Consider the following 72,089-nt stretch of genomic DNA (forward strand, 5'->3'; position numbering starts at 1 on the left):
TTCTTCCAAGACTATTGTTTCTAAGTCGCTAGACTCTAAAACAGTATTTTCGAAATGAACCCGTTCCTCTAAACCACTATCGGCTTCGTAATCAAAAGGAAAAACTACATCGTCTAAAACGGTGGTATCCCTAATCAAATCCTCGTCCTTTTGAATAGGTGAATAATCATAAAAATTATTTGGATTTGAAGTAGAAATAATATAATCACTATAAAGCTCAATTGGATTACTAGATTCCTGATTACTATGCCTACATATTTCAGATTCTTCATCACTACTATCCTCATCATCATAATAGTACGAAGATGATTGAACCTTATCTAAATAAGTAGTGTTACCAATTATAACCTCGTTATCTTGATTATGTGAAAAAGTATCTTCATTCTCAAGGGTATTATTGGATACACTATATTGGCAATTCAAGTTATTTCGAGCAATACTTTCGTTCGTCTCTAACTCAAGTCTACGTGTCGACTCAGCTATCCTCTCAAGGGTCTCTTCCAAAGAAAGTTCCCTTAGTGTAGGATCTAAGTTTTGAGTTAATCTATTGAGGATATCTTCTATAGATTCAGTTGTTGTTGCAGTTCTTTCGTCCATAACTACATTATTCACCTCATCTAATTTATACGTCGATTCAGCTAACTGACGTGATGACTCAGCTAAATTCCTGAGAGTCTCTTCTAGAGAAGGAATAGGAACTGAAGGATCATAATAAGGACTACTTTTCAATAGTTTGATTGTATCCTCTAAAGACGAAGAACTAGTATTATAATCTTCTTGCTCGTATGACTGATGCGCGTGCGGATAGTAATTGGGCTCACCATGGTATGAACCATAACCTTGAAAAGGTTGGCGTCCCCAGTCACTATTCTCACTATGGTCATAATACTGATGATGTCCATAATCAAATTCAGGTCGATATTCATTGTATTGGCTTCTATCATACCAGTTCGACATTCTTAATTGCAGGGGAATTCTACGCAATCACAAACAAGTCCGACTCGACCAAATCAAACCTATAGAATCTAGCAAACAAAAAGCATGATGGCTCCACTTAGATTGTTTTCTAGACCAGCTTCTATTCCTTCGAAAAGGAATTCGTTACAATTTGAGCACACCCCTCTGGAATCAATCCGAGCTAATGTAAGTTGAATCGAGGCGAGGGAAGCTCAGTGGAGCTTTGATACCCAAGGCCTCACCGCTATCACAAGGCGGCGCAGTCACGCATTCAACTCAAGAAACCATCATGAACTTTGAAATGTGCTTAAAGAGCAACCAATATTTTTCGAACGAGTTTCCTATTAAGCTCGTTACCCTATTGGTCTCGTTCTATTCCAAATTTTAAGCTTGGGTTCGCGTTAGGTTTCGTTTTCCTAAGCGGGCAAGAAGGGAACGGTGATGAAATCCGAACCCTTATCTTTTTTAGGCCAGGCCTTGCCCTTTACTAGGAAAATAAAGACAGTCCGGTTCGTCCTCAAACAATTATCACCTTAAGGCAGACAGTAACCCGCTTGCAGGAGATTCGCGGGTGTTTCGATTGGACTTACCTCCCGTACCAGACGGGCGATGAACCGCTGAAGTCGACTCGGGCCACGACTCCTATGTCATGTACGAACCCGAGGGGCCGAGACGATATCGTAATCGTCGTCCTTCCCTGCACACAGTTTATATAATTTTTTTTTCTTATAATACCCTTCCGTAGGGTTAAAAAATAAAAATAAAAAAATAATTGTCCAAAAGTCCAGAATAAAGTCCAAATAAAAAGTCCAAAAATTACAAAAATTATGAAAAATAAAGCCTATTTACAAATTCTAAAAAAAATAAAAAAATAAAAGTTTTATACAAAAAAAAATAATAAAAATTAAATCCTAAAAAAAATTATGTCTTTTTTTTTCTTCTCTTTTAGCTTTTAGCTTTAAGCTTTAAGCTTTTTGTTCCCAAGTCCTTAGTATTCCACTTCGAACCTGTAAATCAAAGACACAAAAAGAAACGTAAAAAGGAACAAATAATAATAAATAATAAAAAAAAATTAAACCTAAAAACAAATCTATATACAAGTCCGCGTCGGCGGCGCCATTTTGTTGTAGTCTTAAATTTGTGGTAAATACGGATTCGTTGCTCGGACTTGAATAGATTTAAAAACAAAAAATATATACAAAATTGTCACAGGATCAAGAGATACTAGGACTCAGGATTCCACCAATTCTTATACTCATGCGAATCAACTATTAATTCTAGACAATTATAGCTTATAATGATAACAAATATCGACTCTTTTCTTTGCCAAAACTAGATTTTGTAAAGTATTAGATGTAAATCATAAGAATGATGCATCAAGAGTTCCTAGACTAAGCATACATCATCAGATAAAATCACAAATAATCAAGAAAAATCATAAAACAACTCATAATAGTGCAAATAGTCATAAAGAATTAAATAGAATTACTCATGCATAAAGAATGGTTTCCTCCATCATCCCAGTAATGGGGTTTAGCTACTCATAATAATCATGTTCTAAAAATAAATATTTGATGCTCAAAAAGTTGATTAAAAGAGTGAAAAGAATGAAAACAGTGATTCTGCGACCCACAGACGGCGTCCAGAAAAGAACGATAAAATACCACTGCTGTTGACGCTGCGAAAATAAGACTGCTGTTGACGCCTTCTTTTAAGACCCACGGCCGCTAGTCTTTCCACTATTCAAAGAACGATTGTCTTTGCAGATGTGTTCTTCGTGTTCTTCGAGCTTTGTTAATGGCAGCAGCAGCAGCAGGTACAATTCCTGCAACTCCTCCTGCGCCTCTCTGTTGGCCTCCCAATCGACCCCTAACTCTTGATAATCTTCTCTCACTTCTCTCCACCTCTTATATACTTCACAGCTCAAAGAAATCCCGATAGAATCTCTATTTTTTCTTTCTTCCAAAGTCTCGGAAAATACTGCTCAAAGCTATTCGTACGCGTCTGTTAGCTATAAACTTTCCACCAAACTTTTATCAAGACTTGAACAGGACCTAGTACGTAACTATCCAGCGTAAAACTCTCACAAAATCTTTCATACAAATCCTTGAAACTGGACAGAACAATACGTATCCTGTTTGGACTTTGATCGCTTCTCCCAGCCATTCCAGCCCAAGTTGATCGATAAAATCACTTGCATACGGTCTGTTTAGTCTTAACAGGCCTAGCCCAATTGATTTCAGGGATTTAATCTCCCTCAAAACTGCCCATAAATCCAACAGCAAGTTATCAGACGTGAACTTTAGTTTTCCCGCCAAATTCCATTATTTGAACTTTGAATGTGGTGTCCCCTTAACCAGACTGGGAGTCCCTTTAGCATGTACCTTGAAATGGGGTGCCCCTTAGTAATTAGGTTACCCCTTATCCAAAATCAAGGGTCCGTATAGCAAGTGTCCTCTGGGGCATTTTCCGCACTTTTTTCGGGGTTCCTCCGGGGTATTTCTGGGGTACTTCCGGTACACTTCTGGGGCGCTTCCGGCACTCTATCAACGGAGGTCCAAACGCCGCATTTTCAGCCAATTTCGCCGCAAATCCTTATTCTTCTAAAAACACCTACAAATAAATAAAATAACCAAATAAGTATAGAATCGAGCACTAACACTATATACAATTGAGATATATTAGACACACAAATGCGTCTATCAAATACCCCCAAACTTATTATTTTCTAGTCCTCGAGCAAATCAAAACTACAAAATAAAATCCTAACTCACTGTCGCAGGCATCGTCGATTGCATTTAGCGTATGCAATAAGCCTTTAAACCCCTAGGTGGCCCTAGTGGCCGAGTTATAGTCTCGGGAGGGCTTACTAGAGATATACCCACAAAACCTTTATACTCCAGACCCTAGCTATCTACAACGAACCTTGGAAGGCACTAAAGAATCTCCTTGGTTGGCATACTTATTGACTACAGGAAGAAGTACCCTGATGCGAAATTCCAATTGCTGTACACGAGTTTGCACTCAAGTATACTAAAATTCATATAAAGTGACAGAACTCTACTCAGATAGTTGCACTATGGACATCATATTCGGAGTCAAACTAATCACATGGAAAGATTAAGAGATGGATATAGAAAAACATAGATGGTTTTGATGTTTACTAAGTGAACGACGTTTCCCATATCTGTCTGAAGGCCTCCGCCAAAATGAACCTATCCTAATGGATTGGGATATTAGTCTGACTAATATCAACACACTGGCATATACAATGGAACCAGTGGTCGATAACCTAACTCTAGGTCAACACAACTGGCATATACAAGGGTACCAGTGGTCGACTTTATTGAATTTATTCCTTTTGGTCAAATGGTCTGGTCTCAATATTTTCTCACTTTTTCTTCTTTTTTTTTTTTTTTTCTTCTTTTTTTTTCAACTTTTTGGTAACTACCATTTTTTTCTCTCTTTTTTTTTTTTTTTTATCTCAATCACTCTAATTCACCCTAGCATTGGTAACAACTTGAATCGTGAGCCCCACCTAATCACTTAGAGAAACATAATTTAAAAACAAAGTAAAATAAAAATAGAAGTGAAAAGGACTCAACGAGATATGGTGAAACTATCATGTTATTTCTAACACCTGAGCTCTGTGCTTTTATGAATAGACTCTTCTAGATGTTTCCATCTAATCAGATTGGTTCCTCAACTCCTACGATCAAAATGCTTCCATCCACTTAGATTGGTTAGTGACATCCTAAATAAGCATAAATTTCTAGGCTCTGGAGTTTATTTATTCATACTGCAACTAAAAATTTTCTCCCATACCCCCAAACTTAAACCTAACTTTGTCCTCAATGTTCTAAAGATGAAATTAAAAGCATGAACAAGGAGAAACTGTTACCATTTGAAGTGAAAGAGTTACGGAAGGATATTACCTGGTTGCATGAGATTGGGTTACCTCCCAAGAAGTGCTAAGTTTAAAGTCTTCAGCCAGACTAAGAAAAGTATTAGTCAACTCGAACCGTATAACAGTAGCCGGAATAACTGTGGGTCTTTAACACCAAAAAGAGCTGACAAAAGGAAACTGCAGTGAACCAAGAAAATGTACAAGACTAGCATGCCCTTACTTAGTTTCCTGATTAAGATATATATATCTAATTGTGGTTCAGGTTCAGGTTCTATAAAAGGGTCTAAATATATTTCTTTAAGCTGCAACTCCTCAAAATTGAGATCCGAATTATTAGGTCCTAGAGTTTGTAAATACTTAAATAAGAACTTAGAAGCACAAAATAATAACCTAAATAATTGAGGATCCTCTAAGTCAATCAGGTTTGACTTACATAATTGACCACAGTGAGAGTAGTGGTCATTCTTAAGAAAATGTGTCGATTCTAATATCCTAAAGTAATTAGGTTTAGTCTCAGAACTTAATAATTGACACATTTGAAATTTATACGTTCCCACAATTGTTTGAAAAATATTTGGTGGGAAAACAAAGTCGATCTTAGTATCATAGCCTGGTCTAACCTCATCAACCAGAGGATGGGTTTCTAACAACTGAACTTCCTTATGGACATCACTAGGTTCAGGAAAACGAGTATGAAAGTAATCTTGTAAAATGGTTGAGGCATTGATGTCAAGTCCTAAGTGCGGGGACTTTCTGAGAGTTAAAGGTAAGGCACTAGGGAAGTGATAATCATCCCCAAACTTAGAGTTTTCAGTTTCTCTAGATAGACCTCTAATTATTTCTTGAATTTCCGTATCTTCAGAGTCCTTAAAATATTCAAGAGATTCTTCTAAGTTATTATCAGGTAGTGCATCTTTACTCATCTCTACGGGTCTATCTTCTTCTTCCAAGACTATTGTTTCTAAGTCGCTAGACTCTAAAACAGTATTTTCGAAATGAACCCGTTCCTCTAAACCACTATCGGCTTCGTAATCAAAAGGAAAAACTACATCGTCTAAAACGGTGGTATCCCTAATCAAATCCTCGTCCTTTTGAATAGGTGAATAATCATAAAAATTATTTGGATTTGAAGTAGAAATAATATAATCACTATAAAGCTCAATTGGATTACTAGATTCCTGATTACTATGCCTACATATTTCAGATTCTTCATCACTACTATCCTCATCATCATAATAGTACGAAGATGATTGAACCTTATCTAAATAAGTAGTGTTACCAATTATAACCTCGTTATCTTGATTATGTGAAAAAGTATCTTCATTCTCAAGGGTATTATTGGATACACTATATTGGCAATTCAAGTTATTTCGAGCAATACTTTCGTTCGTCTCTAACTCAAGTCTACGTGTCGACTCAGCTATCCTCTCAAGGGTCTCTTCCAAATAAAGTTCCCTTAGTGTAGGATCTAAGTTTTGAGTTAATCTATTGAGGATATCTTCTATAGATTCAGTTGTTGTTGAAGTTCTTTCGTCCATAACTACATTATTCACCTCATCTAATTTATACGTCGATTCAGCTAACTGACGTGATGACTCAGCTAAATTCCTGAGAGTCTCTTCTAGAGAAGGAATAGGAACTGAAGGATCATAATAAAGACTACTTTTCAATAGTTTAATTGTATCCTCTAAAGACGAAGAACTAGTATTATAATCTTCTTGCTCGTATGACTGATGCGCGTGCGGATATGAACAATTGAACAACTCCATAACTAGTTTTATTTGAGCCATTTGAACTAGTTGTGATTAAGATGTACAAGGTTGATATGAAAGTGTTCATATGGCTAACTTCGGTTAACTATTGTTGAGCCAACTATGTGCACACGTTTGGGCACGATTAGTCATATCTAAATGAAGTCGCATTTCAATTGGGTATAACAAGCTAAGTTCGATCTAACGGTTGAAAGATATTAGCTTGACTCTAATCAGGTTTTCATCTAACAGTGAATATTGAATACTTTGTTACCAAGGTAACATCGATTGCAATCCCTGATTTGAAGACTATATAAAGGAGAACTCTAGCAACTGGGAAACCTAATCCCCACACCTCCTGTGTGATACTAGTTGCGACTAGAGACGATTGTCCTTTAACCTAGGTTTTTCCTAAAACCATTATAGGTTAACGACTTAAATACTTCATTGGGATTCTGAAGCCAGACCCAACTATTTTCTCTGTAGTTACATGTTCTGATCTTAATTTATTCTATCGTGTTGAGTACTATCTTGTCTAAGATTTGCTCGAGATTTAATCTCCGATAGGTAAGATAAAAAGTAGTCACAAACATCTTCGCCTCATCGTTTGTGATTCCACAATATCTTGTTTCACTTCCATACGATTAAGATTATTGTGAGGTGATTGATATTACTAGGATGTTCTTCGGGAATATAATACATGTGTATGAATTGGTTCTTGTTCACCTTGATTTATCAAAATACGGAACAAAAACTCGTAGGTATTTCTGTGGGAGACAGATTTATCTATTCAATAGACTTTTCTGTGTGAGATAGATTTGTTTATCAAGTCTTCGACTTTGAGTCGCAGCAACTCTTAGTTGTGGGTAAGATCCTCTAAGGGAATCAAGTGCGCCGAATCCGTCGTAGTTCAAGAGGCGTAAGGAACGCGACTTGATGAGTGCCAAATATTGTATATATTTATCCCTTTTTGTTGGCATTTTAACTCATCTTTTATGCATTAATTCTACATTTTATCCCATATTCTGTATTTTCATTGTTTTCAAGAATAAATATTTTTATTAATTAATTTTGCATTTTTAGGTAATAAATAAAGTTCGGATGAGTCGCGGAGCGAAAAGAGCAGAAAAGTAGTGAAAAGCCGGGAGAAATTACGCAAGGAAGCCGCGAAGAATGGTGCGCACAACCTCATTTTCTACACACAAAAGCGCCTCCGTTCTCAGCCATCAGATCAGTTCTCAGAAGCATCCGACGGTCGCTCCTTCATAGAGCATCAAAATCTGAAGTCTCTGCCGAGCACCACAGCGCTGAAATTCCAAGCCTTCAGATTAGATGGTAGTTGAATCCAATGGTCGCTCCCTTGCTGTGCATCGAAGTTTGATATCTCCGCCTTACACTACAGCACCTAACTCCATCTTGAGCCGTCAGTTTCGTTGTATTTTTGCATCCAACGGTCGCTCACGATCTGTCTCAATTTCTCCGTTAGATCCGTTTCAGAAGTTATCATCCTACGCCTTTCATCACCGAACATCAAGGTTCGATGATCCCGCTCAACACTCAAACACCTAAGCCTATATCCCACAAACCAAACAACCCCTAGCCAAAACCTAATCGAGCTCACCCCATCTCCTTCCCCATTCCCTCTGCAGAAACCATGTCCGCCACCAGCTCCGCCTGCCTCTGCCTCAACCACCACCACGCATCCTCCAAAAGCCATCATGGCTACTTGTAATCATAACCCATCATTACCCTACCTCTCTAGACACATATTCTATCGATTTCAACCCTTTTTCTTCACAGAAACCCTAGGTTTGAAATTGGTAGAATAGGTGAAGTTGGAGAAGAAATCAGAGCATGGGTAGATGCAATTGGATCAACAGAAGCATGGGGGGAAGATTTAGAGTTGTTATCAGTGTATTAGGTAAGCCAATTTCACCCTTTTGTGAAACCCTAATTTCTGACATTTGGGTATTTTGGGGGAATTGTAACTGACTATAAATTGGGGTCATGGGTTGTGAAAATGGACATGCCTGGACTAGCCAGTGCACCACCAAGAGGACTGGGCTAGCCAGTTTCTCATATGTTTGCCCTGTTTTGTTTGAACTTCAATTCATATGTTGTTTTGTCTTAATTTCAGTTTTATTATGTGTTAGTTTCATTTGCTAGGGCTTAGAGGAAGCTCTTGATCATATGCTAGGATAGTAAATGTATATGTATTGTCTTGAAATGCTTTAACTGCCTTAGGATTAATGAAATGCCATTTGAGTTACTCACTTGTGATCAGCTGTGCTGTTAGAAGACAGCTGATGCTAGGAGTGCAGCTAGGTCAGTGTGTGAGAATTTAATCCATTAGAGAGATTGCATCAAGCTCAGTTAGCTAGTTGAGCTAAATACTTGTGATCAGTTGTGCTGTTGAAAGACAGCTGATGCTAGGGGTCATTTAGCAAGGTTAGTTTCTCTATCCTTCTTTGTAACCTTTCATGAAAAAAACAAGACATACATTGCATCACAATTTCCTTAGCCTAGGGTCAGGTAGTGAAATCAAAAGCCTTAGTACCCTCCCTTGAACTCAGATAACTTTAGAAACTCCCCAAAGAGAACTGTAGCAAATCCTCCAAGTCCCTGTGGACAAACCCCTATTTACTATTACTTGCTTGCAACTTCCCTGTATACTTGCAGGTTAGTTTGTAGGTTACTTTTCCCTACACACCAAGTTTTTGGCGCCGCTGCCGGGGACTCGGTAGCGGTTTTCTTGTTTTCTGTTTTCTTTCTTGTTTTCTTGCTTGTTCCTGACCTGCAACTTCCTTGTTTGCTCCTGCTCTTGCATTGCTCTTGTTCTCGCTTCACTAAGAGCATTGCCTTGCTTCACTACCTTGCACTGCTGCAAGTGCTTGTTTGCTGCTGTTGGTGTGCAAGTGCTTGTTTGCTGCTGCTTGTTTGCTGTTGTTGGTGTGCAAGTGCTTATTTGCTGCTGCTTGTTTTCTGCTGTTGGTGTGCACTACCTTGCACTGCTGCAAGTGCAAGTGCTGCTGCTGTGCTGCTGCAAGTGTTGCTGAAGCTGCTGTGAAGCTGCTGCTGTGAAGCTGCAGTTTCTGCTGGTGCTGTTGCTGTGCAGCTGCTGCCAAAGCCAAAGCCAAAGCCTGCTTTCTCTGCTGCTGGGCTTGTGCCAACTCTCTACTGCTGGGCTCTGAACCAACTAAGCTGGGCTTGAACCAACTGAGCTGGGCTTCGCTGCAGATTCTGCTGGGCTCTGCTCCACCTTTGCTGCTGGGCTTGAACCAACTGAGCTGCTTAGGATGATCCAAAGCCCAACTGGGCTTTTGCAACCTAACTGAACAGCTGGGCTGTGCTTCAAAGGTAAGCCTAAACCCATTAAGAGAACCCAACCTGTGGGCTTCCATTTTTAATTTGTGGGCTTGTAATAATTTTTGTTTTTCTTTATTTTTTTTATTTGGGCTTGTAATAATTTTTTTTTTCTTCTTTTTCTTTCTTTTATGGGTTTGTAATTATTATTTTTGTTTTTATTTTCTTTTATGGGTTGTGCTAATTTATGCTAGGATAATTAAAAAAAAAAAAAAAAAAAAAATATTTTACTTGCTCCCAAATTCAAAAACCAAATTTTATTCTGCTCCCACATTAAAAACCAAAATTTTTCTTTTTCCCATCAAAACCAAATGTCTCCCGCCAAAACCAAATTTTTCCCAACAAAACCAAATTTTTCCAAAAAGTCCAATCCCTTAAAAACCAAATTTTGAGCTTTGAGCCCAGTCATGTATAGATCTTTTTCTACAGTTGGGGAATACAACGAATCCCTTAGAGAACTTGCGTATGGACAAACTTCACGTTATGAACCTCCCACAGACCATGATGTCAATAGTTATAGGAATTATTATGGACATTTTCAAAGTCCCGAGCCGCAATACATGAACCCTAATGACTATTCACATGCATCTTATCGCAACGTGAAAATGAACATTTTGCTAGTGCCTCACTCACACAATCATCTCTGATGGATCAATTAGAAGCTCGAATCGCAGCTTTAGAAATGCAATCACATGAGGAATCTGTCACATCTAATTTTCTTAGGCAACCTGAAATCTATGCATGTCCCGCATGTGGTAGTTTAGACCACCCTGTTGAGCATTGTCATATTTTTAATTTTAGGCCATCAAGAGAAAATCCAATGTATGAAATGCCCATGAATTGTGAGAATGGTAGTCATTGGGACCATAATCAATCCTTTGAGGGTTGCGATCAATATTTTGTAGACCCTAATGACCATGCATACATGTACCATTCACCACAATTTGAACATGAAGAATTTTGTACTCCCATGAATTTAGACTCCACCACAGAAGCTTTAAGACTTAGTGAGCAAAACTTCGATAGATCTACATCACGAATTCAGGCATATTTAGATCAGATTTTGCTTCACCTACAAAAGGAGGAAATTCATGAGGAAATGTATGTTGTCCCTAATGAAGTGTCTAGTCCCATTCATGTAAATGATGTTGAATATGAACCTAATTTAGAGGAACATGAATTGACTAACGACACCACCACTGTTAATGAGGACCAATATGCATGCTACCATGATGATGATTATGATGATTATGATGATATGTTAGAAGAACATGAAAATATTGTGGAACCTGTTGGTTCAAAAACATATGGCTTCTCGCCCTCGACCTTCATGAATGTTGTTTTTTCTAATACTCATTGTAATTCATATGATTTTGATATTGACATGGGATTCGTACAATTATTCTGTGAAGATGAACATGACATAGGAATAGTTGAATCTTCTGTAGACACTAATATGCATGAAAATATATTTGATGTGTCTGATTCTCTACCTAGGTCACATTGTGATATTTCTCCTGATTTGCCAATGCATGAGAATGAATTTGTTGATGATGTTGATGATTCTGAGTGTGACTTGCTAATTTGATTGATGATTGTGAGCATGATGTGACATGTGTAGATGATTTAGGAGATTTTGATTTGATTATAATGGTGCCTATCTCCTACATGAGTCACAATCTGATGGCCTTCCACCCAACCTAGATTTGGTTTGTACCATATTGTAAAACCAATTTTCTGAGAATGCCTAATCTAGGTTTGGAACTGTGTGCTTCCCAAGTCCTCTTGGACTATTTTGCTTCTAAGTATAATACATTTGAGGAACCACAGTTGGAATTAGCATGTTTGCCCGTCCCTAGCACAGTTCACTTTGAGCTAGACCTTGTACATGATGAACCCCCAAAACTGCGAGATTTTGTTTCCAAAATTTTATCCGTTGAAAAATCCAGGTTTGGGGGTAGCTCATTTTGTTTCACAGTTTCACTTGCGTTTCTATCATATTATTATTGTGTGAAGCTGTTGAAACCTTTACACTTTGTCTTTTGGGTTGATCCTCAACTCTTTAGATTGTTAGTGTATGGTGAATATTTTTGTATATAATCCAGTAGATAAAATTTTAAAAACCCTTTTGTTCCTTTTGTATATATTTTGCTAATCCAATATGATCTCGGTTGAAATATGTTGGATTTTTGCCTTGAAATAACGGAGTTTTAATCGAGCTACCACCGTACAATCGGGTATTCTCTCTCCTTTTACTCTACTCAGCATGTCCCTTTCCATATGTTGCATTTTTATTCTTTCCATATTTTGAAACATTGAGGACAATGTTTAGTTTAGGTTTGGGGGTATAGAGTAGATACCATGATAATATGCCATAATTGAAAACGAACTCCTTCTTCTTTTTGAAAAAATTGAAAAATTCCAAAAAAAAAATTGAAAAATCAAAATTCAAAAAAAAAAAAATGAAAAATCATAAAAAATGGAGCTCATTTACCTTGAAATGTTGACTCTTGTGCAAATATGTATTTTTATTAGGAGTCTTAGTCTAGATATTTAGGCACCCTGATTCTAGCACAATTCACATAGTGATAAGAAATTTGCACGCGCACGATCTACCAATACATGTATGGCCTCGATCTTCAAGGTGTTTGATAGGAAGTTACGATTGCCAATCACTTTAGAATACTGAACGAAACTTGACTAGCTTGTTCTTTGGTTGGTTGGGATAGAAGGTGGAGGTTACATTAAGAAAAACAACCATCGAATTTAACTGGGTGCATCAAAAAGGGCTACCTCTTGCAAAGTGTCATGTAATCTTTTGTTTTTTTTGTTATGTATCAAAAGTGTTTCCTTGAAAAAAAAAAAAAAAAAAAAAAAAAAAAAAAAAAAATCAGAAAAATACCAAAAAAATCAAGTATTTATCAATTCCATCTCTCTTGTTCCAAAAATAAAAGAGAATAGTCAATGTAAATAAGAGTCATGTAAATAGTCATCTTTTGTGTTTTGTGTTGTAAGCAAGGAGGGTGTATGCCATTGATGTACAACGCGAGTAATTGTGAAATACCTCCAACTCATTCACAATTCTCGTAAAGTCCGGACAGCTAGCTAGATTTCGACCTCAGTTCTTAGCCTGAGAAACTATCTCTTGGTGATTAGTAGTCATAACTTCAGATCTTTCTTTACACATGTGTAGATACACTTTACACTCTTATCACATGTCTTTTTTTGTTATCAGTGCTAGGATTGTGCCTTCGATAGCTAGATTGACATCTCCATTTTGCTGTGAGCTTAAACTGTTTTGCACATGTCACGTTTGATGGAATCTGAGCTTATATTTTGTCCTTAGGTTTTGTAGGCACACCTCTGGTAAACCTTCACGAGACTTCAACTCGTCCACTAGGGACACTTAGTGGTTTAAAAGGCTTAGTGCATACGCTAAATGCATTCGAGAGACCAGCGACAGTGGTATAGTTAGGATTTCCTTAGTTTTGTTTTACTTGAGGACAAGTAAAATTCAGGTTTGGGGGTATTTGATGAGTGCCAAATATTGTATATATTTATCCCTTTTTGTTGGCATTTTAACTCATCTTTTATGCATTAATTCTACATTTTATCCCATATTCTGTATTTTCATTGTTTTCAAGAATAAATATTTTTATTAATTAATTTTGCATTTTTAGGTAATAAATAAAGTTCGGATGAGTCGCGGAGCGAAAAGAGCAGAAAAGTAGTGAAAAGCCGGGAGAAATTACGCAAGGAAGCCGCGAAGAATGGTGCGCACAACCTCATTTTCTACACACAAAAGCGCCTCCGTTCTCAGCCATCAGATCAGTTCTCAGAAGCATCCGACGGTCGCTCCTTCATAGAGCATCAAAATCTGAAGTCTCTGCCGAGCACCACAGCGCTGAAATTCCAAGCCTTCAGATTAGATGGTAGTTGAATCCAACGGTCGCTCCCTTGCTGTGCATCGAAGTTTGATATCTCCGCCTTACACTACAGCACCTAACTCCATCTTGAGCCGTCAGTTTCGTTGTATTTTTGCATCCAACGGTCGCTCACGATCTGTCTCAATTTCTCCGTTAGATCCGTTTCAGAAGTTATCATCCTACGCCTTTCATCACCGAACATCAAGGTTCGATGATCCCGCTCAACACTCAAACACCTAAGCCTATATCCCACAAACCAAACAACCCCTAGCCAAAACCTAATCGAGCTCACCCCATCTCCTTCCCCATTCCCTCTGCAGAAACCATGTCCGCCACCAGCTCCGCCTGCCTCTGCCTCAACCACCACCACGCATCCTCCAAAAGCCATCATGGCTACTTGTAATCATAACCCATCATTAACCTACCTCTCTAGACACATATTCTATCGATTTCAACCCTTTTTCTTCACAGAAACCCTAGGTTTGAAATTGGTAGAATAGGTGAAGTTGGAGAAGAAATCAGAGCATGGGTAGATGCAATTGGATCAACAGAAGCATGGGGGGAAGATTTAGAGTTGTTATCAGTGTATTAGGTAAGCCAATTTCACCCTTTTGTGAAACCCTAATTTCTGACATTTGGGTATTTTGGGGGAATTGTAACTGACTATAAATTGGGGTCATGGGTTGTGAAAATGGACATGCCTGGACTAGCCAGTGCACCACCAAGAGGACTGGGCTAGCCAGTTTCTCATATGTTTGCCCTGTTTTGTTTGAACTTCAATTCATATGTTGTTTTGTCTTAATTTCAGTTTTATTATGTGTTAGTTTCATTTGCTAGGGCTTAGAGGAAGCTCTTGATCATATGCTAGGATAGTAAATGTATATGTATTGTCTTGAAATGCTTTAACTGCCTTAGGATTAATGAAATGCCATTTGAGTTACTCACTTGTGATCAGCTGTGCTGTTAGAAGACAGCTGATGCTAGGAGTGCAGCTAGGTCAGTGTGTGAGAATTTAATCCATTAGAGAGATTGCATCAAGCTCAGTTAGCTAGTTGAGCTAAATACTTGTGATCAGTTGTGCTGTTGAAAGACAGCTGATGCTAGGGGTCATTTAGCAAGGTTAGTTTCTCTATCCTTCTTTGTAACCTTTCATGAAAAAAACAAGACATACATTGCATCACAATTTCCTTAGCCTAGGGTCAGGTAGTGAAATCAAAAGCCTTAGTACCCTCCCTTGAACTCAGATAACTTTAGAAACTCCCCAAAGAGAACTGTAGCAAATCCTCCAAGTCCCTGTGGACAAACCCCTATTTACTATTACTTGCTTCAACTTCCCTGTATACTTGCAGGTTAGTTTGTAGGTTACTTTTCCCTACACACCACGACTGTACCTTAATCAGTGTGAGATTGGTTCAGGCTCAACCACATTCCAGTCCAAGGTTAACTTGTAGTAGGCTAGAGTCTGTAGCGGCTTAATACAGTGTGGTGTTCAAATATGGACTAGGTCCCGGGGTTTTTCTGCATTTGCGGTTTCCTCGTTAACAAAATTTCTGGTGTCTATGTTATTTCTTTTCCGCATTATATTTTTATATAATTGAAATAACACAGGTTGTGCACAGTTCAATCAATTAGATAATCCAACCTTTGGTTGTTGATATAAATTGATTGACGCTTGGATATTGGTCTTTGGTACCATCCAAGATATTTCTCATATTAATCCGGCTCACAGATTTCTATATGTTCGATTGCAGATTGATTTGAGAAATTGAGGTATATCTCTTGGATGTATTTTCGTTGATTGAGTCTGACTGTCTAGTTCATTCTCTTGGAAATATATTGGAGTTAGTCCATACAGATTGCCTAAACGAAATATTGGGTGTGGTTGTTAGACCCACGGTTTTTCAGTAATCTTAGCGAGAAATAATTTATTGTTCAAGAACTATTTTTGTTTCAAGTTGATCATTTGGAAATTTCTCAAACATTGACATCTTATATCTATGTCGATTGAGAATGTTTCAAATTATTTAAAGAGAGGTTTCAGAACTATTGAAGCTTTGGAGACAAGGTAGGCACCCATTACCCAGTATGCGTTCTGAACTCGTGAGCGGGGGAGGTACGTATAGCCAGCACGCGTACCCTAAGGGCCTAAATTCGTGAATGACTAGGGGAATGCATACCTAGTACGCGTACCCTAGCTACCTGAATTCACGAACTGGTCCATAGGTATTCGTACCCCTTCACATAGGGCTGAATACGGGTTCGATTTTTCGCAGGAACCGGACCGAACCAGACCGATAAGGAAGAAACCAAACTAAATCATTTATTAATGGATTGGTTATGGTTAAAAAAATTGAAAACCGACATTACTGGTTTGGTTTTGGTTTGAACTGAAAACCGAACCAAAAACCAATGGAAAACCGATAAGTATAGGCCGTTGATTAAAATCAAATAGATTTAATCTACCCCGTCCATCTCACACTTTGTAAACCTAAGTTCTACCCTTACCCAGACGAGATCATATTTGGAGTATGCAGAACTTGGAGTTTAAGTATTTTGAATCTGTAATGTTTATGTTTTGAACTATGCTTATAAACTTGAGTTATGAACTACGCTTGTGTGTTAATTACATTCTGCAGGTTGGTTAAAAAAATTCAAATGTGTTATTTTTTTAAAGATTTCAACTGTCAGTTTCAGAAAACTGACATACAATCGGTTTTCCATTACCCCAATGGAACAAACCTAAACCGGCTAAAACCATTTAGAAACCGAACCAATGGTTAATGGATTGGTTTGGTTTAGATTTTTAGAAACCGATGGTATTGGTTTCGGTATTGGTTTGGCCGGAAACCGAACCAAAACCGATCATGAGCTTCACATACCTACCTAATACGAATTAAGCAGATGCTCATAAACTATTTCTACAAATATGTTTAGCATTACTACAACTCTCAAGAATACTTCTAAGACAATTTTGATCACTAAATCACTTTGTGTTTTTGAATCATGGTATAAGTCTCGAGTTTTAATGAACACGTTTATGCTTATAAGTTAGGTTGTAAAGTACGTCATCTAAGAGAATCAATTTCGTAGAGCCTTGTGAGGTTCAAGAGAGTATGGATCATGATTACATATGAATTGCTTGGACGGTTAATTCGGTCTCAACTACATTTCAAAGGTTAGTATCTGTAAAGGCTTAATATAGTTTAGTATTCAAAGTTGAATGAGGTCCCGGAATTTGTCTGCAGGTGCAGTTTTCCTCGTTAACAAAACTTCTGGTGTCTTGTATTTTTGCTTTTCCGCATTATATTGTTTTGTCCTTATAATAAGAATAACACAATTGTAAGTATTTAATATAGGTAGTCTAAGTCCTTATTAATTGTGATCAATAACGATACTTTCTTGTTGAATTTGTATCTTGAAAAATAGATAAAAAGTTTCATACTTGGCAGAATTCAGATCCTCTTGATTTGGATACGACTAGATTGATCTTTGTTATTGATTTACGAAATCGTCCAAGAACTCTTCTGCATAATCAGGTTCAAGGATTTTGTTGTCTGAATAGATTGATTGGTGGAAGAGAAAGAGAAAAACTCTATATACATATTGTTCAAGGATATTTAATTATATCTACTTGCACTTGTATTAGGTTTTGTCCATATAGGTTGACGAACGAAAAAGTTGGTGGTGTACTTGGTATCCTCTCTTTTTCAGATTCCAACTTACACTATTACTTTCTCTCTCTTCTGAAATTATCTCTCATTTACTTATTAATTTCTTGATAGTTTTCAAATTAGGTCACGAGATTTAGACGAATGTTTAAGCCAATTCAATAAGTTCAAGTAATTAAACAAGATAAGTAGGGGAACAATAATGACAGAAACAGAAATCATGACAAAAAAGGGGAATAAAGTGAGATGTGAGAAACTGAACCGATTACAATTAATTCGCGTGTAGCCTTGTGTTTGGTCAATTTTTTTATATGTTCAATTTTTCTTCCTGCCCCCTACTCGACAAATCTTAAATTCACAACATCTTCTTTTTTGGAAAAATTTGTTCTTTAAAAATTATTTTAATTTTAAAAAATAATAAAAAAAGTAATTTGAAAACTAAAATCAAATTAAAACAAAACAAAGAAAAATTAACCAAGGGTGACTAAATAATTTACTTATCTTAGGACACCTTTTCTCACCCTACTACTACAACTTCTTCCGCCACCACATTATCACCACCACTCCACCAGTCTCACCAATACCCACCACAATTATCCCCACCGCCGATCCACCACCACCACCCACCATCAAAACCACCATTAGTGCTTAATTTACCTATCTTAGGACCCTTTTTCCCACCCTACTACTGCTACTTATTCCACCACCACATTATCGTCACCACTCCACCAGTCTCACCAATACCCACCACCATTATCCCCACCAATACAAGCACGATTAATGCTTATTGATATGGTTAATATCAAATACATTTATTATGTATCAACAAAAATATATTCATTTGATTAATTAAATAAACATTTATTATGAAATATCAATTGAACATTTATTATTAAATTTTAATTAAACGTGATCATTTATAGCGGTATATTTATGTTCTGCAAGTGTAAATTGATCGTTCTTTATCTAGCCTAACTTGTCCAAACTTTATTTTATATTCTGGAAATGTAATCAATTTTATTTTAATAATAAAAACCGTGAGTTATTTGATCGGGTACTATAAATAGCTGGGATCCCATTTGGATGATCCAACGGTCATGATCATATTGTCTTATATGATTTAGTATCCTCCTCAAAATATTTGTGTTTTGTCCTTACCAGTTGTGCTAAAAACAACCAACTACATTTATCACAATAAAATGTTGCCCATTTTGTAGAGACACAAAACTATTATTGTCCACTGCTATTCACTAACATCCACCATTGTACGTAAAAACCAGCCACACCCACTATTTTTTCCACCACCAGTAATGTAACCACCTCCACCACTCACAAATACCCACTATTGTTTTCACCACCCACTGCTTCTTTCACTACCACCATTAAAAATTATTAATATAATTTTTAACCAGGGTCACTGTAGTACAGTGGTAAAGTCACTGGGTGATGATACCAATTACCTGAGTTTGAAACTCGCCCGCACCAAATTCTTTACAGATCAAAAAAATAAATAATATATATATATATATATATATATATATACTTTTTAATAAACTTATTTATTGATAAAAATATGTATTTATTAGATTCATTATCATAAAGTATTTATAATGATTAGTTGAAAAAACCACGGCCGTAGACTTATCCCTCCTAAACAAATCTCAGCCGCTCTTTATCTAGCCTAACTTAAGCAAGCTTTGTTTTGTATGCTAGATGTTTTGCTCTATGAACTTTAATGTTTTATGTTTTACTTTAACTTATCTTTGTGAAATCAATCATTAAAGGTGAGGAGTTATGAGCTGTAGCTGGAATCAACTCTTCAAATGCAACACTAAGTAAACTCCTATGATGGGTCCAAGAGCATAGCTCAGTGGTATCCCATCAACTCCAGTAAAGAGAAAGTCAGGAATTCGATCCCCACCGTATTAGAGATTTGTATTTAAATTAGTTGTATAGAGGAGTCTGGCGGGATTGGATCTAATAATGGAGCTAGTCCAACTGGCTGGATTTGGATAGGGACCTGGGTCCCGCTTTAACCTATCAAAAAAAAAGAAGTAACCCCTTACGATGACGGCCCACCCTAAGTGGACAAAATCACACAGCTGCAACAGCAAAGGAAAGTTATCCCTGATAATTTGGAAGTTATGGATGAAGAGATTTGTAGTAGTACAACAAATTCTGATAGTAGTAACCACCGCCGAAGGAAATATTATCGAATGAATGCACGATACCGTTTATCTAATTTTACGGCCGAAGAGAGATCTCGCTGCTTGCAAGGCGTGCTGAATCTCAAAGGCAAAGGCGTCGTGCAAGATAACATCAATTATGTAGTCCCGCAAAAACTGGAAGACAAATCTGACTACAGAGACAAACTATCTGAACTAGAAAGACAACATGTTGGGCATCAATACGCCGTTGTCGCAAGAGCACGATCAATGAATGTTGGGCCTTCAGAGAGAATGATAGCCTGTAAGTTGTCCTTATGTTTCAGAATAACCAAATTAAGAATGATTTTTTGGGCACTACTCAAAAATGGTGGGGACTACTAAGTGATAAAATATATATCCTATAATTATAAGGGATGTCCTAAAGTGTGGAAATGACTAACATATCATTAACCATCTCCTCCCATCACCACCGCCGCTCACCACCCCCTACCACCACCACCACCACCGACCATCTCGAACCACCACCACAGCCACCTCTATATATAACTTAATTTAAATCATTAACAAAACAAAATCAAAATCAAAATTATAACAAACCCATTAATTGTCGTTCGTTTTTGGTTGAAGAAATGAGAAGTAATCATCAAAATGAGTTGAAAATGGAAGTTGCAGAGAGAAGTTCGGCTTGGAATTATCTGAAAAACTTTGTCGAACTAGCCGAACTCAACTTTAATGGGGGTTTTTCTTTCAGAGAAAAGTTCGTTTACCTCGCAAAAAAAAATTCCCAGCCGAACTTTTAGTTCAGTTACGTCGCAACTTTTTTTCCTTTTTCTCCTAACCGAACTTTTCTCTGAAAACCTATATATTGAGTTCAGTTTCGTCGATTATTTTTTTTCCCAGCCGAACATGTGGTTCAGTTACGTCGCAACTTTTTTTTCCTATCCGAACTTTTTTCTGAAAGCAAAAACTCCATTAAAGCTTAGTTCGGCTACCTGTGTTTTCAGAACCATTAGCCGAACTACACTTGCACATGAGTTCGGCTACATGTTCTTCAGATGTCTTAACCGAACTCTATTTCCATGGTCGAAATCAGTTTATTATTTTTTCATTTTTTCGAAAGATTTTGCCAATTCAAGCAACATTAACTAAATTTGAAGTATACCTAAGTACCAAAAACTCTCATTTCGAAATCAACCATCTTACAAAAGAAAAAAAAAACTTCTTCTCAAGAATTAATCTTTTAAAAGCACCCAATTAATTAATCTAGCCTCATTGATTAATCATTATACTAAGACTAATTAATCGTAACACTAACTAATTTAATTACCAAGGGCAAATTTGGTATTAAAAAAATATTAGATAAGGGGTGACTCATTATTACTTTTAATATCCACCCCAAAAAATGAAGAGTAGCCCCCCACCATTTTTGAGTAGTCCTCAAAAAATGGTTCCAAATTAAAATTATAGCGATTCAAATTTATCAAATGAAATGCTTGGGCTTTCATGGTTTTCAAATTATACTGTAGATGATCGATCTTAAAATGTTAATTATATTTTCTTTTAGTACACCTATATAATCAATCTCACTGGATTATAACCAAGATTGAGAAGAAAAAAAAAATTGTACTTGATATAAGTTTTTTTTCGCACTTTTAGCTTTACAGTGGATATGTTCGATCGCACTTGATGGATTGTGACATAGTTATAAATATTTTTCGTAAACTATGGGTAACTCATGGAAAACTCGTCCCCTATAGATATTTTCCATACCCGTCCCCGTCCCAGTTCTTATGGTAACGGGTAGGGGATGGGTTTTGGTTTTTGAACGAGGTAAGGGATGGGATTCAAGGTCCCCACCATTGCCATCCCTAATATAGAAAAAGTCAGCCGAAAAAACTTAGAAGACCAACAAAAAAAATCTTTCACAAATGTAAAAGGCTGGAGTTTGGGCTTTAGTTTTAACTTGGGTACGATTCTGGTAAAAAAAAAAGAACGATTTTTTGGGGACCATGGTTTTATTTTGGATAAAGACATTAGAAGTAAATCTAAGTCACCCCTTATCTAGATATTTATATTATACCTAAATTACCCTCCTGATTAATTTTGGGTGATGACTAGTTAGTGTTAATAATATTTAGTGTAATTATTAGTGAGATGATTAAGTTAAAGATAATTAGTGAGATTAAAAAATCAGATGGTTTTTTTTTTAAAGAAGTAGAATTATTGAGAATGTAAAGTTAGAGAAGATGAAGAAGGAAAATATGAAAAACGATGGATTTTACCAACCACAACCGGAGGAAGGGTATTTGGGTACCCAGGTATGCTTCAAACTTAGATAATGTTGGTTGAATTGCTCCAAACTTTCAAAAAAAAATGAAAATTTTTATGTAGATTTGGGCCAGTTCGGTTACCATATGTCAAGAACATGTAACCGAACACACCTGAAAGTGTAGTTCGGTTACGTTTTCCAAATACGCAGGTTACCGAACTCGCTCGTTAATGGAGGTTTTGGTCGTACAGTGTAATGTTCGGTTACCTAGGATAAAATGGTAGGTAACCGAACTTTGAACTTAACAATTTATTTGGGTACATCTTGTGTGTTCGGTTAGTTCTCAAACTTCAACTCAACCAAGTTCCCAACCGAACTGCAGGTTAAAAGTAACCTAGTGTTAGAAGTTCGGTTGGTTCGCAAAACTTCAACATATTTTGCGAATCGACCGATATGGGCTTATATATGTATATATGCAATTAGGCAAACGTTCGGTTACTACGAAATTTATTTCTTGGCGAATTAGGTAGAGTTCGGTTACGAAGTTTCAAAGGTAGAGTTCGGTTACAAAGAAAACTTAACATTTTTGCGAACGAACCGAACTTGTGGACTTCTCATTATTTTCGTAAACTAAAGTTCGGTGATATCCTTATTTTGCGAAGGAACTGAACTTATGGACTTGTGTTGTTCTAACACAAGGAGTTCGGTTAAACGTATTTTTTTGCGAATCAACCGAACTCTGAATTCGGTTAAGAAAAATTTAATTCGTGATAACCAAACTTTTTTCTGAAAAAAAAACCCTCCATTAAACCTCTCTGCAACTTCCATTTTCAACTCATTTTTAATGATTACTTCTCATTTATTCAACCAAAAACGAATGACAAGTAACGGGTTTGTGAGAATATCTTTGTTAATGTTTTAAATTAAGCTATATATATATATAGTGGCGGTGGTGGTGGTGGTAATCGGTGGTTGGTGGTGGTGATAATCGGAGGTGGTGGTGGTGGTAATTGGCGGTGGTGGGCGGTGGTAATCGGTGGTTGGTGGTGGTGATAATCGGAGGAGGTGGTGGTGGTAATCGGCGATGGTGGGAGGAGGTGGTGGTTATATATATATAGGTGGTTATTGGGTTGGTTTTAAATTAAATTAGGTTAAGGATAGGTTAGTCGTTTCAATGTTTTAGGACACCCCTTATAACTATAGGGAAGGTGGCCTAATAAAACCATGGTCCCCTCAAAAAAACAATGGTCCCTAAAAAATCATTCAAAAAAAGAAACTCCAATTCTTTTGATGATCCTGTAATTGTTGGATGTTGTTGCAACCCCAATACACAGTCACAGAGTTGTGGAAAGAGCTTAAGTCATTTTTACTGATCATGGCCATTGCTCTGTTCTGGTGCCAGGTAGTGTTTTGGTGTGATGTTTAGAAGATCAACTCTTGCAACTCTACATTTTTCTTCCACGGCAGGAACTATTTTCCGCACCATGACATGGATTTAGAAATCACTACGCCCCCATGATGGGGCTTATAGAGCGCATCCCCCCAGTATAAAGTCATTACCCGTTTTTGGGTTTGGGTTCGGGGACTACTTGGGAGTCATAAGAGTTGGTTTCTTTCAAATATTTCACATTTTTCTTGGATTTGGAGAACTATAAGATTTGCTTTGAGAGCCGAAGAAACAAAGAGAAAGGTCATTCATACTGGCCAGGATCAGTAAATTGCAAGATAAGCTAGGACATCAGAGGTAAAGAAATGCAAAATTAATGGTTCCATAATAGGTGTCCAATTAACCTGACATCTATAAGTTCGAACAGAGGATCACCTCACCATGTTTAACTAAAATACTATAATCTGAGTGATAGAGATCCTAAAAATAAACCAAAACAATTGCATAAAGAAATTTGAAAATCAGAAGAATTAACTCATATGCCGTCGAATTTATTTGCTCCCTCACTTGGATTTTGAATCAATCACCTTCTTTGCGAAAGAAGGCAAACAGAATGCGGCTGAATGTATCTGTATAAACGAGAGCGGAGTAAGAACATAATAAACTTGTAGAGAAACAAGGAGGGCGAGCGAGAGAGTGTGCAGCAGTGTGCAGAAGGAATTACCTCTTTGTTATAAAACTTCAATGGTGCCTTTTCATTATCTTTATCCTCAATTGGGTTCACTGGATTCCTAAAATCAACAGCTGGCCCACCAGTGGAACAAAGCATGAAACCGATCACCCCACTGCAACAAGAGAAGACAAAAGTATCAAAAGAAGTTCTTCAAAGTGGGAATTAACTCTTCCCAAAAAAGAAGTCATAAAATCAGATGCCTCAGAAGATCTGAATTGTCATAACAGAGTGATGCTAACCTAGGATAGGTGGGTACTGTCGTCCATGCATAGTTAACTGAGCCTTTAAATATCTGGCGGCAGTTTGAGACAATATCCTCGATGATGTGCATATGAAGCCATATGCTTTCTGCCTGGGTACATACAACTCCTCCAGGTCGAAGAGCCTTTGCCACTGATTCAAAAAAGGGCTTCTCAAAAAGCTCTTGAGCAGGACCTGACAGAAGTTTAACATGCCCAACATTAGAAAAGACCGATTTGCAAGTTACAGGCGAATGTCAGATATAAGTACGATTAGCCTGCACAAAAATCAATTACCTATGGGATCAGAAGAATCCACTATGACTGCATCATAGGTACCTTCAGGAACAGCCTTCAAAAATGCAACTCCTGCAAAGTCAGGAAAGGTTTACAAACAGGGAGGAAAACATAAGGCAAAAACTGAAATCCCATAATAGTATTAGAAACTTTTCAAGAGAGAAGATCATACCATCTCCGACATGGAGGTTTACACGAGGATCCTCATATCCAACTGCCAGATCTGGGAAGAATTGCTTAGAAACCTCAACGACCATCCCATCGATCTCACATATGTCTATTTGTTCAACAGAAGAATGGCGAGCTACTTCCCGCAGAACACCACCATCTCCTCCTCCAATAACCAATACCTATGAAGAAACATGTTTTATTTAAGAAGCAAAAACAGTTATCCAGAGAAACATTGATAAATTAAAAAACAAAAAAAAAAGTGGATCAGGTGTCTTCACTCTAGCCACCTCTCCTCTTCTAATAAGGGCATCAGATGACAACATTCATATAAGTCTAGCAGAAAGAGCAACCTTTTTAGGGTTTGGAATGGAACAAAGGGGAAGGTGAGCAATCATTTCTTGGTAGGCGCATTCATCCCTCTCTGTTACTTGAATCACACCATCTAAAACAAGGACTTTCCCATAGGTAGCTGACTGAAAGTGAAAACATTGCAAAAAATATATTAAAGTTGGCAAACGCTGAAGCACTTGACACATAAGTAAGCAGAAGTTCAAGACTTTGGCACTTTAGGCTGCAATACCTGAAATATCATTATGTTTTGGTACTCAGACTTTCCCTGAAACAAGATCTTCTCTACCTTTAATGAGTGAGCCTCTCCTGCCAAAAGTTAAGAATAAGTATTGTCAATCTTATTTCCCATTTTTCTTCTTTCACTCGGGAAAGTAAGATATAAACCTAAGAATACAAATATCTGGAATTTCACACCAGTGAAGGCATGATCAACATTGCACCTATACAGTTACCCATGCCAAGGTAACTAAATTGAGGAATAAGTAAATGTTCCAATTGAACTACATTGCTCCAATATCCATAGATTTAAACACAAATATACATTGCATTACATATTAAGAATATCACCAAATGTTAGCAACCAAAACCCCATAAAGCTGACACTTCCTAGACGGAAAGGTCGACCACACAAATGATCAACATCATAAAGCTGCAAAATATTGAGCTCCGTTTATATACAGCCAGGTTAACTCTAATAGTCAACCACATGAAGCTGAAACTGCTTGAGAGCATAATCTTAGGCAGAAATTTCCAATTACTGCGGCAATATACCAGCAACAAAGAAGTTACTTCAACCATTTGTGGCCAAAGAGTGTTAAGACATTTATCACTAGGTGCAGACCCATTAGTCTGGTTACTGAAAGCTAACAAAGACAGGAAATCATCAAAATCAAATATCTGAAAATATGCAATTAGCCCTTTATTGAGAACTACAGCCAAAGAGTTATATAATTCCCAAAATGTCCCCACGTTTACAAGGAAAGCAATGAAGAAAACATTCCTCAATAAAAACCCACACAATCAGGATGAAAAGTTAATGAGAAAGGGTTAGCTAAACTTCAGAAACCCACACAACAATACGACAATAGCATACCAAATACCATAATTTTCTTTTTCAAATAAGGCAACCCAAAACAAAGAAACTTAAAAGAATCCAAAAGAAAAAAACATGATAAAAAAGATGAGATTTTTATCAAGGGATGTTGATACAAACCTGGCCACATTGGACTTATCTCAGAAAACCAACCAGGAATCACCGAAGAAATACCGTCAGGTGCTTTAGTAGTAGCCTCAACTTCATCTTCTTCTCTGGGTCTCTTAGTAGGCAAATCAGAAGCAGCAGCAACAGTGTTCTGATCAGCCATAGATACTTTCTTCTAAACCCTAACTCTCAATAATCCTTCCCCGAGTGTAGTGATTGTGAGCAACACGAGACTAGACTAGAGGGATATAGATAGAATATATATAAGGGCCAAAAAGAAAGATGCCTCTCTCTTTTTTTCTTAATAAAAGAGAGAATCCCAGTAAAAAGAAAAAACAGGACACCTCTCAAGAGCCCACACGAAGACCAAGTACAACGAAAAACATGATAGACCTCTCAATTAGGGTTGGAAATTGCACACTCACCGTTCGCTGATCTCAAGAAATCATGTTTCATCATCATAAAATAAGATCTCGTAATATATCTCCACTAATGAATGTTTTTCCGTGTATACCGTTGTATGCAACTTTTTATAAATCGTATTTCTTGCCTATAAGAAGTTGCCATTTGTAAAATGAATATTTCTGACTGGCGTTTTTTATAGAAATTACATGGACTTAAAGAACATGAAGATTTAAGATCGAAATACAATTAAAAGGTATTACCAAAGAGGAATTTGCGAAGAGAAAGTAATGAACTACCAATAAAAGTACGATTTTGAGATTATAATCCAACTATATTGATAGGTTTTTTTTCTTCTTAAAAAAGAGATATTTTTTTTGAGAGAGAAAAAAGGTAATATTAAATCAAAACGATGAATGTTAACACGGTTACAAGAATGTGAAATTAGCCGCTACCAGTTACAGCTTCCCAATTACATATTAAGGTACTCAAAGAGTAACCTTCAAAAATCTTAGTGTTTATCGACCAATTGAACAAAGTGTATTTAACAGAAATTATGGGTTGTTCAAGAGTTCTTCTCTTATTATTAAAAACCCTGCAGTTGCGTTCTCTCCAAATGGTCCACCATATTGCGAACGGAAGTATACCCCAAATCTTCTTGATCATATTGTTATTCTTCTTAGCCGACCATTCCCATAAATTTGACTTGATGCTTTCAGAAAAACCCACTTAACCCCAAAACCATCCACAAAATAATGCCATAGCGCTCTGGTTACTGGACTGTGAAGAAATAAGTGATTATGTGTTTCTTGCTCTGAGTTACACAGCGTGCAAACACTAGAAGTAACCTTTCCAGCCCTCAGCAAATAATCTAGTGTTGGAGCTCCGTTATGACAAAGTGATCAAGCTAAAAAAGACACCTTTAATGGTAGTTTTGGGTTCCATATCTGTTTATAGGGGAAAACAATGAAACCATCAATCTCGATTGAAGAATAGCAGCTGGCAACTGAAAAATCTTGCGAAAATTCCATTTTTTCGCATCCTCCACTGTACTATTATGGATTGTAGTATTAAAACCTTCCAACAACTGTAACAAGATGGCAACTTCACCTACTTCCTTCTCATTCAAGTTTCTTTTAAATCTGAAATTCCAAGAACCTTGTTCCGACAACATTTCCTTTACAGTAGCCATTTCAAAATGTGAGAGTTTGAAAAGAGAAGGGAATCTGTCCTTTAGAAGGGTGTCTCAAAAAAGAGATCTTCTCATAAAGATATGAGAGTAGTATGCCCAAAATCTTGAATCTAGATCACCACACTTGAACTTCCCCCAAAAACTCAATTGAGATCACAAAGAAACGCTATTAAAGCGCATAAAGAATCTCCATAAAGGAGAAGACATAAACGAAAAGGGAAAAACACCCAAAAGAACACCATAAACATTTAAACAAATTAACCTAAACTTCCGACTATGTAAGAAAACAAGAAAATGGAAAGAAACCTGCTCAAATCTAGCCCAAAATGGACTAGATCTCAGCAGTAAGCTTTAATAGTGGTGAGAGTTTATATTCGGTTTTGAGAAGGAGCTAAAGATGAGAGAGTAACTTGGGGTGTTTGGTATAATTGATCAACTCAGACACTTGGTGAAGGGTTACTTTAACAGGTTATCTGACATTGAAATTCACAACAAAAATGATAGGTTTATTGAAGTTTTCATTTCGTTTTATCCTGGCACTCTAAGGGTGGTCTTTACTAAACTCCAAGGGTGGCGGAGCCCATCTTCTCTAATAGAGACCCGAGATAAAACGAAGAGATAACTTCGATTTAACCTATAATCTACTGAGTTTATAAAGGGTATATAGTTGCGATTTACGAGGTTAGTCAAAAATCCTAAAACCTTTTGTTAGGACCTTAATCTCATATCATTAAGATGATGTAAAAAAGAATCGGTTTATGAGTTTCCTCAACCTGTAGACCGGGTTTACAGATGTGTTTTACGCATGGTCTTATAATGAGTTAACATCCTAATAGACGGATTTATATTATATGGAATCATATCACTAAATATCCATAACATGTATCAAAAAAAAAGTTTAAAAATTATTTTCCCTAATATCCTGGGCATTTGATTCACTTAAGATTTCTTATAGTAGTAATCCCAATGATTTCTTCGATACCTAATTTACGGTAGGTTATGTTTTTCCACGGGAACGTAGCATCTTCTCCCATAAATTTATATGATGATGTTGGTCATGAGTTTCTATTCTAAAAATATCATTTTCCTTCGTTAACTTACTTACTTTCTCCTCTAGAACCTCATTCTATTTTCTGTCATTCGTCTCCATATTTTTCCCTCGTAAGATTGTCTCTTCAAACTTTAGTATTTGACCCAGAATATGAAAACTTTACGAAGTTTTTTGTTTTTGTATGTCTTCCTATTGTAACTGAAGATATATTTTATTTTGATATTGTTAAAGCATAGCTCGGTTGAACTCACCAAGCGTTGGTATGTCAAGTTTGGTTGTCATATTTTAGTATCAAAACTCATCTAGAGCCATTTAATTAAATACTAGAGTCAACTTTGTTTAGGTTAGACTAGAAAGTCTAGGAATATTGAGACATATAAGTATTACTCGAAGACCTGAAGAATGCGAAGAAGTAACGAACTACAACGACGACATCATCCTTCCACTTGAGGTTAGTAATACTGACTTGAACTTGTTTCATTCCTAACGTATCTTTCAAGTCGTGCATATTGAAAACATAACTACGAAACTGTATATATTGTATATTATACTATAGTGATGTGACATGATCATAATAGTATGATCATATATTAAGGAATTAGACTACGAAGTATAACGCTTGTCTTTTGAACTTCGTATATATGACATCAGCATAATCTTGTATTGAAAATGCGGGGGTACAACAACCTCACCCAATATTTCTATTAGCAATATGTATGGACTAACTCCAATATACTTTAAAGAGAATCAACTAAACTCAATCTTAATAAAGTATATCAAAGAGTTCTAATATCTCTATTTCACAATGTAATCATAAAATCGAACAAATAGAAATCTGTGAGCCTGATTATTATGTGAAATAACTTGAACGGTACCAAAGACCAATGTTCAAGTGTCAATCAATGTAAATCAACAACGAAAGGTTAGATATTCTAATTGATTGATCATAACGCACAACCTGTGATATTTCAATTATAGAACAAAATATAATGCGGAATAGAAATAACACAGACACCAGAATTTTGTTAACGAGGAAACCGCAAATGCCGAAAAACCCCGGGACCTAGTCCAGATTGAACACCATACTATATTAAGCCGCTACAGACACTATCCTACCACAAACTAACTTCGGTCTGGACTATAGTTGAACCCTAATCAATCTCACACTGATTCAAGGTACAGTTGCGCTCCTTACGTCTCTGATCCCAGCAAGATACTACGCATTTAATTCCCTTAGTCGATCTCACCCACAACTAAGAGTTGCTACGACCCAAAGTCGAAGACTTTAATAAACAAATTTGTATCACACAGAAAAGTCTACGATAATGGATAAATCTATCTCCCACAGATAAACCTATGAGTTTTGTTCCGTCTTTTGATAAATCAAGGTGAACAAGAACTAATTGATAACCCGGACTTATGTTCCCGAAGAACAGCCTAGTATTATCAATCGCCTCACAATAATCTAAATCGTATGGTAGCGTAACTAGATATTGCAGAATCACAAACGATGAGACGAAGATGTTTGTGATTTCTTTTTATATTGCCCTATCAGATATATAATCTCAAGTCAATTATTCAACTGAACTCGTACGATAGAAAATGGCAAGATCAGATCGCTCAACTACAAGAGAAGTAGTTTCGTCTGGCTTCACAATCCCAATGAAGTCTTTCAGTCGTTAACCTACAGGGTCTCGAGAAGAAACCTAAGGTTAAAGGAGAATCGACTCTAGCAAAACCAACTAGTATCACACAGGAGGTGTGGGGATTAGTTTTTCCAGATGCTAGATGTCTCCTTTATATAGTTTTCAAATCAGGGTTTGCAATCCAAGTTACCTTGGTAACAAAGCATTCAATATTCACCGTTAGATGAAAAACCTGATTTAACCAAGCTAATATATTTCAACCGTTAGATCGAAACTTAGCTTGTCACACACAAATGAAATGTATTCATTTAGGTTTGAGTAACCGTACCTAAACGTGTACACTTAGTTGGTTCACAAATAGTTAACCAATGGTTAGCCCATATGAGCACTTTCATATTAACCGTATTCATCTTTCTCATAACTAGTTCAAATGACTCATAAGAACTAGTTGAAGAGTTGTTCAATTGCTCAGGTCTTTATTCATAGATATAATTGAAACAAAATCGGTTTGATCCATTTGATCAATTCATGAACAATATACCCACGGTTTGCAAAGATTACATTCCTTATAATTTACTGTTTTAAGTTCATGAACCACCGACTTGAGAAATAACCAGCTTGGGTACGCGTACGGGTATGCGTACCTTAGCCACCGGATTTAAGTTTAGAAACTCAGCAGAAATTTTCGGTTTGAAAACTTCCGTGGGTGCGGGTACGGGTATGCGTACCTAAGGTGACTGGTTTACTAGTTTGCAAACTACAAACTCAGCTGAAATTTTTCGGTTGAAAACTTCCGCCCCTACGCGTACCCAACCTGTCTCCTTCACCAATACCGTATGCACACATATGCACACACTTGGTTTCCGGCACATGGATTTATACATTAATGTGCGAACACACTATATATGCTTATATCCATAGTTGGTAATCTCAACTCTACATTTCAATCATTGAAACATTTTTCTATAATGCTATAACAATCGTTATTCACGACTATCGTCATCAAAGCTATTTTCAAGATTGAAACAGCATCATGACTTTCGTCACGGGTAAAGATGAAATTGGTTAAACCAAAAGCTTACCAACACATATTTCGAGAAAAAGATAGGCGAGTAAACTCGGCTCGAAATAGCATATGTGTATGTATGAAAACTATCATACTTATATGACTATTGTCTCAAGAGTAGGAGATAGAGTAGACTTTTGAGTGATAGATAAGTTCAAGTCTCCACATACCTTTTTAGTCGGATGAAGTTCCACTGGTTCCTCGAGTAGTTCTTCGTCCTCGTAAGATGATCTCCATGGAGTCTGGAGCTCAACTACACTTACTATCCTAGACCGAGACTTAGTCATAAGTAAACTAGAAATCAAGACATATATTTTTAATCACTAATATTGACAAACATGCTTGAGATAACAATGCATGCGAGTTCGACCGAGCAATGCTCTAACAATCTCCCCATTTGTCAATTTTAGTGACAAAACTATCAATACATATGGATTACAAAATAGATAAAACTTTGTAGCTTCTCGTCCACATGCTTGATATCCTTGGTGCTTCAACATTACTCGATATCTACGTCTTTTCCAGGTACTCTCATGATTCCATAGATGTTCAGTTCAACATCATAGTTGTTGAAGTTCCGTAGCCATAACAATGAGAAAAAAAAAGCTCTCGATCATTGTTATACAATGTCATAGTATTATTACACATCATCAAAGTTCTTATATCACAACTTCGACAATAATACTATGGTGATATGTATCACTCCCCCTTAGTCAATACTTCGTATCAACATAAAAACCACTCCCCCTTACATAATGATCCGAAAACCATATGTATTTGTAATGTGAACTACATAATAATTCTCCCCCTTTTTGTCAATAAAATTGGCAAAGATACGAAAACGGGATCCTAATGAAATTTTCATAGAGACACTTCAAGACCAAGGAAAAGTACATATCAACTTTGTGTAGATGCAATCATAAAGGCGAAGCTAAATGCATTCATCGCGGAGTTTATAAAGATACAAGATAACTCCTCAAATATTCCACAGCCGCACTCCTCACAAAGATATGGAAATTAAGCACAAGTTCAAAAGAACTCTCCCCAATTTGATGTCATTCCCTAAAGAACAACAAGAGCGGCCTTACTTTTATAAGAAAAGAAGGATTTCTTTGGACACCAGAAAACCACAAAATGATTTTTGTATCCAAAAATCTCAATTAAACTAACCACAAGAGAACCCATGATTAATTTAATCGGAATACACAACAAAAATAACCACAAACGAATCTATGATTAGTCTAGTTGTAAATGCTCACACAAGAATACTTATGGAGCCGCACAGTATATACATAGAATATCGATCAGGGAAGATCAATACTGTGGAATATACAAGGATTCATTCTATTTTCCATCACTATTTGCACAATGACATACAAAGACATAATCATCGTAAACAAAAGATTTTAACCTATCTTCCATCAATAAATGACATAATAGGCTTAACTTTTGTTTGTCAAAAGTTCATCGATCTTGTATCAATACATGCATATCGACATATAAACGAGATAACTTTTGACATAGTATGGGACAATAATAGTTCACGGATGCAAACACACATATCCCATAACATATTGCAATATATAAAACCATAAAGATTAATACTGCAAAAATCATCTTCCCAAACAACTTTAGAATTTAAATAAATAAATCTAAAAACATGAAGATGAAACTGTTGGACATAGCTATGTGTACTCACAATAATGGCTATTCCAAACCCTAGTTATCCTTCTTAAACAAAAACAAGAATTAAAAATTCTCTTAAGAAGTTTCCTAGAAAAATAAATAAAACATCTACTATAAACCGATTACAAGCTAATATCAAAGTTCACGTTCGCCAGCTTCAGGGGTTTCGAAGCCTTTGAGCTTGTGATTCATAATATCAACTGCGTCTTCGGAGAAGATATCCTCATTGAGAAGTTCTTTAGCATGTGACTTTATGAGACCAAGGTCAGTAGTAACCTTTTTCAACTCAATTCTAACCACATCAAGATCCTTCATTGTATCAATAAGTTGCAGTTTTGCTTCCTCAAAGTATTTAAGAAAGTCATGAACCACTTCAGCAGAGACCATATCCTCATTCTCAACATCTTGGTGTGAGTAGGCATAGTAACATGAGGTATTAGGTGCACCATCTTCTACAAGAGTCCTTTTCTTCATCCCTTTTGATTTGAAACCAAAACCTTTCTCAAGAAATCCCTTTGAAAAATCACCATAGCGAGCTGAAGAAGATGACATTCTTGATAACCCAAAAAATAACCTAGAGTATGCGTACGTGACTTACGTAACTCAATAGGTCGGGTACTTAAAAAGTTTCTTACGGAAGGAATTTTAGGGTTTCCTTAATTGACTCGTGCCAGTCACACGGGTAACCTATACGAGATCAATCTCGACCCAAAAGAAAGACAAAAGTCGTACGTACACAACCTTGTTGAAGACTCTTGCAATTTGAAGAAATCATAATGACTCCAAAAATCTATGTCTCATAGAGAAGCAATTTTAGAGTACATGAGTAGCACCTTGTTTAACCAAAAAAAAAATTGACACAACAAATACAAATACTTGTACAAGTATTTAAAGATACTCATGCTAAAGACGATATGAAAATAGCTTGAGAATCCGAGAATACTATTTACACAAGTATACCTGAGCATATCTCTCAACCATGATTTTTTGTCTGAGAGATTTCAACCTTGTGATCAATTGGCACAAGTATGAGCTTTTAGCTCATCAAATGAATATTGTTTTTGGTTAAACGCCTTTCTTCGGTACTTTGGAAGAAGACTCTTATGATGTGAAAAATTATCATAAAATTTACTATCATCATAATATGACACATAGTAAGGATTTTTACCTGAAGAGTATTGTCTAGATTGAGTACACAGTTTGTTGATGATTTCCTTATATCCCTCAATAATTAATCTTAGGTTGTTATCCATCTGCTCATATATGCATTCTTCACTTGATATATGATTCACATCAGGATTATCTCCATTTATGATAGGAGAGAGAACAGGAGTTCTTCTTGGACGATATTTGTTAACATGTCTATTATGTTTTTGTGCATTTGAGGAATTCATTGAACTGACCTTCCTGGTAGGGAACACAGGATGCGTGCTAAAACCAATTGGTTTAGACATACGGACGTCAATTACACCTTTAAGAATTGAATCTAAGATGTGTTGAAGTTGAAACGACGATTTGTTTCTCAACTTGGATTTCCCTTTTTGCGCTATATGCCCTTTTGAATCACAAAAAAAGCACACTTTCTGATCATGGGAGTGATTAGAGATTTCAGACCTAACATTATCGTTTGGAAATTTCTTTCTTACAACTGATGTGTGAATCCCCTGCAAATTAGTTTGAGTGGGAAGAGAATCTGAAATTACTTTTGAAATTGGAGCTCTTCCAGTTTGAACAGAAGTAGATGGTATAGAAGAATTTTCTAAACATCCTTGAATGAAGAGTTTACTCAAGAGGTGTTCAACATCTAAAGCATCCTTTTTAAGGTTTGCCTCAAGTAGGATACGAGTTGATCGAACTTCAAGATTTTCCTTATAAGAGGCCTTTTCACCGGAGTAACAGTCTTTTACTACACCAAGAAGAACATTGACATGTTTTTTTAACTGTTTGAATCTATCAGCTTGAATTCTAACAAGGTTTAGAATTAGTTTACTCTCTCTAGATGTTTCCTCTTGAATAACAGAGTCAGATTCATTAGAAAGAAACATGGCAATGTTAGTCTGTTTCGTTTGAACACTAGGTTCGTCTATAACAGAGATTAAGGGATATTTCTCTTTGATAGACTTATTAGAAACATAATCTTTATTTCTAGTGACGCGTTTATCAGAGATTTTACGGTCCATCTAGTCAGATCACCACAAACACATACTTTTGAGGTCTTTAAACGTGTTTGCCTGCTCTGATACCAATTGAAAATGCGGGGGTACATCAACCTCACCCAATATTTCGATTAGCAATCTGTATGAACTAAATCCAATATAATTTCAAGAGAATCAACTAAACTCAATCTTAATAAAGTATATCAAAGAGTTCTAATATCTCTAATTCATAATGTAATCAGCAAATCGAACAAATAGAAATCCGTGAGCCTGATTATTATGTGAAATAACTTGAACGGTACCAAAGACAAATGTTCAAGTGTCAATCAATGTAAGTCAACAACCAAAGGTTGGATATTCTATTTGATTGATCCTAACGCACAACCTGTGATATTTCAATTATATAACAAAATATAATGCGGAATACAAATAACACAGACACCAGAATTTTGTTAACGAGGAAACCGCAAATGCAGAAAAACCCCGGGACCTAGTCCAGATTGAACACCATACTATATTAAGCCGCTACAGACACTAGCCTACTACAAACTAACTTCGGTCTGGACTGTAGTTGAACCCTAATCAAACTCACACTGATTCAAGGTACAGTTGTGCTCCTTACGTCTCTGATCCCAGCAAGATACTATGCACTTGATTCCCTTAGATGATCTCACCCACAAATAAGAGTTGCTACGACCCAAAGTCGAAGACTTTAATAAACAAATCTGTATCACACAGAAAAGTCTACGATAATAGATAAATTTGTCTCCCACAGATAAACCTATGAGTTTTGTTCGGTCTTTTGATAAATCAAGGTGAACAGGAACTAATTGATAACCTGGACTTATGTTCCCGAAGAACAACCTAGTATTATCAATCACCTCACAATAATCTAAATCGTACGGTAGCGAAACTAGATATTGCAGAATCACAAACGATGAGACGAAGATGTTTGTGATTTCTTTTTATATTTCCCTATTGGAGATATAATCTCAAGTCAATTATTCAATTGAACTCGTACGATAGAAAATGGCAAGATCAGATCGCTCAACTACTAGAGAAGTAGTTTCGTCTGGCTTCACAATCCCAATGAAGTCTTTCAGTCGTTAACCTACAGGGTCTCGAGAAGAAACCTAAGGTTAAAGGAGAATCGACTCTATCAAAACCAACTAGTATCACACATGAGGTGTGGGGATTAGTTTTTCCAGATGCTAGATGTCTCCTTTATATAGTTTTCAAATCAGGGTTTCCAATCCAAGTTACCTTGGTAACAAAGCATTCAATATTTACCGTTAGATGAAAAACCTGATTTAACCAAGCTAATATCTTTCAACCGTTAGATCGAAACTTAGCTTGTCACACACAGGAAAGGTATTCATTTAGGTTTGAGTAACCGTACCTAAACGTGTACACTTAGTTGGTTCACAAATAGTTAACCAATGGTTAGCCATATGAGAACTTTCATATTAACCGTATTCATCTTTCTCATAACTAGTTCAAATGACTCATAAGAACTAGTTGAAGAGTTGTTCAATTGCTTAGGTCTTTATTCATAGATACAATTGAAACAAAATCGGTTTGATCCATTTGAATCAATTCATGAAAAATATACCCACGGTTTGCAAAGATTGCATTCCTTATAATTTATTGTTTTAAGTTCATGAACCACCGACTTGAGAAATAACCAGCTTGGGTACGCGTACGGGTATGCGTACCTTAGCTACCGGATTTGAGTTTAGAAACTCAGCAGAAATTTTCGGTTCGAAAACTTCCATGGGTGCGCGTACGGGTATTCGTACCTAAGGTGACTGGTTTACTAGTTTGCAAACTACAAACTCAGCAGAAATTTTCGGTTGAAAACTTCCGCCCGTACGCGTACCCAACCTGTCTCCTTCACCAATACCGTATGCACACATATGCACACACTTGGTTTCCGGCACATGGATTTATACACTAATGTGCGAACACACTATATATGCTTATATTCATTGTTGGTAATCTCAACTCTACATTTCAATCATCGAAACATTCTTCTATAATGTTATAATAATCGTTATTCACGACTATCGTCATCAAAGCTATTTTTAAAATTGAAACGTCATCATAACTTTCATCACGGGTAAAGATGAAATTGGTTAAAGAAAAATCTTACCAACACATATTTCGAGAAAAAGATAGGCGAATAAACTCGGCTTGAAATAACAAATGTGTATGTATGAAAACTATCATACTTATACGACTATTGTCTCAAGAGTAGGAGATAGAGTAGACTTTTGAGTGATAGATAAGTTCAAGTCTCCACATACCTTTTTAGTCGGATGAAGTTCCACTGGTTCCTTAAGTAGTTCTTCGTCTTCATAAGATGATATCCATGCAGTCTGGAGCTCAACTACACTTAACTATCCTATACCGATACTTAGTCATAAGTAAACTAGAAATCAAGACATATAGTTTTGATCACTAATATTGAAAAACATGCTTGAGATAGAAACGCATGCGAGTTCGACCGAGCAATGCTCTAACATGTATATATTATTATGATTATGTGTATGAGTTATGATGAAGATTTCATCATAGGAAACAATATTTTACATTTGTTTAAAGGAAGTACGTCCATGAACTTGTTTCGTGAATCGAAAGGGAAATCAATAGGATTATTGGTCTTACTATTCACTGCATATCTTTGGATGACCAATATGTATGAGTTGGTAGAACCGATCTTAACTCAGGTTATGTATCTTGGTGTAACCGATCACAATGCCTAGACTTATGATTTGGTATGACCGGTCCTTGTAATTGGTGTAACCGATCCTAAGTAATCACCATGTGATGGTATGATCGATCCTTGTAATTGGTGTGACCGATCCTAGTAATTGGTGACCAATCATAAGAGTTGTGTGACCGATCCTTGTAATTGGTGTAACCGGTCCTGGTAACTGGTGTGACCGATCACAAGTAGATACAATGTGTAGATGGAACCAATCCTTGTAATTGGGGTAACCGGTCCTGATAATTGGTGTGACCGATCACATGTAGGTACCATATTTAGGTATAACCGATCCAAAACCATGTATGTGATTTGGAAGGACCGATCACAACTAACCATTGTAATTTGTGTAACCGATCACATAGTAGTCTTGGAATACTGGCAAACCAATTCTAAACTTTTTTGGAAGTGTGGTATAACCGATTCCAAGAAAGAAAATCCATGTAAATAGGAAATAAGGATTTGCAGTGAAAAGCTGTCAACATACTTTGGACATGAGTAGTAACTCTTATCATTTATTATTCAAAGATATTCCTTGGTACTCAAGGTGATCCTGTGCCGAAATAATTTAAGAATATTTTAATTAAAGTTTTTGATTTTATATGCATTAATTACCAGCAATTAATGCATAGCTCTAAAAAATAAAAATTAGTAATGTCCATTTACTAATTGGAGATTTTCTATTGAGAGATTTAGTAAATATTGGACAAACATTTATTGCAATTAGGAAAACCGAATTTTGCCATTCATTGCATATCTTGAGAATATTATCGGTTTTAGAAATTCCTTGGTGTCCAAACATCCTTGGTCTATAAATACCTAAGTTTGCATTTCTAGCAAACTATCCTAAGAGCCAGGCAAACTTCATTTTTTATTGTTTCTGGTGGAGTCGTCTATTCATAGAGGAAAGTATCCTATTTAGGTGAAATCTCTTACGTCCGCTCGATTAAAGACTTATGCGGAATCAAGAAGCTCTACGAGTACCGTTGATGGGAAACTAGATATTTGCAGTATTATTAGTTTTCGATTTGATTTGATTGACTAACAGTAGTTGAAACTTTGATTGCACCTAGTTTGTTTATGCTTGAGAATCTTCTCTTCTGATATAAGATTCACTCAAACTAGATCGAAGTATCGACGGGATCTTTAGAACTGTTGTTAGATCTAAAGACATCTTGTGATAATCCATTGTTAACAAACTTCGTTTTGTGCGCGATTGATCACAAGAGATTCAAGTGGTGTTGTGCAGGTTTTGAAGATAAAAGAAGATTTGAAGACGAAGAAGATTTCTTATTAGTTTTCGTATCTTGTGAATTGTGTGCACAAACCTTGATCGACTGGGATCCAACTAGAATCAGTTTATATGATTGATTATTTGCTTTAGATCGACATTCTTTATATTTCTCTTTGAGATATATATTGATTGAGTGTGAATCTAAACTTGACTACTTCGGTAGTTATTGGATTGATTGATCTAACCAGACAGAGGAGTTTCTTAGATTAAACATAAGAGCCTTTGTCAACGACTCATCTATATCTTGTAGCAAGATTGATTAGAGTTGTTACCAAACAGATTCTTTCTTTGCTGTTTGGAATACGACCCAAAGGAATTGTTATTCACGTGCGTGACTCCAGAAGTCGAAGGCGCGGGGATACTGAGGGAACTAAGTAGCTAGGGGTAGTCAGCTTGGTCCCAACTATACGAAGTTGGTATTCGATTTTGTATAGCGGCTTAATTCTGAGAGTATTCAAAATTAGACTAGGTCCCGAGTTTTTCTACACTTGCGGTTTCCTCGTTAACAAAATCTTGCTGTGTCATTTACTTTTATATTCCGCAATTATAATTATTTTTATTATAATTAAAAGTAAATCACACTTGTATGTTAATTTCGTATTACTTGATAGTAATCCTATAGATAGTGATTTCCGAACCTATTATCAAGTAACACACCTTGTTGTTGTATTGTCTCGATCTTGTATCCATAGTCAATCACACAAGTTATCTTGTTGTTGTATTGTCTCGATCTCGTATCCATAGACGATCACCCGAAGTGTGAACTGAATTGTAGTATTGTCTCGACTCTGTCCATATACGATCACATTCGGTAGAGGACTTATAGGTTGAAACAAAAATATTGTGGTGTATTTGGGTACCCTCCCCTTTTTTGTCATGATTTCTGTTTTTGTCATTTCTCCCCAACTTCGTGTAATTATGCATGTTTGAGAAATAGTTCATGATAATAACTAAAGAGACAAAAAAGAAATGGATTAAGAATTAAATATTGTTACAAATTTTATAAAAATGAATAAACACAAATCTATTTAAATTGGGAACCCAACAATTTATATTAAAGAGAAAAATTAAATTCTAATGCTAACAGATTTTGCAAGTTTAGGTGTTTTTAGTTTTGTTACAAGTTTGGTGAATGACCTTTGGTGATATTTTTTGAAGTAGTGAACGAAGTAATGTTCTACTACCCATAGGATTTTCTCTAACAATTAACTATGTTTGTCGCAAAGGTTTGTATGACTTACATACATAATATTAAAAGATTCGAGGATAAGGACATGTTTATTAACCAACTCCTCAAAACATCTAGACATGGATCGATCGGTTCGATTCTTCTCAGACAATTACGACATGTATGAATCGATGGATACATTTGAAACATATATCCTTACCCGTGCCGTTATGGCACGGGTTGAGACCTAGTAAGTAACATACATCAAAGTTAACAATCAATCATAGACCAAAACAAAATTGAAAGATAATAAAGGTAAAAATTAAACGTACATTAAGGTTGACGAATCATTTTTTTTTTTGTTGCTAAATCACAATTTTATTGATTTTAAACAAATTTAGATATTACAAAATTTGTAGAACAGAAAGAAAGCTAAAAAAAGCTTAAAATTTACACATATGTAAGAACTGTTATGGCTAACAGAATCTATAGTACTTTATGCCTGGTAATTCAATTTGATCTAGAGATGAAGGCTTCCCTTTATTAACTACCACAGACCTCTGAGGTAATCTTGCACCTTGTTTAGCAAGCTCAATTGCAGAGAAGTTCACTTCTTTATAACATTGTTCATAGATAATTTCAGTAATATCCTTCTTGGCTTTCATCCATCTTGATTGTAAGCACCAAGGCATCACACCTTTTTTGGCATCTTCTATTACTGTTAGAGAGTGAGATCTGATGAGTATCTTACTACACTGTAATTTAACTGTCCATTCAATAGCCCACACAATAGCCAATGCATCAGCTATATAAGTAGTAGCTATACCAGTTCCACCTGAGACAGTACCAATGACCTTACTTTCATGACTTCTAGCAATAATGCTAAAACCAGCCATACTTGGATTACCAATTGCCATTCCAGCACAACTAAATAACACATAACCTTCATTTGGATTGAACCACTGACACTCTTGGATTTTTTTGAACTTCATGTTTCTCTGACCATGGTTAAAGAAATGAAGGACTTTAGAATCATAATTCTGTCCCCATCTTGTACCTGTCATTCTGTAACCACCATAAAACACCAGACTCATGATTCTTCTTTTGAAGCACTCCAAATTTGGAGGTATGTTTTCATGAATAAATTTATTTTTTTGGAACCATAGTTCTCTCATTGTTGCACATGCTGTTGTTATCCATGCTTGCTTGACAATTGAGCTCTTATGTTTTGCAAAATTGAGAATTTCTGAGAAGGAAGTAGGTATTTGGAATTGAAAAATAGTGATTAACCATTGCCATATGTGTTTTCTAAAACTGCAGGACCACAGGAGATGCTCCATACTATCTTGATTCTGCTGGCAGATACAACATTTAGAAGCAAGAGAACAGCCTTTCTTGATTAACTTTTCATCATCAATGTACACCCCCTGTTGAATTTTCCATACATTACTAGCAATGCTTGGATGTAGAAATTTTTTCCAAATTTGATCAGGCCAATGTATTTTTGGTTCCTTGTTTCTAATTTTCTCAACAACAGATGATGTAGAAAAATAACCTTTCATATCCCACTCCATATAAGTTTGTCTTGCTCTCCACTTATTGTTGGTAATGAAACTGGAATGAAATCTTGTAAAGCACATGGAATTCTCCATTCACCATTTTCCATTATATCACTCACAGTCATATGCAACTTGTCTTTTATTCTGTCAATGCAGCTCACAGTTTCAATCAAAGGATTATCACCTACCCAAGTATCAAACCACAATGATATTTTTTCACCATTACCTACATTCCATCTCACATTTGATTTCAACTCCTTCCAAGCCCACTTCAACCTGGCCATATTGTGGATAATTTCCATTGAGTACTCCATTGACCATGTTTATCCTTATACTTAGCAGCAAAAAAACTTGAGCAGTCATCACTTGAATTTATAAATTTTCACATCATTTTCATTAATAAAGCTTTATTGATTACTTCCAATATTCTAATACCCAGGCCTCCTTCATTGAATGGTGCACAAACTTTGCTCCAACCAAGAGTCTCATGTTTTCTAACTTCACTGTCACCAGTCCATAAGAAGTTTCTTATGATTTTTTCACATATTTTGATTACTGAACTTGGCCATTTGTATACTGCCATATTATAAATAGGAACACCGCAGAGGACAGATTTTATGAGCACCAGTCTATCATGGAATGACAGCATATTACCCTTCCAAGCTGCTAAATAACTTTGCACCATCTCCACCATTAGCCACACAGTAGCAAACTTAACTCTCCCAGGCTTCAATGTGACACCTAAATATTATCATGGAATTTTGTAAGCTCCATTTATATTAAGCTTGAAATTTGGCTTCTTCGTGATAGAGTACAACCATCCACAAAACATTTGCTTTTCTGTTTGTTGATTATTTGACCAGAACTGTCTTGATAATTCTTGAGCAGAGTAATGAGAGCTTCTAAACTTTTCTTTGAGCCATTACTGAAGATGAATACATCATCTGCAAAAAATAGGTGAGTTGGATAAACACCCTTCCTAATAACCATTGGTTGCAGCTTCTTCAGTTCTACCAATTTGGTTAAATTCCTACTCAATACTTCTTCCATAAGAACAAACAGAATGAGAGACAAGGGATCACCCTGTTTTAAGCCTCTCTCCATTGAGAAAAAACCTTGAGGTCCTCCATTTATCATGACAACGATTTTAGCAGATGCAAACAATGTTTTTAACCACTCACACCAAGATGCAGAGAAGCCATATTTTTGAAGTACTTTATACAAAAACTCTCAGCTCACTGAGTCATATGCTTGTGATATGTCAAGTTTCAACCCAACATTTCCTCCGCTTCTGTATGCTTCATTTCATTCATCAACTCATAAGATATAACATAACCTGTTCATGTATACTTCTGTCTTTTATGTATGCTGTTTGCTGATTTGAAACTAATTTACTCATCAGATCATTCATTCTTGTAGCTAATATTTTTGTAAAGATTTTGAAGTTGAAGTTTCTTAATCTAATAGGTCTGAACTGGTTTAGTTTTTTTGCACCATGAACTTTAGGAAGTAGTACTAGAAAATTAGAATTCATGCCTCTTGGGATATATTTTCTCCTCCAACAATATTGAATTGCGTTCAACAAATCACTTTGGATAATATCCCAACATGATTTGTAGAAAATACCTGAGAAGCTATCTGGTCATGGAGCTCCATCTGCATTCATGCTGAAAACTATATTTTTAATTTCTTCTAACTCAGGGTACAACTTCAATCATGACTTGATCTTGATCTGATATTAACTTAGGAATAACATCCAACAAGGAATCATCTATGGTTACTTCTTTATACTGAAATTTATGGTGAAAGAATTTAACCAAAAGATCTGCTATTTTATCTTGATCTGCTACCATATTTCCATCCACATCCTCAAGTTCACAAATCATATTTCTAGTTTGTCTGATTTTAACATTTGTATGGAAGAAGTTGGTGTTAGATGAGCCCTCTGTAACCCATTTAATCCTTGAATTTTGTTTCATCATAAGGAAATGCTTAACTTCCTTTGAGTTTAGATCATTTTGAGCCAATACCAATTCAGCTAAAGCTTGTTCATCATGAGGATTAGAATCAAAAATTACCATTTTTTATTGAACTAACTTTTCTGCTTCCTTAATCTTGACTTGAACATTACCAAAAGTCTTCCAGTTCCATTCTTTCAATATTATTTTTAATCTCTTCAGTTTATGCATTAGTATAAAAGCAGGATCCCCATTTACTGTCTCAGCCCAACTGTCTTCAACTACTTTCATGAAACCAGGTTGCTCCAACCACATTTTTTGGAATCTAAGAGGAACATTTGTAGGTTTAGGAATGTTAACACATCCCCCATTAAAGGAGAGTGATCAGAGACAACCCTAGCACCAACTTTGTAACCCCAATCACCATATAATCTTAACCATTCCATATTAAACACATCTCGGTCCAATGTGCATAATATTCTTTTACTCCCATGCTGACAATTTGACCAAGTGAAATCTAAACCAACTTTAAGATCCTGTAGAAGATCAAAAGTATTTAAACATTCACTGAAGTCAAGCATTGATCTTCTTGAAGGAGATTTGCCACCAACTTTATCATCAATTGAAAGAATTGAATTGAAATCACCAATGACTAACCAAGGCTTCTCGAGGTCACTAATCATCTTCATTTCAGAACAAAGAAATCTTCTTTAAACCATATTTACACTCGCATGAACACTAGAAACTAAAACATCACCTACTGCCACTATGATCATTTGACTTGAAATAGAGACAACTGAAGGAGTTGCAATAGAATTACTCCAGAATAACCATATGTTACTTTTATGAGTTGTTGAAGCATTATGAATAACTATAGATTGCATACCAGGAAGATTTAAAAGAAGCAGAACATTTGATCTTAGGTTCTGCAATCCACAAAAGTGTTGGCTGAAATTGACTAACTAAACTATGTAACTTCTGTTGGGCCCTAGCTCTCCTAAGACCCCTTATGTTCCAAAATAAGACTTTCATGTTTTGGTTTGAAGGGGTTTTGTACCCCCCTAACAACATTTCTTCTAAAGTTATATTTCACTGCTGCTTGAGATGTATTTTTGGTAGCTGAAACATTTTTAATAGTTGGAATAGAAGTACTAGCTTCAGTGCCCGTCTTCTTGCTACCAGATGAATTTAACTACCGAAGACCAAGTAGTGAAAGGAACTGGCTCAGTTGTCATTTACCTGAACCAGCATTCACAAAATTTACCACATTTTTTTCCAATTCAGTAATTTCTGCTATCTGAAGTAGCTTCTGAGGTTCCATTTCAGCCAAAATTTCCTCATCAACACTTATAACATCATCTTCTTTTTGTTCAAGATTGTTTAGAGCACTAAATATTCCACCATCTAAATTAAGTAACAAAGAATTACTAACAGATTGAAACTTAATAGGAGATACTGTTAGAGCATTGCTCGGTCGAACTCGCATGCGTTGCTATCTCAAGCATGTTTGTCAATATTAGTGATTAAAACTATATGTCTTGCTTTCTAGTTTACTTATGACTAAGTCTCGGTCTAGGATAGTTAAGTGTAGTTGAGCTCCAGACTCCATGGCGATCATCTTACAAAGACGAGGAACTACTCGAGGAACCAGTGGAACTTCATCCGACTAAAAAGGTATGTGGAGAGTTGAACTTATCTATCACTCAAAAGTCTATCTCTCTATCTCTTATTCTTGAGACAAAGTCGTATAAGTATGATAGTGTTCATACATACACATTTGTTATTTCGAGCCGAGTTTACTCGTATATCTTTTTCTCGAAATATGTGTTGATAAGCTTTTGCTTTAACCACTTTCATCTTTACCCGTGACGAAAGTCATGATGACGTTTCAATCCTGAAAATAGATTTGATGACGATAGTCGTGAATAACGATTGTTATAACATTATAGAAGAATGATTCAATGATTGAAATGTAGAGTTGAGATTACGTAACCAACTATGGATATAAGCATATATAGTGTGTTCGCACATTAGTGTATAAATCCATGTGCCAGAAACCAAGTGTGTGCATATGTGTGCATACGATATTGGTGAAGGAGACAGGTTGGGTATGCGTACCCGTACGCGTACCAGCGGAATTTTTCAACCGAAAATTTCTGCTGAGTTTGTAGTTTGCAAACTAGTAAACCAGTCACCTTAGGTACGCATACCTGTATGCGTACCCAAGGAATTTTTCGAACCGAAAATTTCTGCTGAGTTTGTAAACTCAAATCCGGTAGCTAAGGTACGCAAACCCATACGCGTACCCAAGATGGTTATTTCTCAAATCGGTAGTTCATGAACTTAAAACAATAAATTATAAGGAATGCAATCTTTGCAAACCGTGGGTATATTGTTCATGAATTGATTCGAATGGATCAAACCGATTTTGTTTCAATTGTGTCATGAATAAAGACCTAAGCAATTGAACAACTCTTCAACTAGTTCTTATGAGTCATTTGAACTAGTTATGTGAAGAAGATGAATACGGTTAATATGAAAGTGCTCATATGGACTAAGTGTACACGTTTAGGTACGGTTACTCAAACCTAAATGAAATACATTTCATGTGTGTGTGACAAGCTAAGTTTCTATCTAAAGGTTGAGAGATATTAGCTTGGTTAAATCAGGTTTTTCATCTAACGGTGAATATTGAATGCTTTGTTACCAAGGTAACTTGGATTGCAAACCCTGATTTAAAAACTATATAAAGGAGACATCTAGCAACTAGAAAAACTAATCCCCACACCTTCTGTATAATACTAGTTGGTTTTGCTAGAGTCGATTCTCCTTTAACCTTAGATTTCTTCTCAAGACCTTGCAGGTTAATGACTGAAAGACTTCATTGGGATTGTGAAGCCAGACGAAACTACTTCTCTTGTAGTTGAGCAATCTGATCTTGCCATTTTCTATCGTACGAGTTCAATTGAATAATTGACTTGAGATTATATCTCCGATAGGGCAAGATAAAAAGAAATCACAAACATCTTCGTCACATCGTTTGTGATTCCACAATATCTAGTTTCGCTACCATACGATTTAGATTATTGTGAGGTGATTGATAATACTAGGCTGTTCTTCGGGAATATAAGTCCGGATTATCAATTAGTTCCTGTTCACCTTGATTTATAAAAAAACGGAAAAAAAAAACTCATAGGTTTATCTGTGGGAGACAAATTTATCTATCATCGTAGACTTTTCTTTGTGATACAGATTGGTTTATTAAAGTCTCCGACTTTGGGTCGTAGCAACTCTTAGTTGTGGGTGAGATCAGCTAAGGGAATCAAGTGCGTAGTATCCTGCTGGGATCAGAGACGTAAGGAGCGCAACTGTACCTTGAATCAGTATGAGATTGATTGAGGTTCAACTACAGTCCAGACCGAAGTTAGTTTGTAGTAGGCTAGTGTCTGTAGCGGATTAATACAGTGTGGTGTTCAATCTGGACTAGGTCCCGGGGTTTTTCTGCATTTGCGGTTTCCTCGTTAACAAAACTTCTGGTGTCTGTGTTATTTCTATTCCGCATTATATTTTGTTATATAATTGAAATATCACAGGTTGTGCGTTGTACCGATCAATTGTGAAATCCAACCTTTGGTTGTTGATTGGAAATTGATTGATCCTTGTATATTGGTCTTTGGTACCATCCAAGTTTATATCTCTTGTATTTGATAAAGACTCACAGATATCTATTTGTTTGAGTATAGATCAAATCGAGAGATAGAGATATTAACTCTTTGATATACTTTTTATTAAGATTGAGTCTGACTGTCTAGTTGATTCTCTTAAAAGTATATTAGAGTTAGTCCATAATATTGCTAATCGAAATATTGGGTGAGGTTGTTGTACCCCCACATTTTCAATTGGTATCAGAGAAGGCAAACACGTTTAAAAGACCTTACAAGTCTGTGTTTGTAGCAATCTGATTCTGTGGACGAAGTTTTATCTCATATCTACGCATAGTCAACGTCTTCCCATACTTTTGACTATGTCAAGTGTCTTGGTTTTTCCTCAAAGGATAATTCCTTAGATGATTCTTCTGAATCCAGAGAAAGAAACGAGACAATGGACAGGATGTCAGAAGTAGAAAGAAATAACACCAGAACCAAAGAAAATCCAACTGAGACGATTGATTTTCACAATCATTCTCAACTCTTGGATGAATTTGAGAAGTCTCTTAGTCGAGAACGTGAACTCTATAAAATCATTGAATCCTTCTCTAACAATATTAAAAGACTCACTCAAGAAAATCTGCTACAACAAGAAAAGATTAGTTTTCTTGAGAATATTGTTAAAGAGGGAACAATTAGAGAAAAACGTTTAATTGAGACACACTTCTCTGATTTGAACAACCTTCATGTTGAAACAGAGAATATTGCTGCATCTCTTCACCTAGCCCAAAAACAGTCTGTCCCCTTGACAAAGTAAAACACTGTAATGAGAAATTCTTCTGTGTTACGTGCTGAGTCTCAATATGAGTTACCTGACATGAATAAATACTCACCAAAGGAAGACCCTACAAAATATAAACGACAAACTTCCAAACGGTACATGGGTTTGAAACAAATACCTTTCAACAATTCTCTTCAACGAACTTGTTCCTTCTGTGGGAAAAAGAATCATAGTGCTAAACGTTGTTTTGCTAGGAAGAAACAGATCTCCGATCTTCAAAATCTTCTTCTATTTTCCGTCAACCAAGTCAATCATTTGGCGGAAGCAACAATGAATTTCACTCCCACAGAAAACCAGAATTCTCGTAAAAATATTTTTAATGACCACTAATTTCAAAGTCTTTACAGGGATCGTGTTTTTACTCATGGTGCAAAAACACAATTTCCCAGTGTACATGAGAATAAAACTGGTAGATCTAAGTCTAGAAGATGGAGACCTATCTCAGGTAATCCTCTGGAACCAATTTATAGAGGTCCTAGACTTAGTTATCAAAAATTCCATTTAATGGACTCTCTAAAAGGGATGTAAGAAATTTCTATGGATTTGAAAACAATCAAAGAGAGGTAAGAAAGACAAAAGTCAGACTGTCAGGTGATATTCCCAAATCGTCTCTCAACACTCATGGTGAGATTATATATCATCCTACTACTTAACTTTAGGTATTGTCATTCTTATGTCTAACTTGATAGTCACAAGGATGTCTGTTTATGAGATGCTCAAGTCTTAGGTCGATTACCATCTGTTCTAAGTCTGATGTCTGTTTTACGGGTTGAGATTTCTGCTTATTATTCTCTCTGTATCTAATGTATCTTTTTGCTCTATCTATTCTGGTTAGATATTGAGCCCGGTTTGAAAGAGACATTGTGAAAAACAGTATGTATTTACTCTTGGGTCCTACTTGACCTTCTGGTATCCGTTTCGAGATCACGAACGTCCAAGTCTTCTTTAGGAAACTCTAGGGTTTTCACCTAATGGTGGTTCTCTCTTGATTGATAACACATATATATACTTCTAGTATGTGTTTATTCCCTTCCCAAAAAATTATTTTTATGGGAACCTCTGTTGAGCCTCAAGAAGAAGTGAACTCTGTGATGGGAGAAGACTTCAAAGGATGTGATTCAGCTCAAGATCTGATCCTGAAAAAGATGCTTGAAATAAAAGAGTATAACTCTTGGATAGGAGAATATATCAAGGATTTAATCTTCGTTCAGAATGAGGTTAAGAACGAGCTTGCTAACCTTTAGTTGGAAATAAACCAACTCATTGATGGACAAGCAAAAATCCTTGATAATCAAAACACCTTGATCAGGAACCAGAAGAAGGTCATCCTTGATTGCGTCAAAGCCAGGCATCTTGCTCGCATCGTTGACCGAAAAACAATGTTCTAACTCATGAACATGGTGTCTCTACGGTCAAGAAGATCAAGGATATCAGTGACTCCTACTTTGATGGACCTTTTCAAAGGTATGAAATAATCAAAGAAAACTGATTTTTTTTCTAGAAAACTTCCTAAGAGAATTTTATTCTTGTTTTTGTTTAAGAAGGATAAATAGGGTTTGGAATAGCCATTATTGTGAGTACACATAGCTATGTCTAACGTTTTCATCTTCATGTTTTTAGATTTATTTATTTAAATTCTAAAGTTGTTTTGGAAGATGATGATTTGCAGTATTATTCTTTATGGTTTTATATATTGCAATATGTTATGGGATATGTGTGTTTGCGTCCGTGAACTATTATTGTCCCATACGTTGTCAAAAGTTATCTCGTTTATATGTCGATATGCATGTATTGATACAAGATCGATGAACTTTTGACAAACAAAAGTTAAGCCTATTATGTCATTAATTGATGGAAGATAGTGTTAGAGCACTGCTCGGTCGAACTCACATGCGTTTCTATCTCAAGCATGTTTGTCAAGTTTAGGTGTCAAAACTATATGTCTTGATTTCTAGACTACTTATAGCTAAGTCTCGGTTTAGGACAGATTAGTGTAGTTGAGTTCCAGACTCCATGGCGATTATCTTACGAAGATGAAGAACTACTCGAGGAACTAGTGGAACTTCATCCGACTAAAAGGTATGTGGAGACTTGAACTTGTCTATCACTCAAAAGTCTATCTCTCTATCTACTACTCTTGAGACAAAGTCGTATAAGTATGATAGTTTTCATACATACACATTTGCTATTTCGAGCCGAGTTTACTCGCCTATCTTTTTCTCGAAATACGTGTTGGCAAGCTTTCGCTTTAACCACTTTTAATCTTTATCCATGACGAAAGTCATGATGAGGTTTCAATCTTGAAAATAGCTTTGATGGAGATAGTCGTGAATAACGATTGTTATAACATTATAGAAGAATGTTTCAATGATTGAAATGTAGAGTTGAGATTATGTAACCAACTATGGATATAAGCATATATAGTGTGTTCGCACATTAGTGTATAAGTCCATGTGCCGGAAACCAATTGTGTGCACTTATGCATGCGACATTGGTAAAGGATACAGGTTGGGTAGGCGTGCTGGCGGAAGTTTTCTGACCGAAAACTTCTGCTGGAGTTTGTAGTTCACAAACTGGAAAACCAGTCACCTTAGGTACGCGTACTCATGGAAGTTTTCGAACCGAAGATTTCTGCTGAGTTCCCAAACTCAAATCCGGTAGCTAAGGTACACGTACCCGTACGCGTACCCAAGCTGGTTATTTCTCAAATCGGAAGTTCATGAACTTAAAACTTAAAACAATAAGGAACACAATCTTTGCAAACCATGGCTATATTGTTCATGAATTGATTTAAGTGAATCAAACATATTTTGTTTCAATTGTGTCTATGAATAAAGACCTAATCAATTGAACAACTCTATCAACTAGTTATTATGAGTCATTTGAACTAGTTATGAGAAAGATGAATATGGTTGATATGAAAATACTCATATGGTTAACCTCGGTTAACTATTTGTGAACCAATCAAGTGTACACGTTTAGGTACGGTTACTCAAACCTAAATGAAACACATTTTATTTGTGTATGACAAGCTAAGTTTCGATCTAACGGTTGAAATATATTAGCTTGGAGAAATCAGTTTTTTCATCTAACGGTGAATATTGAATGTTTTGTTACCAAGGTAACTTGGATTGCAAACCCTGATTTAAAAACTATATAAAGGAGGCATCTAACAATTGGAAAAACTAATCCCCACACCTCATGTGTGATACTAGTTGGTTTGCTAGAGTCGATTCTCCTTTAACCTTAGGTTTCTTCCCGAGACCCTGTAGGTTAACGACTGAAAGACTTCATTGGGATTGTGAAGCCAGACAAAACTACTTCTCTTGTAGTTGAGCGATTGGTTGGCCCGGGAAAGCGTATAAAATTGAAGCGAAATGAAACGGGCCTACGGTTATACCGCAAGTGCACGGTCGTCAGTTGTAGCTCGTATAAGTACGGGTCGATCCACAGAGACTGGGTGTGTTTGGAGTTTCTAACTATTTTGGGTTTCTAAATTGCTAATGGGCTTTGAGTACCAAAGGGTTTTGAATATCAATGGGCTTTGAATAACTTTGAAGCTTTTGCTTTCACAATAAGAGCAAGATGGGTTTGATTAACTGTGAAGCAGTTTGGGCCTTTGATGGACTGAACTGGGCTTGGTAACAGTGAACTGGGCCTTAGCTTTTCACCTGGGCTTTGATTAAGTCCACAGTGGACTGGACCTTTGATTTTTGGAATGAACTGAGCCTTGGGCTCAGTTGGCTGGGCCTTTAGATTAGCTAGGCTCTTGTCCTTTTACCCTAACAGTGGACTAAAGAAGAAGAGAAGTGACAAAGAGTGAAAAAGAGATGGTGCAACAAAGAGTGACAGACAAGAGTAACAGTGGAAACAAGTGAACAAGTGGAAACAAGTAAGAAAAAGAATGAACTAACAAAGTAACAGTGAACAGCAAGTGATAAGAAAGGCACAAAACAGCAAACAACAATGGAGATAAACAGTGAAGCAAAGACAATAAAATGACAGTGTAATAAACCAAGGCCTAAGCCAAGGGCAGTGATGTGAAGAAAACAGTGAAGTAGAAATAAGAAAACAATGAAGACAAGAGGATGATCACTAGGACGTTGAATCCACCATTAACCTAAGGGATATTCTAATCACAGCTAAAATACTTACCAAAGTACTAATTGTCTGATTAAAGTACAACTAGTCTAAGGGCTTAGCAACATTGGGCATGAGCTGCACATGATGAAGACTATCTCAGCATTCCAAACACAACATGAATGTCATAATTTGATCTGACTCCTTACTGGTTCATAGCTTCATCTAATCCTAGCATTTGAGGTTCAGAACATGATAGACATGAAGATAAACATACATTAACAGTTGACAGTGAAACAAAACATGAATTTAAACACAATAACATAACATGGGAAGCACATAACAGTGGATAAACTTAGAAAAATTGAGGAACTAAACATTAACATCACATAGTATTAAACATAAAACATCACAGTGAACATAAATGGAACAACACAAAAATTGGAGAGACTGGCTAATCCAGTTCTCCCAAAATCAAACCAAATGACACTGGCTATTCCAGCATGCGTTATACAACAACCCAAGGTCTCAATTTATAGTTGCACACGTCCAACCCTCGAATCCCCAAAATATCAGAATTAGGGTTTCAAAGAAATCAAAATTAAATCATACCTACTTTCTGAAAACACTCAATAACGTCGACCCATTCTTCTATTGCATCTTCTGTGTCTTCCCATGCCTTCAATTGCCTTTCTATCTCACTAATTTCATCAACCCCTAAAACTAGGGTTTCAGTGGGAAGAATAGGTTGAGGGGTTGATGTAATGAGTGGCTAGGGGATAGGAGAATGATGGGGTGTAGTTGTTGGCTGATATGAGAACTCGGTGGTGGTTGTGGTGGTGGTTGAGCGGGGCAGTGGAGGTGATGGTGGTGGCAGAGTTTTTCTCTGCAGACGGAATGGAGAAGATGGAGTCGATGGAAAGAAGGAGGGGAGTGTTTGGTTCGGGTATAGGGAATTTGGTGTTTGGGTGTTGATCAGGTACAACAAGTTTGATGATTTGCGATGCTCAGCCGTTGGATGTGGAATTGATAGATCAATCTGACGGCGAGATATAAGGGAGCTTGTAGCGACCGTTGGATGCGGAAGTACAACGAAACTGACGGCTCAAGATGGAGTTAGGTGTTATAGTGTTTTTCAGGAGCTTCAGATTTTGATGCACTATGATGAAGCGACCGTAGGATGCTGAGATGATCCAATCTGACGGATGAATATGAAGGCGGGTATGGATATTGGAAATGGGTTTGGGTGAGGGTTTTGGGTCTTGGGTATGCCAAGCCCATATCTTCTTTAAGAACAATTCTTCCTCTTCAAGCCCAGTTCTAGCCTTTTGGTCTTGCGCACAACATTCTTCGCGGCTTCCTTGTGTAATTCCTCCCGGCTTTTCACTACTTTTCTGCTCTTTTCGCTCCGCTATTCATCCAAACTTTATTTATTACCTAAAAATGCAAAATTAGTTAATAAAAATATTTATTCTTGAAAACAAAGAAAATACAGAATATGGGATAAAATGTAGAATTAATGCACAAAAGATGAGTTAAATGCCAAGAAAATATATAGAAATATGCACTTTTTAGCACTTATCAAATACCCCCAAACCTGAATTTTACTTGTCCTCAAGTAAAACAAAACTAAGGAAATCCTACCTATACCACTGTCGCTGGTCTCTCGAATGCATTTAGCGTATGCACTAAGCCTTTTAAACCACTAAGTGTCCCTAGTGGACGAGTGAAGTCTCGTGAAGGTTTGCTTAGAACGTACCTACAAAGTTCTAGGTCAAAATATAAGCTCATATTCCATCAAATGTGACATGTGCAAGACAGTTTAAGCTCACAGCAAAATGGAGATGTCAATCTAGCTATCAAAGGCACAATCCTAGCACTGATAACAAATAAAGACATGTGATAAGAGTGTAAAGTGTATCTACACATGTTTCTAGAATGACCTGAAGTTATGACTACTAACCACCAAGAGATAGTTTTTAGGCTAAGAACCGAATTCTAAGCCAAGCTAGCTGTCCGGCTTTACGAGAATTGTGAATGTTCACCCAATGAGTTGGTGATATTTCAGTTTACCCGCGTTATACATCGATGTCTGCACCCTCCTTGCTTATTACAAGACTATTTACAACACAAAGATGACTCTTTACATGACTCTTATTTACATTGATTACTCTCTTTTATTTTTGGAACAAGAGAGAACTATTGTCTTTAACATGACAAAACATGGAATAAATAAATACTTGATTGAATTTTTTTTTTTTTTTTTTTTTTTTGAAGAAAAAAAACTTTGATCTTTACAACATAGTGACACTTTTGATACATGAACAAAAAGAAAAACATAATTACATGACTCTTAGCAAGAGGTGGCCCTTATCGAATGCATCCGGTCAAATTCTATGGTTGCTTTTCTTAACGTATCCTCCAACTTCTATCCCAGCCAACCAAAGAACAAGCTAGTCAAGTCTCATTCAGTATTCTAAAGTGATTCGCAATCTAACTTCCTATCAAACACCTTGAAGATCGAGGCTATACATGTATTGGTAGATCGTGCGCGTGCAAGTTTCTTATCACTATGTGAATTGTGCTAGAATCAGGGTGCCTAAATATCTAGACTAAGACTCCTAAAAATTACATATATGCACAAGAGTCAACATTTCAAGGTAAATGAGCTCCATTTTTATGATTTTTCTATTTTTTAATTTTTTCGGAATTTTTAAATTTTTTCAAAAAGAGGGAGTTCTGTTTTCAATTATAACATGTTATCAAAGTATCTGCTTTTCACCCCCAAACCTAAACTAAACATTGTCCTCAATGTTTCAAAATATGAACAAAATTATAATACAACATATGAAGAGGATCATGTTGAGTAGAGAAAAAGGAAAGAGAATACCCGATTTTGGCGAAAGCAATATTAGAACTCCGTTATTCAAGGCAAGAATCCAACATATGTCAGCCGAGATCATATTGGATTAGCAAAATATATACAAAAGGAACAAAAGGGTTTTAAGAAATTTTATCTACTGGATTATGTACAAGAAAATTTGGTTTTTAATGGGATTGGACTTTTTGGGGAAAATTTGGTTTTGTCGGGAGACATTTGGTTTTGGCGGGAGACATTTGGAAACTTTTGGTTTTTTTAAAGGGAGCAAAGAGCTTTGTGTTTCTTGGGAATTTTGGAAAAGAAATTTGGTTTTTTATGGGATGAGGAAAAATTTTGGTTTTTAAAGGGAGCAAAGCCTTTTGGTTTTTAATGGGTTAAAGAAAAAACTTTTGGTTTAAATGGGATAAAAGGCCAAGCCCACTGTTGGGTTTTGCGAAGCCCAGCTACGTTTTTTTTTTAAAAACAGGCCCACTGCTGGTGACTGGTGAGTAAAGCTCACTGTTGGTTTTTGGAATTTTGAAATTTTGGCCCACTTGAACTTTGGTTCAGGCCCACAGTTCAGAAACAAGCCCAGGTAACAATTTGAAATTTGGGCTCTTAAATATCCAAAGGTCGAGGCCCAACTGGGCTTTGAAAACGTTTTCTGTTTTTGGGTCAAGCCCACAGTGTAAATGTTTAGTTTTCAAATGGATGTTAAGCCCACAGTCCCAGAAATTTAGTTGGGCTTTGGCTAGCTACTAACTAAAATATGAGGCCCAACTGGGCTTTCAAAAGTTCAGTTTTCTTTAATTTAAACAACAGGCCCAAATTAATCTAAAACCACAAGCCCACAAGAAATTAAACAAACAAGCCCACAAGAAATTAATTACAAACCCAACAGAAAGATGGAAAAAATTATTACAAGCCCACAAATTAAAAATGGAAGCCCACAGGTTGGGTTCTCTTAACGGGTTTAGGCTTACTTGCTTAAGCACAGCCCAGCTGCTCAGTTTGGTTGCAAAAGCCCAGTTGGGCTTTGGATCATCCTAAGCTTTGGCTTTTCTGAGGCCCAGTTGGGCTTTGGTTCAACTTCTTCACCTTCTGCAGCTTACAGCCCAGTTGGGCTTTATCTTACACCAGCTGCAGCAGCTTCAGTGGCAGCAGCTTCACCAGTTCAGGGCTTTGCACCATCAGCAGGGGCTTAGCAGCAGCAGCAGGGGATTAGCAGCAGCAGCAGCAGTACAGTTCAACAACAGCAACAGGCAGCAACAGGGGTAGTTCAGCAGCAACAGGCTGCAACAGCAGCCACAAAAGCTCACCAGCAGTAGCAGGGGACCAGCAACACAGGCTCAGCTCAACAACAGCAGCTGTAGCAGCTCAAGGCAAGTTGCACAGCACATCAGCCTTTGAACAGCAGCACAGCAAGGTACCTGGACAGCTCAAGGAGAAGATTAGTTTCTTGCTAGAAGCTAAGAAGTTCAGCTGCACTACACAAAAGCTAAGAAGTTCAGCTGCACTACACAGCAGCTACTAAAACAGCAAGTTACACTAAAATGCAAGAATGCAATGCATGATGAGTATGCTAGAATGAAACAATATGCAAAAGAGTATGCAATGATGCAAATGAACTAACATGCAAATATGAAGATGAAAGTGAATGCAACAAAACAGCAAAGAACAAATCAACACACAGCGCCAAGTCCCCGGCAGCGGCGCCAAAAACTTGGTTGGCCCGGGAAAGCGTATAAAATTGAAGCGAAATAAAACGGGCCTACGGTTATACCGCAAGTGCACGGTCGTCAGTTGTAGCTCGTACAAGTACGGGTCGATCCACAGAGACTGGGTGTGTTTTGAGTTTCTAACTATTTTGGGTTTCTAAATTGCTAATGGGCTTTGAGTACCAAAGGGTTTTTAATATCAATGGGCTTTGAATAACTTTGAAGCTTTTGCTTTCAGAATAAGAGCAAGATGGGTTTGATTAACTGTGAAGCAGTTTGGGCCTTTGATGGACTGAACTGGGCTTGGTAACAGTGAACTGGGCCTTAGCTTTTCACCTGGGCTTTGATTAAGTCCACAGTGGACTGGACCTTTGATTTTTGGAATGAACTGAGCCTTGGGCTCAGTTGGCTGGGCCTTTAGATTAGCTAGGCTCTTGGCCTTTTACCCTAACAGTGGACTAAAGAAGAAGAGAAGTGACAAAGAGTGAAAAAGAGATGGTGCAACAAAGAGTGACAGACAAGAGTAACAGTGGAAACAAGTGAACAAGTGGAAACAAGTAAGAAAAAGAATGAACTAACAAAGTAACAGTGAACAGCAAGTGATAAGAAAGGCACAAAACAGCAAACAACAATGGAGATAAACAGTGAAGCAAAGACAATAAAATGACAGTGTAATAAACCAAGGCCTAAGCCAAGGGCAGTGATGTGAAGAAAACAGTGAAGTAGAAATAAGAAAACAATGAAGACAAGAGGATGATCACTAGGACGTTGAATCCACCATTAACCTAAGGGATATTCTAATCACAGCTAAAATACTTGCCAAAGTACTAATTGTCTGATTAAAGTACAACTAGTCTAAGGGCTTAGCAACATTGGGCATGAAATGCACATGATGAAGACTATCTCAGCATTCCAAACACAACATGAATGTCATAATTTGATCTGACTCCTTACTGGTTCATAGCTTCATCTAATCCTAGCATTTGAGGTTCAGAACATGATAGACATGAAGATAAACATACATTAACAGTTGACAGTGAAACAAAACATGAATTTAAACACAATAACATAACATGGGAAGCACATAACAGTGGATAAACTTAGAACAATTGAGGAACTAAACATTAACATCACATAGTATTAAACATAAAACATCACAGTGAACATAAATGGAACAGCACAAAAATTGGAGAGACTGGCTAATCCAGTTCTCCCAAAATCAAACCAAATGACACTGGCTATTCCAGCATGCGTTATACAACAACCCAAGGTCTCAATTTATAGTTGCACACGTCCAACCCTCGAATCCCCAAAATATCAGAATTAGGGTTTCAAAGAAATCAAAATTAAATCATACCTACTTTCTGAAAACACTCAATAACGTCGACCCATTCTTCTATTGCGTCTTCTGTGTCTTCCCATGCCTTCAATTGCCTTTCTATCTCACTAATTTCATCAACCCCTAAAACTAGGGTTTCAGTGGGAAGAATAGGTTGAGGGGTTGATGTAATGAGTGGCTAGGGGATAGGAGAATGATGGGGTGTAGTTGTTGGCTGATATGAGAACTCGGTGGTGGTTGTGGTGGTGGTTGAGCGGGGCAGTGGAGGTGATGGTGGTGGCAGAGTTTTTCTCCGCAGACGGAATGGAGAAGATGGAGTCGATGGAAAGAAGGAGGGGAGTGTTTGGTTCGGGTATAGGGAATTTGGTGTTTGGGTGTTGATCGGGTACAACAAGTTTGATGATTTGCGATGCTCAGCCGTTGGATGTGGAATTGATAGATCAATCTGACGGCGAGATACAAGGGAGCTTGTAGCGACCGTTGGATGCGGAAGTACAACGAAACTGACGGCTCAATATGGAGTTAGGTGTTATAGTGTTTTTCAGGAGCTTCAGATTTTGATGCACTATGATGAAGCGACCGTAGGATGCTGAGATGATCCAATCTGACGGCTGAATATGAAGGCGGGTATGGATATTGGAAATGGGTTTGGGTGAGGGTTTTGGGCCTTGGGTATGCCAAGCCCATATCTTCTTTAAGAACAATTCTTCCTCTTCAAGCCCAGTTCTAGCCTTTTGGTCTTGCGCACAACATTCTTCGCGGCTTCCTTGTGTAATTCCTCCCGGCTTTTCACTACTTTTCTTCTCTTTTCGCTCCGCTATTCATCCAAACTTTATTTATTACCTAAAAATGCAAAATTAGTTAATAAAAATATTTATTCTTGAAAACAAAGAAAATACAGAATATGGGATAAAATGTAGAATTAATGCACAAAAGATGAGTTAAATGCCAAGAAAAATATATAGAAATATGCACTTTTTAGCACTCATCAGCGATGTGATCTCGCCATTTTCTATCGTACGAGTTCAATTGAATAATTGGCTTGATATTATATCTCCGATAGGTCAAAATAAAAAGAAATCACAAACATCTTCGTATCATCGTTTTTGATTCCGCAACATCTTGTTTCACTATCATACAATTAAGATTTTTGTGAGGTGATTGATAATACTAGGTTGTTCTTCGGGAATATAAGTCTGGATTATCAATTAGTTCCTGTTCACCTTGATTTATCAAAAGACGGAACAAAAACTCTTAGGTCTATCTGTAGGAGACATATTTACCTATCATAGACTTTTCTGTGTGATACATATTTGTTTATTAAAGTCTTCGACTTTGGGTCGTAGCAACTCTTGGTTGTGGGTGAGATCAACTAAGGGAATCAAGTGCGTAATATCCTGCTGGGATCAGAGACGTAAGGAGCGCAACTGTACCTTGAATCAGTGAGAGATTGATTAGGGTTCATCTATAGTCCAGACCGAAGTTAGTTTGTAGTAGGATAGTGTTTGTAGCGGATTAATACAGTGTGGTGTTCAATCTGGACTGGGTCCCGAGGTTTTTATACATTTGCAGTTTCCTCGTTAATAAAATTTCTGGTGTCTGTGTTATTTCTATTCCGCATTATATTTCGTCATAGAATTGAAATATCACAGGTTGTGCGTTAAGATCAATCAATTAGAATATCCAACCTTTGGTTGTTGATTTAAATTGATTGACACTTGGATATTGGTCTTTAGTACCATCCAAGTTATTATCCTTGTATTTGATAAAGACTCGCAGATTTCTATTTGCTTGAGTAAAGATCAAATCAAGTGAGAGAGATATTAATTCCTCGATATACTTTTCTCTATATTGAGTCTGACTGTCTAGTTGATTCTCTAGCAAGTATATTGGAGTTTTTCCATACAAATTGCTAATCGAAATATTGGTTGTGGTTGTTATGCCCCCGCTTTTTCAATTGGTATCAGAGCAGGCAAACACGTTTAAGACCTCAAAAGTTTGTATTTGTAGCGATCCGACTCTATGGACAGAGGTGCTATCTCTATTAACGTACCACCAGTCTTCGATGACTCTAATTACTTATGGTGGAAAATTGTTATGCGAGCTTTTCTTCAAGCGCGTGATTCTCAATCATGGGTATATGTTGTTAAAGGCTATGATGCTCCCGTTGTTGCAGTAGGTAACGTTAATGTTCCAAAAACTATTGGCGAATACGATGCTGCTAAGATACTTGTCGCAAAGCAAAACTCCGACGGTTTGAATATCATCATACATGCCATTACCCCAAATCTTCAGCACCATGTGTCAAACTGCACTAGGTCTAAAGATGCGTGGGATATCTTAGAAACCGTATTCGAAGGTAATACCAGTGAAAAGGAAGCTAGGCTTCAAAACCTTAATTCCGATTGGGAAAACCTTCGTATGGAAGATGAAGATTCATTTGATGAGTTTAATGACAAAGTGTACCACAAGTTTATGTTTGTAGCGATATGACTCTATGGACAGAGGTGCTATCTCTATTAATGTACCACCAGTCTTCGATGGCTCTAATTACTTATGGTGGAAAATTGCTATGCGAGCTTTTCTTCAAGCGCGTTATTTTCAATCATGGGTATATGTTGTTAATGGCTATGATCCTCTTGTTTTGGCAGTTGGAGATGTAAACGTTCCCAAACCTATTAGTGAATACAACCCTGCTGAGATACTTGCTGCAAAGAAAAAATCCGACGGTTTAAATGCGATCATACATGCCATTACCCCAAATCTTCAGCACCATGTGACTAATTGCACTAAGTCGCAAGAAGCTTGGGATATCTTGGAAATCGCATTCAAAGGTAACTCAAGTGAAAAGGAAGCTAGGCTTCAAAACCTTAATTCTGATTGGGAAAACCTTCGTATGGCAGATAATAAACATTTGATGAGTTTAATCACAAAGTGTCTGAAATTGTTAATTCATCTTTTGCATTGGGTAAGACTATTCCTGAAAAGGACATTGTGATGAAAATTCTCAGATAGCTGCCATCTAGATACGACTCTAAGAAGCATGTCATCACGGAGGGAATTAACCTTGATAATCTCTCCAGAAATACGCTGGTTGGAAAGCTTAAGATCTTTGATCACGAATATTCATCCAAATCTAAGGATGTTGCGTTCAAAGCACTAAAAGACACAAAATTACTTGATAAAAGTAAAACGTGTATATCTCTGAAGATGATCACTCGGAGACGGATTCATCAGATGGAGATCTTGAAAAATCAGTCTCGATGATCACAAGACATTTTAGAGATCTTCTGTTGAAGAGAAGTAAACGGTTCTCCAGAGATAAGCCAAAAGCATCAGTCAAACCTCATAATCGTGTTCCTCCTAAAAACAGGGACACAGATGAAACTGATGACGAGGATATGCCTCGGTGCTTTAAGTGTAAAGGGTTTGGTCATTTTGCAAACGAGTGTCCAAATCGTAGAAAATACACTGGGAATAAAGGTCTTGCTACAACACTTGATGATATATCTCACAATTATGATTCTGATGAAGACAAGAAATCAAGTATTGCTCTTCTATGTGAAAACATTGATTTTGATGAGTGTATCAATACATATATAAATCTTGATGGCTTTGTAGAAGAAAACCCAATCAAGATGGAAGAATCAATTGACCTTTCTTTTGGAAACCCCTTGTTTAATGTTTCAGGATCTACCTTGTGCCTAGCAGCTTGCGTTTCAAAGGTGCCTGAACCATCTTTTGCGTTGACATGCTCCTATTGTTATCTCAAGGGACATGAGTTTTCAAAGTGTTTCAAATACAAACACAAAATGAGATATGTCAACAAGCTTCAACAAAGAGTAGATCGTCTAGCCACCAAGCTTAAACTCGCGGAAAAAACAGCTGAGGTATGTAAGATCTTATCTTCATCAAAGAGATTAGTTTTCAAAGATAGATATAGGCCATTAGAGAAGAAAACATGGTCTAAACATACGGAAAGACATGATTCCATGAATTCCAACCAAAAGGGTCATGGTGGAAAAATTGTTGTTCACCACAACATAACTTGATTGTGTTGTCATGTGCATCTTGTCTCGTGTGCCTGTTCAAAAGAGACAAGATCGTGCACACCTCATGCTTTAAAAATAAAATCTGTTTTAGTTTTTTTTTAGCTTTGTGTTGATTGGTTTTTGGAATTCCTCCATCTCACTGTTGATATTGGAAGAGACTCTTTTTTTGCCAAAAGAATAGGGTTATTATCGACAATTCTACTCTTTATAGGGTTGTGAGTTGAACGTGTATGAACCTGTTTAAAGGTTTCAAAACCCTACATTCCTTTTTCCTTCTATGATACTCTTTATATCTTAAGACTGCATGTTGAGGTTTGATTGTGAACTCCTCTCACAAAACTATGCTTTCATGGATACTCCAAGCACCATGTCTTCTGATGGGAAAGATATCAATATGATTGTTAAGCCATCAATCACTAAGGAAAAAGAGAAATCTCAATTGCCTCCAACTTTAAAAAGAAAAAGAAGGAATGTGAGGAAGCCAAGAGTTGTTCCGTCAAACTCTCAGAAGTTTTCTGATGTTGTTGAAGAGTTGAAGCTGGCAAGAAAAGAGATTCAGCAAATAAAGGCTTGTGTTTTAAGATCATTGGAAATTCAGAAGGCCCTGGTTCGACATCATCAGCCAAGAAGGTTTATTGGTATTGACTCCTTCCTCCATGAACCATATGTTCTAATGGTCGTTGACGACAACGAGTTCGGGGATGACAAGGAATTTTTCAAAGATCTTAATGTCTAGTAAAACTTCTTAAGAGAATTTTATTCTTGTTTTTATTTAAGAAGGATAGCTAGGGTTTGGAATAACCATTATTGTGGTACACATAGCTATGTCCAACGTTTTCATCTTCATGTTTTTAGATTCATTTGGTTAAATTCTAAAGTTGGGTTGGAAGATGAGTTTTGCAGTATTAATCTTTATGGTTTTATATATTGCAATATGTTATGGGATATGTGTGTTTGCGTCCGTGAACTATTATTGTCCCATACAATGTCAAAAGTTATCTCGTTTATATGTCGATATGCATGTATTGATACAAGATCAATGAAATTTTTGACAAACAAAAGTTAAGCCTATTATGTCAATTCATTGATGGAAGATAGGTTAAAATCTTTTGTTTACGAGGATTATGTCTATTGTATGTCTTTATGCAAATAGTGATGAAGATAGAATGAATCCTTGTATATTCTGCAGTATTGATCTTTCCCTGATCCATATTTTATGTATATACTGTGCGGCTCCATAAGTCTTCTTGTGTGAGCATTTCCAACTAAACTAATCATAGATGCGTTTGTGATTACTTTGGTTTTGTATTCCGATTAAATTAATCATGGGTTCTCTTGTGATTATTTTAATTGAGAATTTTTTTGGATACAAAATCATTTTGTGGTTTTTGGTGTCCAAAGAAATCCTTATTTTCTTCTAAAAGTAAGGTCGCTCTTGTTGTTCTTTCGGGGGGAGTCCGGCTGTGGAATTTTGAGGAGTTATCTTGTATCTTCATAAACTCCGTGATGAATGCATCTAGCTTTGGATATATGATTGCATCAAAACAAGTTGATATGTGCTTTTCTTTGGCCTTGAAGTGTCTCCATGAAAATTTCATTATGATTCCGTTTTCGTACCTTTGCCAATTTTATTGACAAAAAGGGGGAGAATTAATTTGTAGTTCAAACTACAAATACATATGGTTTTCGGATCATTATGTAAGGGGGAGTGGTTTTCGTGTTGAGACGAAGTATTGACTAAGGGGGAGTTATACATATCACCATACTATTGTTGTCGAAGTTGTGATATAAGAACTTTGATACTGTGTAATAATACTATGGTACTGTATAACAATGATCGAGAACTTTTGTTTTCTCATTGTTATGGCTACGGAACTTCAACAACCATGATGCTGAATTGAACATCTATGGAATCATGGGAGTACTTGGAAAAGGCGAAGTTTTCCAGTAATGTTGAAGCACCAAGGAGATCAAGCATGTGGACGAGAAGCTACAAAGTTCTATTTATTTTGTAATCAATATGTATTGATAGTTTTTCCATTAAAATTGACAAAGGAGGAGATTGTTAGAGCACTGCTCGGTCGAACTCGCATTCGTTGCTATCTCAAGCATGTTTTTCAAGTTTAGGTGTCAAAATTATACGTCTTGATTTCTAGACTACTGATAACTAAGTCTCGGTTTAGGACAGATTAGTGTAGTTGAGCTCCAGACTCCATGGCGATTATCTTACGAAGACGAAGAACTACTCGAGGAACTAGTGGAACTTCATCCGACTAAAAGGTATGTGGAGACTTGAACTTATCTATCACTCAAAAGCCTATCTATCTATCTCCTACTCTTGAGATAAAGTCGTATAAGTATGATAGTTTTCATACATACACATTTGCTATTTCGAGCCGAGTTTACTCGCCTATCTTTTTCTCAAAATATGTGTTGGTAAGCTTTTGCTTTAACCAATTTCATCTTTACCCGTGCCAAAAGTCATGATGACGTTTCAATCTTGAAAATATCTTTGATGACGATAGTCGTGAATAACGATTGTTATAACATTATAGAAGAATGTTTCAATGATTGAAATGTAGAGTTTAGATTATGCAACCAACTATGGATATAAGCATATATAGTGTGTTCGCACATTAGTGTATAAGTCCATGTGCCGGAAACCAATTGTGTGCACTTGTGCATGCGACGTTGGTAAAGGACACAGGTTGGGTACGCGTACTGGCGGAAGTTTTCTAACCGAAAACTTCTGCTCGAGTTTGTAATTTATGAAAAAGCGGGGGTCTAACAACACCACCCAATATTTTGCTTAGCAATCTGTATGGACTAACTCCGAAATACTTTGCTATAGAATCAACTAGACGGTCAGACTCAATCTAGATAAAAGTATCTCAAGGAGTTAATATCTCTCTCTTGATTTGATTTTTACTCAAGCTAAAAACAATAGCGAGTCTTTATCAAATACAAGAAATACTTGGACGGTACCAATGACCAATGTCCAAGGATCAATCAATATCAATCAACAACCAAAGGTTGGATTTCCAATTGATGATCACAAACGCACAACCTGTATTATTTCAATTATATAAAATATAATGCGGAAAAGAAATAACAAAGACACCAGAAATTTTGTTAACGAGGAAACCGCAAATGCAGAAAAACCTCGGGACCTAGTTCAGATTGAATACACACTGTATTAAGCTGCTACAGACACTAGCCTACTGCAAACTAACTTCATACTGGACTATAGTTGAACTCCAATCAGTCTCCCACCGATCCAAGGTACAGTTGTACTCCTACGCCTCTGATCCCAGCAGGATACTGCGCACTTGATTCCCTTAGATGATCTCACCCACAACCAAGAGTTGCTGCAACCCAAAATCACAGACTTGATAATAAACAGATCTGTCTCACACAGATAAGTCTATCAAAGGATAAATCTATCTTCCACATACAAACCCTAGGTTTTGTTCCGTCTTTTGATATAAAATCAAGGTGAACAGGAACCAATTGATAATACGGTCTTATATTCCCGAAGAACAACCTAGATTCATCAATCACCTCTCTACAATCCTTCCTGACTACACAAGCGGATTGTCGAGGAATCACAAACAGTGAGACGAAGATGTTTGTGACTTCTTTATCTTTCCTATCGGAGAACTCTCACGATCTCAATCCAATCAATCGATTGTACTCGTACGATAGAAGATGCAAGATCAGATCACACGACTACGATAAAGTAGTATCGGTCTGGCTTCACAATCCCAATGAAGTCTTTAAGCCGTTAACCTGATTTTAGAGAAGAAAATCAAAGGTTAATGGAGATCGACTCTAGCGGGCGCACTAGTATCACACAGACGTATGGGGATTATTTTTGCACAATTCTAGATGTCTCCTTTATATAGCCTTCAAATCAGGGTTTTTCCTTAGTTACAAAGCAATCCTTATTCACCATTAGATGAAAACCTGATTTAGATTCAAGCTAATATTTCTCAACCGTTAGATCGAAAACATAGCTTGTCACACACACTTGGGTAGAAGTTTACTGGGTTCGTGAAAACCATTCCCAAACGTGTACGTGTATGTTGGTTCAACATAGTAACCCAAAAGGATAACCATATGAGCATCTCATATTAACCTTGTTCTTCTTCACCATAACTAGTTCAATTGACTCAAATGAACTAGTTAAAGAGTTGTTCAATTGCTATGAGATCTTATGTAACTACACAAGACACATTTGAAACAAAGATGATTCGATTCGATTGAATAAGCTCATGAACATTATAGCCACGGTTTGCATAAAGCATTCCTTAGTAATTTAATGTTTCATGTTTAGAGCACATCTTTAGATCATAACCTCTTAAGTTCACAAACAAGTTCGCGGACTTATGTTAATCGGTTGAGTTTTCCAAACTCAGCAGAAATTCTCGGAAAGAGAACTTCCGCCAGTTCGCGGACTGAGTTCGCGGACTTAGTACACAAACGAGTTTTCAAAAATCCAGCAGAAATTCTCGGTCGAGAACTTCCGACAGTTCGCGGACTGAGTCTGCGGACTTGGCAAGCCAATTCCACAATCCTTCTGATTTCTCTTAATCAACAAAGTTCGAAAACTTCGGTTCAAGGAATACATGGTTATGTAATCTAAACTCTCATTTCAATCACTGAGACATTCTCATAGGACTCTATGTAGCCGTTATTCAAGAACCGATTCACGTCAGAGCAATTCTCAAAGTGATTGAAACTTTTCATGACTTTCGTCACTAGGTGAAGATAAACTTGATCAAAGCGAAACGCTTTACCAACACATGATTTCGAGATAAAGGTAAGCAATTAATGCTCAGCTCGTAATGTCAAATGTGTATGATCTAGTCTATATAGCATACGACTTTTGTCTCATAAGAAGTAGGAGATAGAATAGATAGACTTTTGAGTGATAGATAATTTCAAGTCTCCACATACCTTTTTGTTGATGAAGTTCCACGGTTCCTTGTATAGATCTTCGTCGTTTTATGATGAATCGCCATGAAGTCCTTGAGCTCAACTGCACTTTTATATCCTAGTCCGAGACTTAGCTATGTAGGCTAGAAATCAAGACTTATAGTTTTGATCACTAACATTGACAAACATGCTTGAGATAGCAACGCATGCGAGGTTGACCGATCTATGCTCTAACAATATCCTCCTTTGTCAATTTTAGTAACAAAACTATTAATACATATGGAATACAAAAAAGATAAACTTTAGTGGCTCCTATTCCATAGTCTAATATTCAACGTTCCTTGAAATCTTCGTCCTTCCAAGTACTCCAATGACCCCAAAGGTTGTAAGTTTAGCACCATCGTTGTTGAAGATCGGTAGCTATAACAATGAGAGAAATCAAGATTCTCGATCATTATTATACAGTGTCATAGTATTATTATATAACATCAAAGTCCAATTGTATCACGACTTTAACAATAATACTACGGTGATATGTATCACTCCCCCTTATTCAATACTCCATCTCGATCATGGAAACCACTCCCCCTTACACAATGATCCGAAAACCATATGTATTTGTAGTGTGAACTACAATATTTCTCCTCCTTTTTGTCAATAAAATTGGCAAAGGTACAAGAATGGGATCATAATGAAATTTCCACAAGAGACATTTCATGACCAAAAGAAAAATACATACCAATTTAATTTAGATGCAATCTAATAGTCGAAGCTAACAACATTCATCAAGGAGTTTTAAGATACAAGATAACCCCTAAAAAATTCCACAGCCGCACTCCCCGCAAGATATTACCATTAAGCACAAGTTCAAAAGAACTCTCCCCCATTTGATGTCATTCCCGAGAGAACAACAAGAGCGACCTTAATTTCGAAAGAAAAGAAGGATTTTTTATTGGACACCAAAAACCATAGGAATGGTTTTCTATATACAAAGCCCAACCAAATTAACCACAAGTAAACCCATGATTAGTTCAATTGGAATACGCAACTAAATCAAGCCACAAAAGTGATCAATTTAATTGAAAGTTCTCAACATAAGTAAACTCACGGAGCTACGACTAAGTCAATCACACGGAGATGACTAACTTAACCGTTCAAATACTCAACATAAGGAAAACCTTACGGAATATATGACTACATTAACCAAAGAACATGATAGTGTAGCGTTTCATATACTCAACACAAGAACTTGTGGAATATGTGAAAACTCAACTAGATTAATTACAAGAGAACCTATAATTAATCTAATTGGAATACAAACAACCAAACTAATCACCAAAGTAATCAATTTAATTATTTTGGGATCAACATAAAAGAACTTATGGAACCCCGACTAAGTTCATCATAGAATATGATAACCTTAACCGTACATGCACTCAACATAAGAAAGAAGACTTATGGAGTACTAACTAAATAACCAAACTAGTTGATTAATTTAGTTTCTAATGCTCGACATATAGTATCTTATGGAACAACCAACAAAGCCAAGGTAAATCGACTTAGTTGTAAGGTGCTCAACATAAGACACACAATGGAGCCTTCACGGTAAAACATAATAAAATGGATCAATGAAGATCAATACCGTGGATAACATACAAGGATCTATTCTATTTTCCATCATAACGACATAATAGACTTTATCCTTGTTGAACAAAAGATTTTATCCTATTTTCCATCAAATACATGACTGCATAGGCATAAATTTTGTAAATGTCAAAAGTCCATTCGTCCTTTCATCAATACGAATACCGATTCATGAACGACTTTACTTTTGACTGCAATATGGGACCTTCAAGTTCACGGACGTAAACAATACATATCCCATAAAAATATTGCAATATCACAAACCATTAAAATACTGCAATAAACATCATCCTCCAAATATTTTTAGAATTTAATAACCAATAAATCTAAAAAATAACATAAGAAGATGAAAACAAAAATAGCTATGTGTAGTCACAATCATCGCTATTCAAAGCACTAGTTATTCTTCCAACTAATCCAAAAAGAAGACATACTAGGAAAATAAGAAGATGCATTACTCATCACCTTCATCATCGGACAATTTCCAAGTAGCTTGAATTGAATCCAACTATTCCTTGAGCTCGGGACACTTGGTTCCAATTAACGACACTTGATCTTTTAAGCACTTTACTACTGCATTTACCTTGCATACACCCTTGTAAACTTTTTGAATAAGCCTCAAGGTGGTAGGGTCTTCAACATCAAGAGAAGTACTTCTTTGTCGCTTGCGAACATTTTCCCTTATACGCCGAAAAGTACATGGACGAACAAGTTTGGGAACCCCAAGAGAATTTCCAATAAAATCAAGTATACGATCACGGCAAATTTGGATAATCAAACAAGGATAGCCTAACATCTTGATGTGAGAAGTCATCGTCATCATTTGAAAGATGATAAAGCCACAAATATCAAGATCTGTATTGTCGGATGCAAGGAAGAAGACCAATTCCGCAAACTCATAAGAATTCTCAATTATGGAGGGACAAAGGTTAGACATACCGAGTTTTCCAAACGCCATTAAAGCAATACTAAGATCATTATTACGAAACTTTCCTTGACTCCAAACGACCTTCTTTCAACAAAGTCCAATAGAGATATCATCATATGAAGGACGTTCATCACTTGGTCTAGGTAACCATACGTTGCCCAACGGTATTTTGGTGACCCTTGAAATTAACTCTCTATTAACAAGAAACCTTTCTCTATTTATTATGGATTTGAATTCCATCTTCTTAAAATCAACATCATGAATGTTGGCATAGAAAATCCTTGTTAGAGAATCAAAACCTTCACCGAGGCCATTAAAGATATTCCCAAGATTTAACTTTTTGAAGCAAGCTAAATCCTCTTCATATCCACTAAAGATTTCCAATTTCTTTTCTAGAATAAAACCTTTGGAAGCAATCCTATCAAAAGTTCTAGCACAAGAATCATTCACAAACCTAATTCTAAGAGAATTTTGATCACAAGGTGGATTCAAGCTAGAGGATTTTGAGCTTTTAGAACTCCTTTTCATGCTTCTAGAAATCATCATGTACGCGGACGGAAGATGAGAAAAGAGAAGGTTCGCGGACCACCAACATATATATATTCCTCATTCATGGGATTGGGCTGTACACGAACCGTGATCCACAAGACTTAAGGAAAAATCTTAGCCTTTACCACATAAGTGGTAAACAACCAACAAAAAGTGGATGAAAACACAGGTAATAGAAAGTTAACCAAACAACAACACAACTGTACACAACTCAAGCCATTTCTTTCCCCACATCAAGATATGTACAAATGGGGAAAAGCCAGTCTTGTTACCAAGAAGCATAATGCGCAGAGGAATTCTCATGCGACACATCTGGTTGATAGGTGTGAACAGTACCTGTAGTATAATAAAAATAATGATGATAGTCAGGGCAGCTGGAGCTTTCTATCCTTCGTTGGTTCGGGCTAGAAGAAGGATATTTTCGATATCTGGGTTGTTCAGTATTAACAGTTTTAACACGACCAACACCCTTTCCGGAAAGATTCTTAGACTTAACAAAATTAAGTTTTTCTAAGAATTTAAAAACGCCTTCGAACGCTTTAAACAGATCTTTATCAATTGATCCATCACGATAGTATTCCTCATAGAGATCAAGAGTTAATCTAGTGAGGTTCCATATCCTTGAGCGTATTGAACGTTTTCCCAATTTTTCTTTCCTTTTATTTTTTCCTTCAGATTGCTTCTTAACATCTAAATCTCCCCTTTTAGATGGAGTAAGATTATCATGAGAACCCAGAGGTTTTAACCATAACAATCTTTGAACAATCTTTAAGGAATTCTGGCATGCGTTACAGATGCCAGGAGCAAGTTTTCCAAAGAAATTTCTCATAGGGCAATTTATATGGAACGAACAAACACAAACTTATTAGGTTTACCGTGTTTACCTGCTCTGATACCAATTGAAAAAGCGGGGGTCTAACAACACCACCCAATATTTCGCTTAGTAATATGTATGGACTAACTCCGAAATACTTTGCTAGAGAATCAGCTAGACAGTCAGACTCAATCTAGATAAAAGTATCTCAAGGAGTTAATATCTCTCTCTTGATTTGATTTTTACTCAAGCTAAAAACAATAGCGAGTCTTTATCAAATACTTGGACGATACCAAAGACCAATGTCCAAGGATCAATCAATATCAATCAACAACCAAAGGTTGGA

General features: G+C 36.6%; 2 protein-coding genes across 2 annotated transcripts; both read right to left on the minus strand.

Annotated features, from left to right (window-relative positions):
• Window positions 1-23,752: 23,752 nt before the first annotated feature.
• LOC113282498 (spermidine synthase 1-like) lies at window positions 23,753-26,803 on the minus strand. The gene is made up of 8 exons (XM_026531521.1): window positions 26,401-26,803; window positions 25,417-25,493; window positions 25,187-25,309; window positions 24,838-25,015; window positions 24,666-24,737; window positions 24,369-24,564; window positions 24,121-24,241; window positions 23,753-24,025 (listed from the first exon to the last, which is right to left on the minus strand). Exons 1-8 carry the CDS (start codon window positions 26,549-26,551, stop codon window positions 23,960-23,962), a joined length of 984 nt encoding a protein of 327 aa, XP_026387306.1. The 5' UTR covers window positions 26,552-26,803; the 3' UTR covers window positions 23,753-23,959.
• Window positions 26,804-41,292: 14,489 nt separating this feature from the next.
• LOC113279506 lies at window positions 41,293-42,378 on the minus strand. Its single transcript, XM_026528201.1, has one exon. The coding sequence runs from the start codon at window positions 42,376-42,378 to the stop codon at window positions 41,293-41,295; it is 1,086 nt and encodes a 361-aa protein (XP_026383986.1).
• Window positions 42,379-72,089: the final 29,711 nt, after the last annotated feature.

This window comes from Papaver somniferum, chromosome 5, assembly GCF_003573695.1.
Source record: "Papaver somniferum cultivar HN1 chromosome 5, ASM357369v1, whole genome shotgun sequence".
Classification (NCBI taxonomy): domain Eukaryota; kingdom Viridiplantae; phylum Streptophyta; class Magnoliopsida; order Ranunculales; family Papaveraceae; genus Papaver; species Papaver somniferum.

Bases quoted from the DNA above. Each gene is read 5' to 3' on its own strand.
- LOC113282498 (XM_026531521.1), bottom strand. From the start codon at position 26,551: ATGGCTGATCAGAACACTGTTGCTGCTGCTTCTGATTTGCCTACTAAG. The intron at 25,016-25,186 runs GTTGCTCTTTCT...GTTTCTTCATAG, and splicing joins CCATTCCAAACCCTAAAAAG to GTATTGGTTATTGGAGGAGG. The intron at 24,738-24,837 runs GTATGATCTTCT...CTGACTTTGCAG, and splicing joins AAACCTCCATGTCGGAGATG to GAGTTGCATTTTTGAAGGCT.
- LOC113279506 (XM_026528201.1), bottom strand. From the start codon at position 42,378: ATGAAAGGTTATTTTTCTACATCATCTGTTGTTGAGAAAATTAGAAAC.